At 36.8% G+C, this 72,089-nt stretch overlaps 3 protein-coding genes and 1 pseudogene across 3 annotated transcripts in view; all 4 read right to left on the reverse strand.

Annotated features, from left to right (window-relative positions):
- Positions 1-6,920: 6,920 nt before the first annotated feature.
- LOC125272811 (interferon-induced protein 44-like) lies at positions 6,921-21,201 on the reverse strand. Its single transcript, XM_048197945.1, has 7 exons — positions 20,978-21,201; positions 20,777-20,810; positions 14,707-14,911; positions 8,300-8,446; positions 8,040-8,211; positions 7,764-7,864; positions 6,921-7,652 (listed from the first exon to the last, which is right to left on the reverse strand). Exons 1-7 carry the CDS (start codon positions 21,024-21,026, stop codon positions 7,482-7,484), a joined length of 879 nt encoding a protein of 292 aa, XP_048053902.1. The 5' UTR covers positions 21,027-21,201; the 3' UTR covers positions 6,921-7,481.
- Positions 21,202-42,542: 21,341 nt separating this feature from the next.
- On the reverse strand, positions 42,543-45,324 carry LOC125273165 (annotated as a pseudogene).
- A 3,902-nt stretch (positions 45,325-49,226) lies between these two features.
- On the reverse strand, positions 49,227-55,959 carry LOC125272810 (interferon-induced protein 44-like). The gene is made up of 8 exons (XM_048197944.1): positions 55,211-55,959; positions 54,609-54,769; positions 54,439-54,472; positions 52,958-53,162; positions 51,484-51,630; positions 51,224-51,395; positions 50,782-50,882; positions 49,227-49,682 (listed from the first exon to the last, which is right to left on the reverse strand). The coding sequence occupies exons 2-8, from the start codon at positions 54,721-54,723 to the stop codon at positions 49,512-49,514; spliced, it is 945 nt and encodes a 314-aa protein (XP_048053901.1). The 5' UTR covers positions 54,724-54,769; positions 55,211-55,959; the 3' UTR covers positions 49,227-49,511.
- A 9,678-nt stretch (positions 55,960-65,637) lies between these two features.
- LOC125272813 (interferon-induced protein 44-like) overlaps positions 65,638-72,089 on the reverse strand; it is a 9,237-nt gene continuing 2,785 nt past the window's right edge. The window contains exons 4-7 of the mRNA XM_048197948.1: positions 66,981-67,127; positions 66,718-66,889; positions 66,299-66,399; positions 65,638-66,167 (exon numbers count right to left, since the gene is read on the reverse strand). Of these exons, the coding sequence (XP_048053905.1) occupies positions 65,997-66,167; positions 66,299-66,399; positions 66,718-66,889; positions 66,981-67,127 (591 nt within the window). The 3' untranslated portion in view covers positions 65,638-65,996. The remainder of the gene's footprint in view (positions 66,168-66,298; positions 66,400-66,717; positions 66,890-66,980; positions 67,128-72,089) is intronic.

Raw genomic sequence — 72,089 nt, forward strand, 5'->3', positions numbered from 1 at the left:
AAAGTGATTGTAACTTTCATTATCTAAGCGTTCAAGTTAAATCCTACGTTTCCCTATATCAGTTCTAAGAAAGACTTTTACCTTTAAAGAATAAGAGGTTAAAGATTAATAACAACTTTAATGAAATCAGATTACTGTAAATTATATTGGAGTCAGACAAATAACGGAATTATGCACATTATCCTTCAACTACTTTTTTACGATTATTGGTTCAAAATAGCAGCAAAAGCTTCAAGCCTTACAAAAAAGAAGAAGAAGAGAGCTACTTCAAGATGAGCATTTATGGTTAAAATGTATAAAATTGTTGTTGTTTTTTTTTTAGAAAATGAGCGATGGTTTCTCTAGATAAGACCCTTATTTCTCGTCTGGGATCGTGTAGAACTCCTTGAAGCTGCACTGAAACTTTCATTTTGACCTTCAACCATTTGGGGTCCATTGAAGTCCACTATATGGAGAAAAATCCTGGAATGTTTTCATCTAGCCTTAATTTTAGCAAACATCCATACATGCCATACCTATGTTATATGCTGCACCAAGAACAGTTAAATGATCCATTTTGCGAGTTATATTAGCTGTGTTAGCAGCTGTATTGCCTCAGTGTATTGAAATGTCAAGCGAGCTTGGGGGTGCCAGCACGAGGTCATTTGCATTTAAAAAAAAACCCTCCCACAGAAACGGCTTGATTTTGCCCCACACCCAAACGGGGGAAAATTGACAAGCTATAATAAATGATCTGTGGGGTATTTTGAGCTGAAACTTTACAGACACATTCTGGAGACACCAGGGGCCTCATTTATAAAACTTTGCGTAGATTTCATCCTAAAAGTGTACGTACGCGCAAAAGCTAAATTCTGCGTACGCACAAAAATATTCCGATTTATAAAACCATGCGTATGCCAGAACCTGCGCACAAATCCCTTTATAAATCCCAGTCAGTGGAAGATTGTGCACATGCATCTCCACCCCGTCTCCACCCCGAAATCACCATATATGGAGCTTATGACGCCTAGTTTTACTATGCATAACCTCATCTGCATATCATTTCCATGCATGTTCCCATCCACGTGACACCATGGTTAACACCGTCAAAGGTACAAGACATTGGAAAATATTAGATAATATTTGTTGTCAATACAGAGTAACCACAACACTTGCCGTGCTTTTAATGCCTAATAATGTAAAATACAAAAATTGTAAGGTCAATCAGAACTTTTTTCCTATATATAATCCTGTATATTATAAATAATGATATTTTCTTTTCTCTTGTTTCAGCTGAAAAGACCAAAAGGGCCTTTTGGAAATGAACAGAGGAGACAGAAAGCTGCAAAGGCAAATATTTGCAATGGTATGTGTTGGTTTCAACCCTTTATCAATAATTTTATCAAGAATTTGTTAAATAGTCTCAAAAGTCTTAAATTAAAATGACTATCATTTAACGCATATAAAGGGCACTTTATCTTACAAAGTATGTTTTAGTGTGAATATTATGTTACTCATACATTAAGTTAACTATAAAGTGTTTCTATGTTGTGAGAAATTACTCCTATACCGAGATCCAAACCCTAACCCTAGCATCTCTGCCTATTTCAATGAACTACAGCGCCATGTTTTTCTTTCCATTGATGGAATGACAGAGACATATGGGTAATGTAGTTTAAAGGTGCCCTAGATTCAAAATTTGAATTTACCTTGGCATAGTTGAATAACAAGAGTTCAATACATGGAAAAGACATACATTGAGTTTCAAACTCCATTGCTTTCTCTTTCTTATGTAAATCTCATTTGTTTAAAAGACTTCCGGAAAACACGTGGATCTCAACATAACACCGACTGTTACGTAACAGTCGGGATGTACGCCCCAATATTTGCATATGCCAGCCCATGTTCCCAACATTATGAAAGGCATTAGACAAGGGCAGCCAGTAACGTCTGGATCTGCACAGGTGAATCAACAGACTAGGTAAGAAAGAACAATAGCGAAAAATGGCAGATGGAGCAATAATAACTGACATGATCCATGATGGCATGATATTTTTAGTGATATTTGTAAATTGTCTCTCTAAATGTTTCGTTAGCATGTTGCTAATGTACTGTTAAATGAGGTTAAAGTTATCATTGTTTCTTACTGAATTCACAGAGACAAGAGCCGTTGCTATTTTCATTTTTAAACACTTGCAGTCTGTATAATTCATAAACACAACTTCATTCTTTATAAATCTCTCCAACAGTGTAGCATTAGCCGTTAGCCACGGAGCACAGCCTCAAACTCATAGAGAATCAAATATAAACATCAAAAAAAATACTTTACTCACATAATTCGAAGCATGCATACAGCATGCATGACGAACATATTGTAAAGATCCATTTGAGGGTTATATTAGCTGTGTGAACTTTGTAAATGTGTTGTAATATAATCGAGAGCTCGTGTGCCAGGGAGCACGCGAATTAAAGGGGCGGCGCGCTGAAAAAATCAGTGCATAGTTAATGATGCCCCAAAATAGGCAGTTAAAAAAATTAATTTAAAAAGATCTATCGGGTATTTTGAGCTGAAACTTCACAGACACATTCAGGGGACACCTTAGACTTATATTACATCTTGTGAAAAAGCATTCTTGGGCACCTTTAAAAGGTTTAGTAATGAAATGATAAATGTTAAATAAATAAGATCTTTAATGGACAACTTGATATATAAATATGTTTATTGTGCAAACATTTATTACATACATGAGGGACAGGCTGAAATTTGATATTTTACTGTGAGCACTTTTAAAAAACCTTTCCATACAGCTTTCCATTTATGTCTGAAAACTGTGCCCAACATTATTTAGTAATCATAGCATAAGCAGTTGTCCTGATGATTTTCTCTTTGATACGCTAACCGGACTTTGAGTTACAGCCATTTGAAATGTGCATTTTTTTGCTCTTCCAAGGGCCATTACTGGCCCCCTGGGGGTGGAAGGGCAGTGAAATCTACACAGATGTATTCTCCTCATCATGGATAACAAAATTTGTTGAATCACATTAAAATATTGGAGTATTTGATAATTTCCCCCCTTTTCTATTCTAACATCATGCTTGTATAGGTTTTGATGGGTGTTGTGAGACCTGATGAAATATGGAAATATTTGAACAAAATGTTGTAATCCAATAATAATAATAATAATAATAATAATAATTGATTGAATAGTAGTTGATTATTTTTTATGATTTCATTTTTTTTGTGTGTGAACACCAGTAAATATAATGGATGAATCCACTGCCATTATCCAATTTCCAGTGTTGGCAGTAAACAAAAAACTGTAAGGAACCCCCCATCGGCCCAAAAACGGATTCCGACGGCCTGGGCGAAGGTTAACGTGTGTATGCCTTTTCAGTGCCTCTGCATGTTCATTTAATTCACTCGTTTAATCTGACTCCGATTTCAAATGATTATGACTCTTAGATTGTGTTTCCAATTAGAAATTAATCATTAGTTATGCATTAATTTAGATATTTGATGATTCTGGGTATCCCATATTTCAATTATTCTTTCATCAGGGACCCGATGCCGCACAGAGACCCTCCCCCGGGATTTTGCGGTAAACTCACGGACATAAACTCGCCAGTCTGATCTTCGTCAGAGGGTGTAATAAGTTGGCTAATACCTTTAGTCGGTTGCCTACTGCTCACTCGAACAAAAGTGTATTTTAATTTAGCCACTTCCATACAACTTGCTAAATCAGCGGTAAAACAGAAATCAAAATTCTTCAGATGAAGTGCCTACTGCTCCTTCATTCATGCACCTTCAGTTTGTTTTACCCTGGACACAGATTTACGGTAGCATTAGCCTCCCATAATTTACTGGTAATAATGATATCAGGAGAATCCAGAGTAAATCAAATATAACATTTTATTTGTCAGGTAAAAGTGTATCGTGCCAATTACACAAATAACCAATTAAAGCCACTTCAGAAATAATAAATGCATAACATCAATTACTCAAAGAAATACATATACACACAGTGATGTGTGAATGGCTTCAGACATTCACCCATACCTGTATGGGGGCCTCTGGCTACAGAAGATCCCCCATGACTGCTTTGCACTTTACCTTTTATACCAGGACCGGAACAAAAGAGTTATAAATATTTATTACACCAACACCTGTTTTGGGGGAAGAGGAGTGGGTTTTCACAAAAGGCACCAACCAAAGATAGGACAGAATTTTCCTTAGTTTTCAATCTTCTTCATAATACCAGTGACTGCTGTGAAATTGAGACCATTTTACCAATCGCACTGAGACATTTAAAATGATACCAAACATGAAAAAGGGAAAAACACAATTACACAAGTTACATTATATGTCTTGAAGAACTTTCAGTGACTTACGTCAGGGGGAAGGGAAGGTGTGTTTGTGTGTGTGTGTGTGTGTGGGGGCATTGTCCTTTTGGGGTTAAGGCAAGGCTTGGTCCTTTACTACTTCTTTGAGTTTTTTTTTACTTTTTCCAGATGAGTTTTATTGCTTTATTGCAGGATCTTTGATCTCTTTTTTTTTTGTTTAGCAGGAAAATCAAGTCTTACAAAACTATAAATGTACACTTCACTATTACACAAGGATAATGCACCATTTAGTAAAATAACAAAGAAATGGAGCCAAAATTTCATCTTCAATAAACTTCTTGAAATAAATCCATAAGATCCTAGTAAAATTTTATTTACTGTGCCAAACACCACGTTCACATTGTATTCACCATACTTTATTACACTTCATTGGCAGATACAGCATAACATTGAAAGTAGCATAAAGACAAATGAGATTGAAGATAAATCAAAAAATGTTTCTTCAAAACGTCATAATCCATTCACAGACTTTACTCCTACTGCACAAATGAGTGCCACAGAATGCCATCCAGTCAATTATGATACAGAAAACAGATTTGATATTGTGTTTAAAATAAAGATTCTTTTTCACGGCTAAACTGGTTTCTTGCTCTTCCCTGTACATGTCTCTATCATGTTCATGTTCTTCTGGACAGTTTTTTCAGTTGTACTCTACAGTGAAGATGTGTTCACTGATGTGCTGTAGCTTTTTCTCAACCAGAGGAAGAAGTCTTAACATCCCATTGTCAGGCGTTCAGTCCGGGTCTAAAAGTAAAAAAAAAAAAAAATTCAAATTAAGTAGTTTAATGGACAACCAGGTCTTCTTATGTTCTGCATGATTTAAAGCAGTGGTGGGCTATTCTGGCCCTCAGCGTCCACGGTCCTGCAGATTTAGCTCCCAACTGTCTATTATTGTCTGTAAGTAAACCTGAAGACTTTGGTTAAAATTTTCAGGTGTGCTCGATTAAGGTAGGAGGAAAACTCTCCACCTCAAAAAGGAGACAGCAAAAGGCCTGATTTAAATTTACAAAGCAGCAGTACATAATATACACATTATAGTATTATACTGTATATATAATGCAGCAAGGACTGTCTGTTACGGTCTAGCTGTTGTAGAGATGAGGCTGATACGGAAATCCACAATAGATGGGTTTTATTAATATAACGAAGAGTGACAACAACTAAACACATAGAATAACATATAAGAACAGACAAGGAGTGAAGGGAGTGAGTCTATATATATATAGGGAGTGCTGATGAGAAAGTCCAGGTGATGATGATCGGTGATGATGGGGAGATGACAAGGGAAGTGAGTGCAGGTGTGGAGAACAGGAGGATTATGGGAATTGGAGTTCAGGAGACAAGGGATCTGTGACACTGTGAGCTAAGTACTAATGTTTTACCCATTTCAACAGCAACCTGTTTTAAAAGATCTTTTAGAAAGGCATGGTCTCTTTGCCAGTGATGCTTGATATCTTTCAAGACAATTTAAATGCACCAGTTCAGTTTTTTTAGAACCTGGAGTACGGTGTTCATATTAGGACTTCCTCACACCTCAGTCATACAACGAAAAGGAGTCATGCCTCAGACTAAAAGGCTTCAGTCATAGGACAAAACGGCATCGCGCCTCAGACTGAAAAGGTGCGTTCACGCGGCCTCGTAATTTCTGTAGTTATGAGATTCTAGCTTGTAAAAAGCGTTCACGTCCTCATAGAGCTCGTAATTACAGCTTGTAAGCTGGGAGTTTTCTGAAAAACTCATAACTTATACATAACTTATGCTGCATTCACGTCACCTCGTATTTACCGGATTCTTGAAATGACAACACGTGACGTTATATTCGGAGCTGTATACGTCCTCGGACTGGGAATTATGCGTTTCCATGGCACCACTATCAACGCCTAAATAAATCTACAGCGGTCAGGTGGTACAGCGGCCACGTGGTACATGTGGGAGCTTTCAGAAAACTCCCAGCTTACAAGCTGTAATTACGAGCTCTACGAGGACGTGAATGCTTTTTACAAGCTAGAATCTCGTAACTACAGGAATCACGAGGCTGCATGAACGCACCTTTATACCGTTTTTTATTACTTATATCGTTTTTTAACTTTAAAAGTTGTCGCCTTTAATAGCGTTTTGCGTCTGCTGATACTGAAATGAATATGGATACCCGCTTACCTTATTTGTTTTTGACTTGGTTAAATATCCACATTCTTCATGGTATCGTTTGCAGGGAAGAGAAGATACTTTATCCCATTGAATGATAATTTGGTGTTTTCACTTCAGTTTTCTAGTTTTCCGTTCACAATGTTGATCTGGTTACCATGAGAACAGTGTTAAATGGTAAATCTCTCGGTATGATTTTTCTTTGCAACATTCACCATGGCTTGCTCAATGGGGCTTTCAGACATCAATGCACAATTTTTTGTAAAGTTGCTTTGAAACAACTTGGATTTGATTTCAATTTACATTTCAGTTTATATATGCATTTGTCACAGAACCAACACTATTCATAGTAAACATTGGCAGATTTGTTATAAACAGAGGTGAAATGCCAAGAAGAGAATATATTTCAACATGAATTTACAGAAGTTATGCTTTCTCTTAATCTGAATGTACCAATTGCTCCAGATACCCCAATTCACTATTTTAGTACCGACTGAATACATACATGTATGGTCAAGAAAAATGAACAAATCAAGATTGAACAGGATTTATTCAACACATCTCTGTAAGCAAAATTTATTTTGTAGTATCTAAAACACAAAATGCAGTGTTAATGCATTATTCCCTTATTTATGTAATGTAACAGTTTTAATGTTGTTAAATGGAGAAAGATTTTACATCATAACTTAAACAATTTTCAATTTATCTTTCAATTAACTTCCAGGTTTGCATTAGTTTTTGAGTCCCAGATTTGCATTGACTATGAACCCCACTGTACATATATTTGTAAAACTAAACACAAAACATAATCCTCTCTATAGTCATTTTAATCCACAATCTTCCCAAAATGATGTTCCTCTGATAAAGAAATTTAAAGAATGACCCACTCCAAATGTATTATATGTGATTTTGTGATGTGATTTATAAGCATTAATAACTGTATATAGGTGATTTTATCAGTAACTTTCACAGTCTAACAATCTATCATCAGCAATCTGAACAATCTGTTCAAGTGCCTTTAATAACAGAACATCAATGTCATCATCTGTGTCAGTCTCATAATGGTAGTTCTTCACTGGGAAGATGTTTGTCAATGGCACACCTATTTTGGTGCTGCACAACTCCACCTGGACAGGAACAGAATGTTAGATCAGAAAACTAGATGTGGCTGTTAGACAAAATCAGATCAACATGGGCAATATGTACTTATAAAATTGTCTTTGGATGATATCACATACCTTCTCTTTGATCTTCTTGCTAGTGTAGATCTTCCTTAGATCATTTTTCACCAGCGGACATGCTGTATCCACTTTAGTCATGCAAACTACTTGAGGAATCCCTACAGCAAATGCAGAGGCAACGTAAAGGTTTTATATGAAGTTTTTTTCTTCAACAAAATTTAAATTGAAAACACACACAAACCCAACCCACTTTATGCCCACTTCTCTCTCCCATGTAATGTATGTGAACCCATGAATAAAAATCATGATCAAACATTCTGAGGTCAGTTTTACCCCGATCACTGATTCTCTGGCGGATGATCTTCAACTTGTCAACAAGTTTATCATCTGTGAAATCAACTGTATTTGCATCTATGATGTAAACCAGGCAGAAAGCCTGATCGGAGAGGGTAGGGTCACAGTTGTAATGTTGATCCTTATGAGTGAGTGCCTGCTCCTGGTTGAACTAAGAATGGAAATTCAGCAAAACATGTTAAATGTCAAACCTATTGCACACATTCAAACTTAATGTTAAAATAATAATGGTTTATTACTTTATAGCCGTCCTTCACATGGCCAAACACAGCATTGATGATGTCATCTGTTTGTGACCCAGCCAATGCAGCAGCTTCTAAGCCCATTATATCCTTGAAGACGAAGGGCAAAATTTTTCTCCCACTTCTGATGGTGAATCCTTTGAGCTACAAATGAAGACCAAATATATAGAAGCACAAATATTTGTGAATAATTTCCAAGAAATCTTCATATGATTAGCTAAAATGGGTAACAGGTTCCCTTTGTAAAGGGTTTATAAAGGTGTTTGTTAATAACTAATAACTTATTTACAAATACATAATAATAAGTCATTGATAAGGAGTTATAACTGCATGAATAAAAAGGGTGACTTTAACGTAATACCTGCCAAATAGTGAGCCATTTTTAACTCACATGTTATAAATGCTTTATAAATGTATTTATTCACACATATTTTACTCAGTCTGGTTATTCTCAATATCTCATGACTTATATCTCTTTTCTCACTGTTGCTCATCAGACTTTACCCATGGTACTCGGCAAAAAGTTCATGCTGCCCTTTCAGAGCAATGTATAAAAACTGATTTCATGTTTATCAAGATGAAATGATCAAACTTTATATTGAAAAAAAAAAAAAAACATACGAGCACAGCCATAACTTAATGAAATATTAATAATGAAAAATGTAATTACATTACTTACCTGTGAACCGTAATGAGGGGTGAACCATTTATTCATGAGTTGTAAACGTTACTAACCTGTGAAAGTTTTTTTCACAGAAAGTCTTTATGTAAAGTGGAAACATGTGAATCATGGCTTTATTTATAACGTTTATAAATCATGAATACATAGTCCACAGGACTTCACTTTACATTTAATGTTCACTTTCACAACTTACTAATATTTATAACTCATGAAGAAATGGTTCACCCTTCATTGGGGTTCACAGGTATACACTGTATTTCTGTAATTTGAACAGTATTTTACTGTAATGTACAGTACGATACTGTAAAATGTGTATACAGTATATTACTGTAAACGGCAAAGGATTATGGGAAAATATATGGTCACTACTGTAATTTTTCTGTACTGTAAATCAACTTGCCCATGAAAAACTGACCAATGGCAAGAGATTTCGGGGTTTTTTTTGAGTTTTTGTTTTTTTAACTCGGTGGTGGAAGTGGCTGTTAACGGAGAAAAAAAGAATGTACCAGTAACTCACTTAAAGGTTAGTATATTAATTTTATGTAAAACAAACACAAATGGTTTCATTTGTAATGTTAACAGCAAGATAATCGTGTCGTTTTTCATGTTGGAAGGGTTTGGTGCCTTTTTTCTGACTGTCGGCCGGATTGCCATTATAACGGTGATAACATGAACTGGTGAGTAAGTTAAGTTCACCTATTAGCCGAAATAAATTTTATTTAAACTGAAAAACATAACTTTTGCATGTGTTTCGCTGTCTCTTTAACGCAAGTTAGCTCATCAGGCAGGGCCATGGAAACAGAGGTTTACCCAGCAGCAGAGTTAAGAGTGCTTTTAAACAATCATCCCTCAGTGTCTATTCTTTATTTTGAATTTGCAGCTGCCATTTCCTCTGGACTGTACCACTGCTGCTGCTCTCACTAACACAGAAAGAGTGATGCTTTGAGGAGGAGGAGGAGGAGGAGGAGGAGGAGGAGGACAAAGGTTAGCAATATGCCATTGTCATTATTAATATATAAAAATTCTGAAATATTATAAGGTATTATAAAATACCATAGCCAATAAATATTATAAAATGTTTATAAATGTTGGTTAATTGATTAAAAACTATAAGCACCATAGCCAGTTACAACATAATATCTCACCTCGTTGTTAGTCATATGTTCTGTTTTCTATGGTAGTCCCTATAAACCATCATAACACTAAAGGGCTGCTGTGACTTTGTCTCTTACAGGAGAGTCTGTTCTTTAAGCAAAAAACATGGATGCTGACTATGAAGGGCAGAATAATCATCCAGCCAACAGACTCTTTTTCAGCATTTGCTGTCCACTTTGTTGGATGCAGAATTGGGTAAGCCAAAACATTTTTTACATTATATTTACATTCATGCTTTTGGCAGATACTTTTATCATACATTACATACATACATACATAAATACATTATCTTACATTGTATCTAGGTTTTAAGTTATTTTATTCATTTTATTCCCTGGGAATCAAATCCATTATTTCAGCATTCAAACATCTTACTCTACTGTTTGGTGCTACTGGAATGCATTGTAAAGGATGGAGCTTTAATTTTTTTTAATGCAATGGTTTTTCAGCTAATTATTAGGGGTGTAATGGTTCTCTGTAAAAAATCAAACCGCATCGTTCTCCACCCATGGTTCAGCACATACTTTCACCACGGTTCATATCATGTCTGACGACGCATTCATAATGGTTTGTTGAAATTAACACGTAAAACAGACAGACAGAGGTCAATACATTACAACAAAGATGATAAAAAAAAAAAAAAAACATGGACTAAATAGTCATTTTTTTGTGAACTTTGTTCAATTCAAGTGCCGTCATTTACGCCGTCATCGCCCAGGTGTTGATAGAGCGTGACCTCAGGTGAAACCTGAACAGCACACATTGCCATCTGTGTTTAAACTAAACTCATTTAAGCCTTGCCAGTCTAAACATTCGAACACAAGATTTGAAAGAGACCTTGCACATGGAAAGCTGCATCTCAGACAGCGCTCAAATACTGAGTTTGCTTTCAAGTTTTGCACTTGAACAGACAAACTCACACAAAAATGATTATCTCGGCAAGTATCCTATCTATCAAACATAGTAGGTTATGTCTTAAGTGAACATAAACAGTCGAAAAAGACCACACAATGTGTATCAGTGAATTGAATCATGCATTATGTCGTGACAGAAGCCTAACATTCCTGCTGTCTGGGTTTTTAATGTTAATCAAACAACAAATGATAAAGAAATCACTCACTGGTCTTGATTGAATAGCTTTTGTAACTTTAATAGTGATTAATTTTTGTTTAATTTATACAGTGAAGATTATTTGTATCTTTGCTCAGTTGTATATTTGTTTATTTGTTCTTATTTTCATTTTTATTTCACAGTTGTCCTGTTTTCCCTGAGCATAGCACATACCAAACCATACCAAAACCGTGACCCTAAAACCGTGATAAATTGAGCCATGAGTAATTTGAACTGTTACACCCCTACTAATTATGTACCATCCCTGTAGGTTCATTCAGAATCAGATGTAGTGTGTAGTGCTTTTATTAACATCAAAATGCATACGGAACCAAGTTTGAGAGTTTGGGCAAATTCTGCAAACACTGGTCTGAAAAGTAATGTTTCTTTGTTTTGTTTTTTATGCTTGCAGGTTCATTCCGAGAATCAACCCTGGTGGCACCAAATACCCACGTCAAAGATCAGATGGAAATCTCAAAAGGTCCAAAGAAAAGCTTCAGCCTGAACCCATCAACGTGTTTCTCATCAGAAAGCTTGTCAACTTTGACTGCCGTAATTATTGAAATGTAACACAACACAAACTGACTTTTACTGCATTTTTAAGGCCTGTTTTGCTTTTCAGTATGTGTACTTTTTTGCCATGCTACAGAAAAAAGAAAATGTTTAAAATGATTAAAAAGAATATTATATGGACAAATGTTCAGTTATTTTGATTTTTTTGGGGGAGTGGTAAAAAATATGGTTTACAGTGCTGTACCACAATTGGATCATTTTATACAGGTTAAAAATTATTTTGTTTAAACTAAATGACAACACAATAGTAAATACTGTAAATTAAAAACAAAACTGTACTGCAAAATACTGTAAATTAAATTACAGTACTATACTGTATTACAGTACTATACTGTAAATGAAATACAGTACGGCACAAAATACCATAAATTAAATTACAGTACTGTACTGTATTACAGTACTATACTGTAACTGAAATACAGTACTGTGCAAAATACTGTAATTGAAAAATACAGTAACAATACTGTAAAACATTTTACAGTAAATTACTGCCATCCAGCTGCCAGTAAGTTACTGTAAAATTTACAGCAATCTCTTTACAGTAATGTAATCTCATTTTTCATTATTAATATCTCATCAAGTTATGGTTGTGCTCGTATGTTTGTTTTTTCAAAAAATGTTTGATCAATTTATCTTGATAAGCATGAAATCAGTTTTTATACATTGCACAGTATCATGGGTAATGCACAGAGTAAAATCAGATAAGCAACAGTGAGAAAAGTACGGTGACCGGGAGGGGACATGTTCGGTTCACTTAGTTTTGTCGTGGCCACGACATATAAACTCGTGGGAACGTGATAATATGTCGTGGCCACGAGATCGTTTTGTCAAGGTAAGGACATCCTTATGTCGTGGCCACGCGATGTAAAGTCGTGGCCTCGAGATCATATGGTGAGGCAACGACATCTATTTCTCGTGGGCACGAGTTACATGTGTAAACAACGCGCGCTACCATAGCAACCTGGAATTAAGAATGATAAAATAAGTGCGGAATTAAGAAATTATTATTATTTGAATGCTGTCTATATAGTCAACATCGCGCGCAATGTAAGCTATAAATAGCCTATATTGCGTGAGATGTTGCCACTATAGCAAGTTTGTTATTATCAATTTGATAACAAACTTCATTTAATGATAATGAACATTTATCCATCCCATCTCACAGCCTTCTGATTGTGTCTTTATTATAATTATAATAATAATAATAATTAATTATTATTATTATTATTATTATTATGCCTATAAAACCTAAATAAAATGATGATCAAAATTAAGTTTTTGTCTAGGCTATATCAGTGAATGGATTTGTTTTTATTTGATTTTTTTTAGCTTAAATATTCTTTTAACAACCAATTAATAATAATAAATTATTCGAATTTCATTCAAATGCTGTCACGGGCACGAGGGTCTACAAATAATAACAGACGCTCATTTATCCTATATTCATGGCTACAATACAGTCATAAAGTCACATTTTATTGGCATGATCTGGCATTTAAAGTATTTACAAAATATAGCTAACAACATAATATAGGCCTACAGAAAGGATACACGAAATGAAGGGGAAAATAAAGCAAATAGGGCTACATAACAATGAATAAAAAACATTTAACCAATAATGATAGCCTAATAATAATAAAAATAATAATAATAATAATAATAATAAATAATGTAAAAATATGAAATAAAAAAAATTAACAATCAGTGAATGGATTTAAAAGGATGTGTGATAAAAATATACACAGCATATTCTAATATTTATTGATAAACTTCATTCGAATGCTGCTGTAGGCATCGCACACAACACAATAGGCAACATGTTAATAATCACTTCTTAGTTCCGCGCTTTTTCTTAATTAAAAATAAATATTATTATAATCTTATCCATTTCTGATAGTTCAGGTTGCTATTATTATAATAAAGACACGATCAGAAGGCTGTGCGATGGGATGGATAAATGTTCATTATCATTAAATGAAGTTTGTTATCAAATTGATAATAACAAACTTGCTATAGTGGCAACATCTCGCGCAATATAGGCTATTTATAGCTTACATTGCGCGCGATGTTGACTATATAGACAGCATTCAAATAATAATAATTTCTTAATTCCGCACTTATTTTATCATTCTTAATTCCAGGTTGCTATGGTAGCGCGCGTTGTTTACACATGTAACTCGTGGCCACGATAAATAGATGTCGTTCCCTCAACATAATGAAGTCGTGGCCACGAGAAAAATATGTCGTTGCCTCACCATATGATCTCGAGGCCACGACTTTACATCGCGTGGCCACGACATAAGGATGTCGTTACCTCGACAAAACGATCTCGTGGCCACGACTTATTATCACGTTCCCACGAATTAATATCTTGTGGCCACGACATATTATCACGTTCCCACGAATTAATATCTTGTGGCCACGACATATTATCACGTTCCCACGAGTTTATATGTCGTGGCCAAGACAAAACTAAGTGAACCGAACATGTCCCCTCCCGGTCACCATAGAAAAGTGACATAAGTCACTTAAGTCACATAACCACAAATAAATCACCCTTAAGTCTCACCATAACAGTATATTTTTGCTGCATCATGAAATAACCAGAAATCTGGTTCTGAGTAAAATATGTGTGAATAAATACATTTATAAAGCATTTCTTAACATGCGAGTTAAAAATGGCTCACTATACGATAAAGTTATTCAAGCAGTTCTAACTCCTTATCAACGACTTATATTAACAAACACCTTTATAAACCCTTTACAAAGGAAACCTTAATGTACAGTGTTACCCTGAAATGCTTAATGCACAAGAGTGGGTCAGCTGACATTTATGGGAATTTTGAAAAAACATGCAACTACTGTATAGGTGACAAATACCTACTTTTTGTGTGAAACTAACACTGTCACCAGCAGATGAACTAACTAGCGCTCTAGAGGAGATCCGTCCTTTAAAGACACTATCGATGGAGTTGATAAAGCTGGACTTTCCTGCTCCAACTTGTCCAGCTACCAGGATCTTGATGTCCTTTACATTTGGATCACTCGGAGAGAAGTTTTCCAGCTTTTCTTTCAGAGCTTCTTTCTGTCTGTGAAAACAAAATACAATTTTGTGCAAAGTCTTACTGGCTATATTTGGAATAGCATTACAACACTATACTTTTTTTTCTCTTTTTTTAACAGAAAATATGAGAATTTATCATCTTTGTGGGCCAAACTGCTGCCATCTAGAGGGAAAAGAAAAAGAACTTCATGTCAGGTCAAAATTATGTTATGAATATAATAGCCAGTAGATGCCAGAAGTGTTCAGCATCCACCCGCTGTGTGGAATATTTATTTGAATATTTATTTAGAAATTATCCAACTATTATTTAACAAGTTTGATGTACATGTAATAATAATAGTTTTGAAGCATATGTTTTGCAGTTACAGTCATAAACATTAATTTCACTTTCTCTGTGTGTGTGTGTGTGTGGGTGGGTGTGAGAAAATGTTGTACTCTGGATGTTTCAGTCTCACTGTCTGTCAGTTTTGACTGCGAATGGCCAAGTGACTTTAATGACCACTTAGACTCATCAAATGAAGTCCAGTTTTTATTTTTCAGATTGCATATATAAAAGGTATTGAACCACTCAAAATAAAGAAACCATATAAACATATTCAACATTCATTAGGCTATGTTCAATTATTACTTTTATATTTAAAAATAAATAAATAAATAAAACTGTTAAAGGGTTAGTTCACCCAAAAATGAAAATTATGTCATTAATGACTCACCCTCATGTCGTTCCAAACCCGTAAGACCTCCGTTCATCTTCGGAACACAGTTTAAGATATTTTAGATTTAGTCCGAGAGCTTTCTGTCCCTCCAATTAAAATGTATGTACGGTATACTGTCCATGTCCAGAAAGGTAATAAAAACATCATCAAAGTAGTCCATGTGACATCAGAGGGTCAGTTAGAGTTTGTTGAAGCATTGAAAATTTGGTCGATGCATTTTGGTCCAAAAAAAACAAAAACTATGACTTTATTCAGCATTGTATTCTCTTCCGCAATCCTTTCCATTGAATTGATTCCATTGAACTGATTCCATTGAATCCTTTCACCTGTCGGCGTTGGTAATGCACTTTTACGTCGCCGTGGTTGTTTTTGGTGATTAGGACATCCGCGACATGCACACTTACGCACCATTTAAAAAAATATAGCAATACCAAAATACAAACAATGTAGAATAGCTTGAATACAGCGTGCGTCTCCCTCAGACTGTATACAAAGCTCGGGCGCACCAGATAACACGTCAACAGCTTCTTACATCAGCAGCATCACTGCGGAGTCGTGAACCACACTCCAGAGCAGAAAGGGGCAGTAATGCACCAATGAGCTGGATGCCAACCGCCGTAAAACAGGAAAGAAGAAGAAGCGGAGTCATGAACGCGGATTGACAACAGACCCAGAAGAGAATACAATGCTGAATAAAGTCATAGTTTTTGTTATTTTTGGACCAAAATGTATTTTCGATGCTTCAAAATGTCGCGGATGTCCTAATCGCCAAAAACAACCACGGCGACGTAAAAGTGCATTACCAACGCCGACAGATGAAAGGATTCAATGGAATGAGTTCAGTGGAATCAATTCAATGGAATCAATTCAATGGAAAGGATTCCGGAAGAGAAGACAATGCTGAATAAAGTCGTAGTTTTTGTTATTTTTGGACCAAAATGTATTTTCGATGCTTCAACAAATTCTAACTGACCCTCTGATGTCACATGGACTACTTTGATGATGTTTTTATTACCTTTCTGGATATGGACAGTATACCGTACATACATTTTCAATGGAGGGACAGAAAGCTCTCAAACTAAATCTAAAATATCTTAAACTGTGTTCCGAAGATGAACGGAGGTCTTACGGGTTTGGAACGACATGAGGGTGAGTCATTAATGACATAATTTTCATTTTTGGGTGAACTAACCCTTTAAACTCAAAACATAAGGTATGACCAGTTGAATAAAGGGATTGATATAACTTATTGTTACCAAATCACATTACAGTTTCAATGCCAATATTGAGGATAAAATGGGCCATTTTCGCCAAGTAAAATGTTGTGATACATTTTCATGTTAAAATAATTAAAATTAAAATCATGAAAGTTATAATATCATTAGGGGTGTAACGATACGCTCAGGTCACGATACGGTACGTATCTCGATACAGAGTTCACGATACGATACGTATCACGATATTTTGAACAAAATGAAACTGAAATTCAAACAAGATTTATTAAAAAATCATGAACAAATTTCAATAATTTTCCTTGTTGTACATACAAGGAAAATTATACATACAATAAAATAAATAAATATAACATTTTAATAAAAACCTTCTGTATTCAAATTAACAGTTGAATAGGGCTGTCTGTCACTGAAAAAAAATGTTAAATTTAACATGAACTTAGAATTATGAATAGGGGCCGTTCACATATCGCGTCTAAAAACGCGTGGAAGGCGCGGCCGCACCGCTTCTCCTTCTTTCCAAAGCGCTTGCGCTCCTGTGGCGTCGGTCGTTGCTATGCAACCATGAACTGAGCTCTCCAAGAGGATCAGGATGTTTCTGCAAAGGATAAATGATTTCTAGCCCTTGCATTAGTTTTACTACGAGATATATTGATGGAGATAAGATATAAAAACCACCATGTACAGCTATGATCAGCTGTTCGGCTGAGCTTTTGATGTTTTGTTACGGAAAGGCCATAGCTGATCGGTTGATTCTTGTCACACGACCTGCGGTGCGCTTGCGGCATTCTGAGAAGTTGAGAATTGCATGCGCGCAGGGGCGTCGGACTGGGGGGGGTAAAGGGTACCGAGTACCCAGGGCCCGAGGCAGGGGGGGGCCCCCTTAGAAGTCAGTTTTCTATACATGCATATACATACACTAACATTTGTATAGCATTTATGTACAAATAGGAAAGTTCCTGTGCAAAACTAAACTTGTAGTTAGGCACTGGTTTGGTATAAAAAAAGTCATTTTCATGCTGTGCAGGGCCCCACCACCCCTCTCGAATCAATGTAAATGGTACGACCCGCAGGTTAGGCGCTTCTGCTGCGGACCTGCGGTGAATCAGTTAATGAGACAGTAGCTGGAGTTAGCCTTGATATGAACTAGGAAGACAGGGGAAGAGTCATGTCTTTCCTTAAGAAAGGAAAATCAGGGGCTCAAAAACGAAAAGAAAAGAAGATTAAAGAGAGAAAGGCAAATGAGGGCAAGCAGTCGCTCACTCAGTTTTTTGAAAAGAAAGGTGAGCTCCAAATGCATCATCGAGCATTGACATTGTTTTAACATAAATATCTACTCCAGGTAGAATAGCATACATTTATGTTCGTACTCTGTTTGAATAAGATACCAATACTTTATAGTATCACACCCTACATAGCGAGCAAACACTATTTCTGTGTAAATAACGGAGTGAGAAGCAGACGGAGGCGGAGCTGGGAGCTCAACACACTGCCACTCCAGGCAGCTGTGCAGCTTGTCTCCTCTTCTGCTGCAGTTCTCCGAGTCAGAAGTTTACATGAAAACACTGTATATTTCCCTCAATTGTCTAAATCTAACACCCGCGAAAACACAGATCGTTAGCGCCTATTTTACAGCATTGTTATGCAAATTAGATCGCGCACGCTCTTACATTAAGTACAGGATTGTTCTTCTCAGTTTAATGCACATCTTAATGATTGAAAATGACTTATTTTAAAACGTAATTCAAAGACTGAATGTCTAGTTCGGCGGTTAGTGTACCCTGTGATTCTATAGTCTGCATTTATTTTAAACAGACAAATAATCAGCAATTAACTTGTACTTAGCCTACACTTTAAAAAAGGTATTGTGACAATAAAGGATATTTTAGCAACCATTTGAAGCCATATATTTCAGTTTCAGACAAAAATATATTAATCAGAGTGTGGCTTATTTTGTTTACATTTTAAAGGTGCCCTAGAATAAAAAATTGAATTTATCTTGGCATAGTTGAATAACAAGAGTTCAGTACATGGAAAAGACATACAGTGAGTTTCAAACCCCATTGCTTCCTCTTTCTTATATAAATCTCATTTGTTTAAAAGACTTCTGGAAAACAAGCAGATCTCAACATAACACCGACTGTTACGTAACAGTCTGGATCATTAATATGTACACCCCCAATATTTGCATATGCCAGCTCATGTTCAAGCATTAGACAAGGAAAGTCAGTATTAACGTCTGGATCTGTGCACAGACAAGGTAAGCAAGCAAGAACAACAGCGAAAAATGACAGATGGAGCAATAATAACTGACATGATCCATGATAACATGATGTTTTTAGTGATATTTGTAAATTGTCTTTCTAAATGTTTCGTTAGCATGTTGCTAATGTACTGTTAAATGTGGTTAAAGTTACCATCATTTATTACCGTATTCATGGAGACAAGAGCCGTCGCTATTTTCATTATTAAACACTTGCAGTCTGTATAATTCATGAACACAACTTCATTCTTTATAAATCTCTCCAACAGTGTAGCATTAGCCGTTAGCCACAAAGCATAGCCTCAAACTCATAGAGAATCAAATGTAAACATCAAAATAAATACAATACTCACATGATTCGATGTATGCACACAGCATGCATGACGAACATCTTGTAAAGATCCATTTGAGGGTTATATTAGCTGTGTGAACTTTGTAAATGTGCTGTAATATAGTGGAGAGCTCGTGTGGCAGGGAGCGCGCGATGTAAGCGGGTGGCGCCGAGTGTAAATCAGTGCATTGTTAATGATGCCCCAAAATAGGCAGTTAAAAAATGTATTTAAAAAAATCTATGGGATATTTTGAGCTGAAACTTCACAGACACATTCAGGAGACACCTTAGACTTATATTACATCTTGTGAAAAAGCATTCTTGGGCACCTTTAAGTGTTTTTATGATAAAAATGCAATACCCCACCCATTGGTATCACTATGGTATTTGGTACGGGGGGCCCAGCAAGATGGTTTGTACCCAGGGCCCAAAATTTGGTGCTACGCCCCTGCATGCGCGTCGCGACCGCGTTGATCCCATTATGAGCGCGCCTGCCGCCCGGCTACATTTGAAAATAATAACTGACTTGCACGCGGAAAAGACGCAATATGTGAACGGCCCCTAACTTAAAGCAAAGCATCGCAAGCGTCTTTTGCTTTTCTGTGAGCACAGCTGTTGCTGTGCACTGCGGTGAAAGAAAGCCACGACTTTTCTCACGCGACCATGCAAGAGACTGACATGAGAAACGTTTAAACCTGCTTGCAAGATTCAATGTGTGCCCGAAACACTTACTGAACTAGAGAGCTGATTGAGACACACCATCTACGATAAATCGTTACACCCCTAATACTTATAGTAATTTAAAAATGTGGTAGCATTGGATCTGGACAGGAAGGATAACTCTGCGAGTTGGAAGGGGTGTGTCGCGATTCTGCCTTCTCACATCGCGATACAGGTTCGTGGACCTGCGTATCGCGATTTCGGTTTCATATCGCATATCGTTACAGCCCTAAATATCATATGTTAAAAACATCATTACATCACACATTATCATGGCATATCATAATTTTACACTTCTGAGTGCTGAATCCCCTATAAAATGCCTTGCTGAAGCTACAACGGAAGATTTGAGCAGAATTACTTCAGATATATTTTTATGCACAAGACTGTGGTCCTTCAACAACAACAACAACAACAACAACCAATAACTGTAGTTTGTAAAATGTATGGGGAAAGATTCCAGTAATATTTTACAGGTAGATAAATAAAATTCTTATCTTACACAGTATTTGCACATTTATCTGAACAGTTCAGTGTTAACTGCTATGCACACAGATAAGACACAGTCTACACATAAAAACAGAATAAAGTACTTAGACAGAATAGCTTATGTACATGTATAGCTTACCCCCAGTCAAATTTCCTCCATGGTTCATCCAGTTCTAAGAGAAAACATTGCAATTCATTTGGAATAACATTAATTTGGTAGTATCTCTCTGAGAATGTATCTATGGTGTGTACATATGCGTTCTGTATATATATATATATATATATATATATATATATATATATATATTTATAAAATCTTATGGAAGAAAGACCTTCTAACCTGGATTTGGTTTTGGTTGTTGCTCTGGTTGTGATTCTGATCCTCCCATTTTTTGTTTGTTTTTCTTCCTTCAATATATTTATATCAGCTCTGTCCTGGAACACAAGTGAAAGCAAGTGAAATCAGACCTACACCAGAACTGTTTTATATATATATATATATATCTCTCTCTCTTTTTCAGTTTCACTTTTCACTTTCACTTGCATACATAATTAAATCTGCCCACACCCATTACTGTTATTCTAGTGCTGTATCGTGAATAAGTCACGTCTGAAGGGCGTTGTTAGACACATGATTCAGCCATACTTAACCCTCTATCGTACGCAATATGATATCAATGAGGAAAAAATTATTTGTGTTGTTTTTCCTGCTTAAAATTGGACACTTTAACAATATCAATAAACATTTTCATAATTTTTTTATTTATTTAATTTTTATAAGTTTGTTGCCTCGAGGCAACATTGTACCACAATGGAAAAATTTTAACATTTGGCATTTTCATGTAGAAAAAAGAAATATATTTATTGAAAACATCAATTTCTTTAATTTATCCAGTTTTTAATATATTAAAAGTTTTATATTTAATAAAAAGTAACATTTTATATCCAGTTGTTGCCCTCAGGCAACATTGTACCATAGTGGAACACATTTATTACCAAACCATCATATTTTTATGTTATTATATCAAGTTATCATATCCATATTAATCCTCATCTCCATCTTCTCTCTCACCCTCACTCTCTCCCTGACAGATTGTCACTATGATTTCATCTTCCTCATCACAGTATGAACTCCTCAACCTCATCCTCATTAACTGCCAGTGCTACCCGTGTTTTATACCTTTCTGAAGTGCTATAGAAAATATGCAGATCATAATATATGCAGATATAGTATGTGAATTAGTATTCTTATAAGTCCATTACAAAATCATGTGAAAATGCAGATATATTTAGATAATTCTAACTCTTTTCCTTACAAATGCAATACAAACCTATTATGCCTGTATGGCCTTATGCGATTCCATTATGGTACAGTGTTGCCTTGAGGAAACATACCATTTTTTGTTATTTTCTCTAAAACATTTGATGATATATAATGTAAAGTTCTAAAAAAATACTTCTTTACTTGCCAGTGAAGGTGACTCATTTTTTGTGGGTGATTAAATGGATACAAACAAGTGAAAATGCACTTTTCATTGGAGAAAATATGGAGTCATGTGACGTGCATGTGCTGAAAAAGGACACAAAATGGACCCCTGTTGGTCATGTACGGAGTACTGAAATTAGCCTGATCAGCTGTGTCTCAATCCTGATCAATTGTCATATTATATTTTGCCTAGTTTTGGCTTGCTTTTGTCAGCTTACGAGAAATATTGCCTTACAATGTCCCTTACAAATATATCTGTAATATACAAACTCCATTTCCAGAAAAGTTGTGACATTTTGTAAAAGGCAATAAAATCAAGAATCTATGATTTGTCTATTTAACTGACAAAAGTACAAAGAAAAGATTTCCAATGTTTTCAACTTTATTGTATTTTGTAAATATAAACACATTTTGATTTTGATGGCTGCAACACACTCCAAAAAAAGTTGGGACAAAGGCATGTTTACCACTGTGTCACATCACCTTTGCTTTTAATTACAATTTTTAATCATTTGGGAATTGAGGATAGTAATTGTTGCAGTTTTGCTAGTGGAATTTTTATCCAATCTCACATGATACAAGACATCTGCCCAACAGTTTGAGGTCATCGTTGTCTGATTCTCCTTTTCATGATGGACCTACGTTTGCTTTGCTTTTGCATCTGTGACTAATGAAAGTCTGGATGGTCCCTTTTGTCTTTGGGACTGAGAACTCAGTGTCTGTTTTTCTTAAAACAAGCTGAAACATGGACTTTTCTGACCACAGCACACATTTCCACTGTCTTTTAGACCATCTAGAATGAGCTCGGGCCCAGAGAACTCACCAGCATCTCTGTATCTGTAAGACATGATTTTCCTGCTCAGACAAAAACTGAGATCAAGTGCCCTGCAATAAAGCAATAAAACTCATCTGGAGAGAAGATCTTAAAGGAATAGCATAGGACAATGCCTTGCCTACACAACATCTACAGGATGCAAGAGAGAGAGAAACACACACACACAGTGAAATGCATTACTAGGCTAAGCATTTTTGCTTTACTATGTGCCATCTCATTACTCAAAACAAACACACTGTCTTTTTTCCCATATTTAACCAGGTTAATCACCATAGTAACACACTGGTTTCCATGTTTTATGAGTACTTCCCATAGACATAATGATTTTAATACTGTACAAATGATGCATCACCCTACACTAAACCTAGCACAAAAAACGTTCTGTATTTTTAGATTTTCAAAACACTTCATTTAAGATGATTTATATTTACTGGTATTACTATTGAAGGGATAGGGTCCCATAATATAGGGAATAGCACACACACCCACACACACATACATGGTGAAACTACTAGTGTAAGCATTTTTAAACATGCTTTACTATGTGCCATCTCATTGCTCAAAACAAAGACACTGTCTATTTCCCACCACCAACCAGGTTAATCACTAACATACCTGATCTCTTTATATTGGTGCAAAGGGCAGAATGTTACCTCTGTGGATGAATAACATGGATGTTAATCATTCTCACTGGAACATTACTGAGATACTCAAGTGATTTCAACCAACTGACCTCTGCCATTCTGCCATAAAACCAGTCAGAAGCAGACAACTGTACATCAAATAAAACACTACAGAGAGCTTTGCTTCAAACCTTATCGTCCTGTTGTGAACATTCAACCCAGTTCAAAGTCCTAAGCAGTCTGACAAGGAGTTCATTAAGGTTATCTCTGTATTTTGTTGCATTCAGCTTTCCTTCGACACTGACCTGCATGATGCTGCCACCATCATCCTTCAGCGTTCACACTTAAAAGCAATATAGTGCGAGAGAGGTTGTGCTGTATGGTGAATAAATCACACCTGAAGGGCGTTGTTAGGCACAACATGAAGAATAATTGAAGAATAATTTCACTTTCAGTTATGCAAGCTGTTATTGTCACACATTAAAATGCATATATTGTGTAAAAAAAATGCATGGAATGAAATGCAATATCAAATGTAACAATAACATGACAAATTGTGTCATTTCAATTTGCAGTCTCACAGCACTGTTAAGAGAAAATGTTCCATCACCCTGTAAATTGACTGATATATTACTTTCTTCAGTGTGTGTTATTCAGCAAGCAGCATCCTGTTTTAGGTCGGAAATAAATAGGGTTATCTTCAAACCAGATAAAGAGATATGCAAGAAGCTGGTGTTTGTGTGCGGTTCCTTCTTGTTCTCCTTATATGGCATTATTTGAATAACTGTAATCATTAAACAGTAAATGAAAGCAAAACTGCATGTGATGTCCTAATTGTTCTGAAGTAATGTATAGATTTCAAGTCCTTTTCACACATGCAACAACTTTCTTTGATTGCATGTGCATGTGTGTACCTACGTAACCATATTTTGAGGACAAATTTGTATGACAAAAACTCCCAAAATTTCCTTTTGGAGACATCCTCATTTGTAAAAACATCAAAATAAAATAAATAGTTTTTATAAAAAAAAAATAAATAAAAAAAAACTGTTAACCCTCTACAGCACAGTGTTGCCCTCAGGCAATGGAAAGTTTTCTTTAGCCCTATGTTTAGTAAATTTTTCTTTAAATGATAACAACCAATTAGAAAGGTCGAGAAAGTACCAAAGAACAGTTCAGTAAGTTCAGTAAGTCAATATCAAGCACCATTTAAAGGTGGGACGTCCTGTTCTGACACATGGTCACAGGAGCACATGGTGTGAGAAGAAGGCAATATTATTTGCTTTAGTAATCTTATTTAAAATGACATGAACTGTACATAAAAAATATGTGTGTGTGTGTGTGTGTGTGTGTGTGTGAAGGTGTAGAGAAGCCTTTTGTCAGGTTTTATGAAGTTTTTTTTATTTTGCATGTTCAGAAATTCAGTTTTTCTTTTCGTTGCCTCAGGGCAACGTTGTGCGATAAGGGGTACATTTTGAGGAGGTTTTAGACAGTACCTCTCATTGGCTACAATGTATTATAAGAAGGGAAGATGCGGGGTTCCTGGGTGTGCAGGAACACCCAAAGTGATGTGCAAAAATTGTAACATACACCACTATGTCACAGCAGAGAAGAAGTGCTTTTTGAAGTTTCGTACGGAGTGAAATCTTATTACATGAAGTACATTATATGGCATAGCACACTACATGATACAGACCTATTCATGTATCAAATTCAATATATCAATGTCTTTCAAGTGTTTTTCCCTTTTTACTTAATGATTTCTTGAATTTTTTATTTTTTTTTTTTTTTAATTGATTTTGATGATAATTTTCTCTATGACTCTGTACCATTGTCGCACGCAACGAAAAAATATTTTGGGGTTTGGGGAGGGTGGGGGGAATTTTTTTTTTTTTAATCAATAAAATGTTCCCAAATGAACCAAAAAATTATGTGGAATATTTTTTTTTCATGTGCCATCAACATGTGTGCAGTAAAAATGCAGAACTTCTTCTGTTAAGGTTAGGGTTAAGTTATGTATGTATGGACAGGGCTTTATGCACAGGCTTCCAACAACAACAATGAAAATGAGACTGGCTTATGACATTATTTTAAGTGAAGAAAAAGGCTATCTACAGTATATTGTTGCAAAGGACAGCATGTTAATCATACTTATTGGAAAATCACTGAGATACCCAGAACAAACCCAAAGGCCAATCACTGGCAAACATTCTGCCATCCAACTGATCAGAAGCAGAAAACATTTACATAAAAGATACACTGGGAGCTTTGTTTGAAACCATTACAGCTGTTACTACAGGCCACACTTACTGAGAGCAAACAGTACAAGATGTGGGAGGCAACTTTTTTCCACACAGGAAGGCATGTTCTAGGCTGCATTCCAGTTCATTTTTTATGACCTTCCCTCGCTAACTTCCTCAGTCTCGTTGACTTGAATGTACATCATTGCTTACGTTGCATGAGTGCCCACTGCTGGTGGAACCTTTACAATGGGCTGAATTGGAACGTCCTAAGCCCTTGATCACTTGGAATCTGCTATGGAGTCGATTTATTGTTTAATTTTTTCCCCTTACAAAATTGTTTAATGCAGCAATCTATATGTATATATGTGTATTTTAAATATTTAAAAACAAATTATTATATCATAGAGTTGTTTGTGGTGGGGTAAATTAAACGTGATATGTGGTGATGTCACAATCGTGTTGCATTGTGGGTTATGGAGCTGCCTGAAGTGTACATATGAAGTAGACTCGCTGCTTCGGTCAAAATCGAGGGAGCGAGGGTCTGTCCTTTTAAACTTCCCTCGTCCACTTCACGAACGCACTTCAAGATGGTGGCAGGGATTCCCCCAGGGGAAGTGCTTAGGGAAGTTTGTGAGTACGTGTCTAAAACTGGAGTGTTCCCTTGTGTTCAGAGATATCTAGATGGAGCTCAGCAGACCGGATGGATCTTCTCTTAAGTCTCAAGCTCTTCCAAATAAAAACATTTCACTAGCTTTTTCTCCTCAGACAAAACCCATCATGACATGTCAAGCCAAGTTTACACTACAGGACTTTAAACGATGGCAGATCGCTGGACACCAAAGTTGCTGGTAGAGTCAATGCTGAGCAGCTTTCTTTTATTAGGCTTCTTTTCCAGTTCAGCCACTCTCAAAGGAAAACAGGATGACAATTTTATTTCATAAAGGAAATAAGACTGTGTTCATTTCAAATTAACTTCAAAATTACAATACACAAGAATCCAACAAAGTTAAAACCATAGCTAACTCAATAGTATGAAAAGTAAACTAAGAAAAATAAAAGATAAACTACATCACGTAACAAACAGAAATAAATGCTAGATGTATTCAAAATAGGAACAATAAAATACACAAATAAACCATAAACAACATAAAATACAAAAAATATACTCAGCCACATGGAACATAGTAAATGTGCAATAATATCAGAAATGCAAAACAATTTATCAAAAATAATCATACATACATTTTAGTTAACTTGTTAACATCAATATATTTCCTTTAATCATACAGATTGCTAATATGATTAGAGAAATTAAACAGATATTATGGAACAACAGTGATAACCTTCCTTACCTTTTCATAAAGGCAGGAACACACCAAGCCGACGCCGACAAACTAGTGGCGACGAAAGCAGACTGCGGGGTTGGCTCACGTCGGCAGCGTCTGGTTCCAAAGTTGCCCTGACACACCAAACCGACGCTCGATGATCAGGCGCAATGATCACTTCACCAATTAAACTGCAGATGTTGCTTATGTAAGAGATCATTCTCTTTGTAAGGGTGGCCGACTGCCAACTAGTCTACATCTTTTGACTTTATCTCTCGTGGTGGAATTCTGCCAGTTGACCCTTCGCCGGGAGTCTGATTGACAACCGATCTAACCAATCATAATGCCGAATCTGCCATTTTGTCCAACAAAGCAGTCAGGAGTTAGAAGATTAACCTCGGTGGACTTGAACTTGAAAAATGGTGTGTATTTACGTCTTTCCACGTTTTAAACAGCATTCTTTCTCATGTTCATTCATGTTTATTTGATGCTATAAATGAACTAGTAGGAAGAGATTGGTTTACGAGCCACTTGAGCTGAGGTGCTAAAGCAATCTGTCACGACACATTAAAGAGCCACAAAACGGTTTTTATTGCTTGAATTTCTTAAAAAATTACACAATTTGGAAGCTGGGACTTTGTTTACCCTAGTGAAAAAAAAAGTATACTAAGTATACTTGCAGCAAGACTAATTATTAGTATATTTCAAGTGTGTTAATGATTAGTTAATTTAAAGTGTGCTATTTTGAAACAACTAATTTTGTACTAAGTATATTTAAGTTGAAATTAAGTAGTATTAAAATACAACTTTAAGTATATTTAGTATAATTATGTGTACTAAATTGGAACAACTTCAAGTATACTTGTATATGTCTGTGTAGGGACTAATTACATGCTTGATTAGTGATATTAAAGTGTACTTAATTTGTGTTATAAGTATACTTTGTGTTAAAAGTATAATTTTTTGCTATAATATACATTGTATTATAAGTATACTTTATTTATGTTATAAGTATACTTTTATTTGTGGTATAAGTATACTTTATTTCTGTTATGAGTACACTTTGTGTTATAAGTACACTTTATTTGTGATTTAGTACATTACAAAATAATTACGAGTGTCTTCAGAAAACACAAGCAATATACAATGAATATATTATTTTACAGGTAATAGTATATACTGTATGCTCAGTACCTTTGGCTTATTCCAAATATTAAACATTACACACTTTGCAGTCAATAACAATACACTTTGTTATTACTTATACTTTGTATAATATAGTCAACATTTGAAGCGGATCAAAACCTTTAATCAAAGTTGTCCTAACTTTTTTGATCCGCTTCAAATGTTGACTACTGTACTTTGAATTACATAATCTCACACAATACAGTTGTGCTACTATTTAAATACAGTTTAACACATTTTCCCAAAGTTGAATGCATTTGTTTTCAAGGCCATTAAAACAAATAAAATGTAACAACATCACTAATGAAGAGACATATTTCATTGACAAATCCAATAGTTTTTATTTAAACTTAGATTCAGCAAAACTTACCATGTTTTTCATTAAAGAACCCTAACCCTCTATACACAAATACAAATTACACATTATATTCCATTTTCTGATGAGCTTCTCACTGTGTCTGATGGCACAATGATGACCGCAGAGACTCGTGAAGAACAGCATCTGTTGACAGAATGAACCAAAGATATAAGACAGCATGTTCAACTCTTTATTCACGTTTACAATAGTCTGTCTAAATCCTACATTGAACCAATACTATTTTTGAACAGTAAATGAGGATTAGCAGCAGGGAACTGTATCAGAATGGCATGTCGATATGTTCGGTAACGTTACATAGTCAATGATGGATCCGAAATGGTCAATATTCATATTCATGCACTTTTATTAATATTTATTTTTAATCATTTATGGCTTATGACTTTTGCTTTCATATATTTATGTACTCATACTTTATAGATTAATTCTTATCATATTTTCAAGTATTCACTGGTGATTGTACCCTTATGGTTATTTTATATTTAAGAGTATGATTTCTATGTTCAATTGTTCTTCAAGTGTTCTAGTGTGACAGGTCACGCTGACACGTTTGTGGTTAGACATTGGACGACTGCCAAATACGGCAGAAGTGATGTTTTTCAGAATTATTGCTCATTTGAATCTGATCAAAATATGTCTGTTATTTTTCCTGATGACATTTAAAAGGGTAAGATTTGCAAAATTCCCTATAGGGGATAAAAACAACTATTTTTGACACTGGACCAGTAGATGACATAATGGGTGAAATTAACCTTTTCTTTTAGAACAAAAACATCCGTTTGTGTGGGATGTAAATTTCCCTATATGCTCATGGTATAAAGCTGACCAAGTCATTGATAATTCAGCTTTTTCCTCCTTTGCTCTCCTTTGCTCCTACTTCTTGTCTCTTATCTGCAAATGTCATAAGTATTGCTCTTTTTGATCTTCATCTATTAGATACAATACTCTGGATTATACAATACTCTGGATTATACAATACTCTGGATTATACAATACTCTGGATTATACAATACTCTGGATTATACAATACTCTGGATTATACAATACTCTGGATTATACAATACTCTGGATTATACAATACTCTAAATTTTACTATTAACTATTGACTAATAGTTTTTCATCAATTTTTTTTTTTTAATCAATAAAATGTTCCCAAATGAACCAAAAAAATTATGTGGAATATTTTTTTTTCATGTGCCATCAACATGTGTGCAGTAAAAATGCAGAACTTCTTCTGTTAAGGTTAGGGTTAAGTTATGTATGTATGGACAGGGCTTTATGCACAGGCTTCCAACAACAACAATGAAAATGAGACTGGCTTATGACATTATTTTAAGTGAAGAAAAAGGCTATCTACAGTATATTGTTGCAAAGGACAGCATGTTAATCATACTTATTGGAAAATCACTGAGATACCCAGAACAAACCCAAAGGCCAATCACTGGCAAACATTCTGCCATCCAACTGATCAGAAGCAGAAAACATTTACATAAAAACAACTATTTTTGACACTGGACCAGTAGATGACATAATGGGTGAAATTAACCTTTTCTTTTAGAACAAAAACATCCGTTTGTGTGGGATGTAAATTTCCCTATATGCTCATGGTATAAAGCTGACCAAGTCATTGATAATTCAGCTTTTTCCTCCTTTGCTCTCCTTTGCTCCTACTTCTTGTCTCTTATCTGCAAATGTCATAAGTATTGCTCTTTTTGATCTTCATCTATTAGATACAATACTCTGGATTATACAATACTCTGGATTATACAATACTCTGGATTATACAATACTCTGGATTATACAATACTCTGGATTATACAATACTCTGGATTATACAATACTCTAAATTTTACAATACTCTAAATTTTACTATTAACTATTGACTAATACTTTATGATGGTTATTTTACCTTTTAGTGTTATTAAGTATTTTCATTATCGATTAAAGTTTGCGTGTGAGGCTAAATTTAATTGTAATGAATAAATCATTTTTCATCAACTTTATCTACTGCCTGGATCTCATTTTCCCAAGTTTTTGCATCAGTCAAGCATAAAACACTTTATTAAATAATATCGTATAGAATATATGGGCCGATTTGACCAATCATATGAATGTTTTGGTGCTGCATACAAACATGTGCCATAAACCACCACACACAAACTCAGAAAGGAGATATCAAGCCGAAATATCGCTCTCCGTTTGTTAAATAAAATAAAGTTTGTTGTAGACTACAACTCACCTCCCAGTAGCAGCACTTTTCTCCGGTTCTTTCAGGATTGTGTAGGCCATTAGATTAGCCGGTTGTCGTCGCCATCACGGTCAGTCTGCGATGTCACTTGATTGAACTGGTCAGAATCCCCAAGATTGAGCGATGTATTGCGCTTTCAGTGTTTTATTAAATAAATTATACATTGCGACAATATACTTCACCTGAGTGACTGAACGAGGGGATTCAGACGACGACCGTGACGTCAGCAGCTCTGATTGGCTGAAGGCAGTGAGCAACAAAATCTGATTGGTCACAGACCAAGTTGAAGAGACATTTGAATTCCGATAAGTTTAACCACTCGACATATATTTTCGCATTACTTGTGCTGCTGGTGTGTTGTTTAATATAGATTTGTGTGTACGATTGTAAAATGATTCTGCCAGTGTAAACTTAATAAACATTTACACATATTTGGAAATTGTATAGGCTACACTGCATATACTAAATGGGCTTGTAATGCATTCATACTGAAATAAATAGCACAAGTAATATAATGAATTCCAAGGATGAAGAAGTAAACTTAAAAAATATACTCAAATTTAACATTAGATACACTACAACTTCAGGATATTAAATAATGTATTTTTTAAATATACTTTCAGTGCATTGTTAAAATGATCATTTTCAGCACACTGTTAAAATATACCTCAAATATATTTTTATAAAGTGCAAATAAATACACTTTTAAAAAATAAACTGAACTTACACTTCAAGTATATTTTTCTAAAATATATTTTTTAGAAAATATACTGAAGTACAATTATTTTAAAGTGTGTTAAAAGTTGCATTGTGAAAATATGATACTAATATACTTTTTATATATTTAATGATAGTACATTTTTTGTTAGTATATTTGCAGTGTACTATAGAAAAAGGGAATATATTTAAAATACAATAAAGTATACTTTTTTTTTTCACTAGGGGTTACTTAAAGAACAAGAATTTAATGAATATTTTGAAAAAGAGTGGGCATCCTGTATAAAATTAAACAACACACATGACATATCTGCAACAGCACTTTGGGAGACCGCAAAGGTAGTAATGAGAGGGAAGATAATATCTTACTCCACATACAAACAAAGAGAAACAAAAGATTTAGAAAGAAAACTTGAAGATAAATTAAAAAGGTTGCATCAGGCATACTCACAACAATCAAATGAAGCCATATTAATAGAGACAAATCAAATTAAAAGTCAACTCGATAATAGTAGGCTACATATAAAAAAATATCAAAAACAACGCCTTAGACTCAAACACTTTGAACATAATGACAAAGCGGGAAAATATTTAACCCTAATATCTGTCATCAAGAACGCCGAAAATAAGATAGTTTATTCTTCACAAGTAATAAATGAAACCTTCCAAACATTTTATAAAAACTTATAGCAATAATAGAGAGAATAACAATAGGCCTACAGATACCCACGAATTCCTAAATGATATAAATTTACCAAAATTGAATCAAAATCAGAAAGAAGACCACTAACTAGCGACGATTACAAGAAAGCCCTATTCTCCCTTTCAAATAACAAAGCTCCAGGTATAGATGGTTACCAGCATTTCGGGTCTACCATATCACCACTATTCCTAAAAATGACAGACGAAATCCAAAATAAAGCTTTCATTCCATATCACGTGAATACCGCATTAATCTCCGTATTGCTCAAACCAAATAAAGATCCCTCATCATGCACAAGTTACAGGCCATTATCACTTATCAACACAGACATCAAAATACTTAGCAAAGCCCTATAGCCACACGCTTGGAAACCGCTATTTCCGATATAATTCACCCAGACAACACAGGCTTTATAAAGGGACGCCATGCAGCTAACAATATACGCCTATTTAACATTATGAATATAAGTAAAAAAACAAAGCACCACAATTATTGTTTCATTAGATGCGGAAAAAGCTTTCGATAAAGTAAATTGGAATTTTCACTTACAGTACTGCAAAAATTTGGATTTGGAGAATCATTTATCCAATGGATCAAAACATTATATAGCACCCCCAAAGCATCCGTAATCACAAATGACATTATCTCACCATCATTCACATTACAATGCGGGACCAGACAGGGATGCCCACTTTCTCCATTACTTTTTGCCATATTCAAAGAACCTTTGGCAGTGGCAATAAGACAAAACAATAATAGCTCTGGTTTCACAATAAACATGACCACCCACAAAATACCATTGTATGCTGACGATATCTTACTATATTTACAAAACCCAGAAACATCACTAACAGAAGCTATCACCCTTATTAATAGATTTTCGAAAATATCAGATTATACTATAAATTGGTCCAAATCTAGTATTTTACCAATAAATAAATCTTTCCAAAGAACAGGATCTATTGAAAATCATTTCAATGTGGGTAATATTACTTAGGAATACATATATCCCCTCACTTATCTGAATTATTTAACCTTAACTTTATCCCGTTACTCAAAATAATCGAGGAAGACTTAAATCGCTGGATGAATCTACCACTATCTCTCATACAAAAATACAGTAATTCGTAATACTTTATATGCATGGTGGTGTAAATAAAATAACCCAGAATCAGTTAATACCAAATTATTTTTCTCCTTTATGGCATAACCCAGACTTTACCATCAATAAATCACCGATTATCAATAAAAAATGGAGTAACGCAGGAATTACACATATACACCATTTGGTAACAGACAGCAGACTGGGCGTTTCCCAAAACCATCGTAAGCCTAAATTGATCGTAAAAAAGATCGCACAAGTGATCTTAATATTAAGGTCTGTTTCCCAAAAGCATCATAACTTAAGTAGCACTTGAAAATGATCGTAGATTTACGAGTGCTCTGGAGTAATCGTAAAGTTCTAAGTGCATCGTAAGAAGACAGAGTTATGAGGTCACCTACAGGACAACCGGCAGATTACACCTTTATTCAAGTGCAATGTGTATAACATAGCTAAGGTTTTGACTGTATTCCTCTTAAATCCTCTTTGTTGTTTAATATGAAAAGAAAAAGGAAGAAAATAAAAATACACATGATGTCATAAATAGTGCTGATAAACTATGCATAAACTTGTCTGCAATAATAATTTTGTCTGTACACCTGTTGAAATTGGCTAGATGAAGTACATAATTTGTGCTACTGTCACCCTTAATATATACCCTTTATATAGGCCTATTAATATATAAACTTGCATGTTTATGTTTTAAAATTTAGTTTATGGTTGAAAAACGTCAGTCACTTCAGAAACACTTGGAAGAACCCTTAAAAAATCCTATAGTATTTCATAGGGCCTTAGGCCTTGGGTGGTTCAGCAAACACATGGACATCAAAAACACTGAATCACAGTTTGATTAATTACACACGCACACACACACACACACACACACACACACACACACACACACACACACACACACACATTATATATAATGTATGTAAAAGTGAGGATAACATAAAGTAAACTGTGACATATTATACCCAAAAATTCTTCATACAGTGGACTACCAGTAAAATTTCGAACCAAAAATTATTCAGATCTGACCATGTTTTGCTAAAGTGTTTTTTGAGATCTTGTCATATTTTATTACCATTAAAAAAAAAAAAAAAAAAAAAAAAACTATAGTGAATAATCTGTAATAATGAATGAAATGTTCAAGGTGTCTGAATAAATTGTGGTTTGACTGTGTGTATATATATATATATATATATATATATATATATATATATATATATATATATATATATATATATAGTGGGTACAGAAAGTATCCAGACCCCCTTAAATTTTTCACTCTTTGTTATATTGCAGCCATTTGTTAAAATCATTTAAGTTCATTTTTTTCCTCATTAATGTACACACAGCACCCCATATTGACAGAAAAACACAGAATTGTTGACATTTTTGCAGATTTATTTAAAAAGAAAAAATGAAAAATCACATGGTCCTAAGTATTCAGACCCTTTGCTCAGTATTTAGTAGAAGCACCCTTTTGATCTAATACAGCCATGAGTCTTTTTGGGAAAGATGCAACAAGTTTTTCACACCTGGATTTGGGGATCCTCTGCCATTCCTCCTTGCAGATCCTCTCCAGTTCTGTCAGGCTGGATGTAAACGTTGGTGGACAGCCATTTTTAGGTCTCTCCAGAGATGCTCAATTGGGTTTAAGTCAGGGCTCTGGCTGGGCCAATCAAGAACAGTCATGGAGTTGTTGTGAAGCCACTCCTTTGTTATTTTAGCTGTGTGCTTAGGGTCATTGTCTTGTTGGAAGGTAAACCTTCGGCCCAGTCTGAGGTCCTGAGCACTCGTCCAGTGGTTTTCGAAGGTTTTCGTCCAGGATATCCCTGTACTTGGCCGCATTCATCTTTCCCTCAATTGCAACCAGTCGTCCTGTCCCTGCAGCTGAAAAACACCCCCACAGCAAGATGCTGCCACCACCATGCTTCACTGTTGGGACTGTATTGGACAGGTGATGAGCAGTGCCTGGTTTTCTCCACACATACCGCTTAGAATTAAGGCCAAAACGTTCTATCTTGGTCTCATCAGACCAGAGAATCTTATTTCTCACCATCTTGGCAAACTCCATGCGGGCTTTCATGTGTCTTGCACTGAGGAGAGGCTTCCGTCGGGCCACTCTGCCATAAAGCCCCGACTGGTGGAGGGCTGCAGTGATGGTTGACTTTCTACAGCTTTCTCCCATCTCCCGACTGCATCTCTGGAGCTCAGCCACAGTGATCTTTGGGTTCTTCTTTACCTCTCTCACCAAGGCTCTTCTCCCCGATAGCTCAGTTTGGCCGGACGGCCAGCTCTAGGAAGCGTTCTGGTCATCCCAAACATCTTCCATTTAAGGATTATGGAGGCCACTGTGCTCTTAGGAACCTTAAGTGCAGCAGAAATTTTTCTGTAACCTTGGCCAGATCTGTGCCTTGCCACAATTCTGTCTCTGAGCTCTTCAGGCAGTTCCTTTGACCTCATGATTCTCATTTGCTCTGACATGCACTGTGAGCTGTAAGGTCTTATATAGACAGGTGTGTGGCTTTCCTAATCAAGTCCAATCAGTATAATCATACACGGCTGGACTTAAATGAAGGTGTATAACCATCTCAAGGATGAGCAGCCTGGTAACAAACTTTATTTAAAATATCTTATTTTATATAGCTTTGAAACAAGCTGAGGGTGAGTAAATGATGATTTTCATCATTTTCATTTTTTGGTGAACTATCCCTTTAATTCGACTGTGCAACTAGTCCGATAAAATTTTTTTTGTTAGGGTCCATGTAAATGCAGCTATTGTATAGTCCCAAATTATACACAAACACATCACATATAGGCTGCTTGGCAACCCTATAACTTTTTTAAATCTGAAGCTATAGCAGCAACATTAGCTGTGTTTACATGGGCTCTAATAATCAGACTAGAAGCAGAGATGGAATAAAAAGTCACATGTTAGTTGGAATGTCATGTTAGTTGACAACATGGCACAAAGCTTAATGTGCTCATCGTCTCCTAATTAGGACCCATAATAGATAAATGTTAAGTCTGTTTTTAAAACAAAGAAAAGCTGTGTAGTGCAGTTGTGCAATGTACCAACTGCTTTGACATGATTATTGGGTTAACTAACTTGTATACAAGGGCTCACAAACTACTGAGTGTTCGAACTTACACAGTGTACGCCTGCCTAAAGGGTTAGTTCACACAAAAATGAAAAAAAAAAAAATGACTCACCCTTATGTCATTCTGAACATGCAAGAATGTGTTGTTCATCTTCAAAACATAAGTGAAGATATTTTAATGAAATCTGAGCTTTCTGTCCCTCAATTTACAGACCATGCAACTAACACTTTGACACATCAAAAAGTTCATAAAGAGTTTTGGACTATTTGGACTAAACCTCTCAATTCATTAGATTAGATTTACGATCTGTATGAACTTTTGTTTTAAACATCAAAGTGGCAGTTGCGTAGACTGTCAGTGGAGGGACAGAAAGTTCTCAGATTTCATTCAATTATCTTTATTTGTGTTTTGAAGATGAACAAAAGAACAGGTTTGGAACGACATGAATTCATGTCATGATAAAAACCAATAATGTTGTAACTTATACAATATATATACATGATATTTTAATGATTTCAAAATACTATCAAAAAAAAAAAAAAAAAAAACTTCATAATCGCAATTAATTTAGGCTACATGAAATATGCCCTTACTGTATTTTTTCTTAAAATATTTTTTTCGTGTTTTTGTGTACAGAAAGATATATTTTTTTGAGGAGGCTGCAAAAAAGACTAAAGCCAGGCAGGGACACACTTAACGACTGTAAGGCCGATTATAAATGTAATTTGATACTTTCAACTGATCTTGCCCAAACACGTCGAGTCAGTGCCAGTTGCATTCAGTCTGTTTATAAACTGTGAGTATTTAAATCCACTTCAGTCGAAGGAAACCGTTTTTAAGTGTGTTGATTTCAGTCTTAGAATGTTTCAGATAGTCGTTCAGTGTGTCCCCAGCTTGAAGGAGTCAGCAGTGTGGGAAGTAATCCTTAAAATGTAAGTTCTTTGAGAATTTGTGCACTGTTTATTATCTAAATGTAATAATGTACACTGCCAGTCAAAGATATTGAGATTTGGAAGATGTTGCAAAATTTAATTTATTCCTTTGACGGAAAATTTTCGGCATCATTTTTCTAGTCTTCAGTGCCACTTGATCTTTGATCATTCTAATATGCTGAATTGATGCTCGGACATTTCTTTTGAAATGTGCTGCTTCATATTTTTGTGTTCTTGAGCATCAAATCATCATATTAGAATGATTTCTGAAGGATCATGTGACACTGAAGACTGGAGTAATGATGCTGAAAATTCAGCTTTGATCACAGGAATAAATTACTTTTAAAAATAGATTAAAATAGAAAACAGTTAATAGTAAAATTATTTTAGAATATTAAAGTAAAACTACTTCACAATATTATTATTTTACTGTATTTTTTCATCAAATGCAGCCTTGTTAAGTAGAAGAGACTACTTTCAAAAGTAAAAATGCAACTTCTAACATTGTAATTCAACCTTTCAGCTGCCAGAGGAGGATGATGATGGCAGTGGTGACCTAGGTGACAGTGCAGCTCAGGATGAAAAAGAGGAGGAACATGTAAGTTAAACATGCTTTCCTCATACCTTTCTAACAAACAATAAACCTGACTACAATAACTACTACAATAACTACTACAATAATTTTTTTTTTTTTTTAGCTTCCAGTTTGCCAAAATCCAAATTGAATATATAGAGACCATCCTCCTATCCTTGCCTCAGAAGAACCTGAGAAAGACACTCTTCCTCTTCTCTCACAGCTCTCCATCATCTACCTCTGCAACACTGTTGGAAAGAGTGTTCTACACAGCTGAGGACACGGTAATGAGAGATCTCAAATTCTTCCTGAGAAAGTCCACGTTCATTTTCTTGAACAAAAACTGTACTTTTGGGGTGGGCCAAACTATTATTTGAAGAAATGCTAAAAAATCTTTATATTGTTCTTTATACATATCTTTTGTGCTTTATGAATGTCATCTTCTGGATTTTTTTAGCTTTTGAGAAGCTCAAGGACTGTATATCTTTGGTAATTGTGATATTGTCTGGCAGTAAAAGCAGTATTAAAGCACATTACCTCAGTATATTTGTAGCAGCTGCTTCATACAGGACACTTAGGAAATGGTTTAAAATATATTTTTTGCAAATAAAGTAATAAAATATCTGCTGAATCTTTCATATCTTTGTCATTTTTGTGCCAAATTATGGATAGTAGTAATCATAAAAGTATCTATAAAAATAATTCATAAAATTATTTAACTATACCCATCTAATGATAAAACACTTTGTCAATTAAAAGAATAAAACATATTAATCACTGGTTACATTTATTTATTTATTTATTGTATTGTTTGATCTATGAATATGTTCAATTTATGAATTCATGTGTTCAATTTTCTGTACATGGTTACATGGTAATGTTCAAATGTATTGGCTTAGTAATTGTACAAAGTAATAATGCTGATGATTTCATGGATGCAGTGTGTTTCTAGCCATTTTCTATCAGAATTTAATGAGGGTTTCTATTGGTTTCCACTACATATTTTGATCTGCAATATTAACCAAAGCAATACAATTCCCTATAACAATTAGAATTTATAAGGTTTTATAGCAGAGAATGAAGTGTTTATCAGTTCTGCATGGATTTCAAGGTTATGGACGGAGCACATCTCCATTCCCCGGAGTAAAGGTGAGAAGCAGATTTTAAGATAAAGGTCGAGGCGGTATTTTGGTCTTTAGGACGTACCTGTTACGTTCCAGCAACGTACCACTAAAACGTCGCCACAACGAATATGGGAATCACAAAGTTACATCGCTGGAACGTTATTCGAGACGTCGTTGCAACTAATATGAGCCAATCCAGTTACGTTTTTACAACGTGCCAGTTTGGTCGTCGAGACGTTACTGTCACGTTCCAGCGACGTACCACTATAACGTCGCCACAACGAATTTGGGAATCACAAAGTTACGTCCCTAGAACGTTATTTGGAACATCACTGCGACTAATATGAGCCGATCGGGTTACGTTTTTACAACGTGCCAGTTTGGTCATTGAGACGTACTCCTCACGTTACAGAGATGTACCACTATAACGTCGCCACGACGAATATGGGAATCACAAAGTTACGTCCCTAGAACGTTATTTGGTACGTTGCTACAACGAATATGGTCCGGTCCAGTTACGTCGTCACAACGTAACTGTATTAGCTGGGTCGAACGTTTGTAAGGCATATTAAAAACCCTACGAGAGTTGGTATAGTCGCAATCAGACAGAACAGGACCGAAAGACGATGAGATGTCTTCTGTTTCTCCAGGCGCTCCTTTTATACTTCCGGGTCGCGCAATATAATGTCATAGGCTGTCGCCGGACAATAGGGATTGGAGTTGTTGGATAGTTGCTTTCGGACACCTGGGTCACGTGGTGTTCCCCATTGCGTAATCAACGCAGAGTTGAAGTTCCCTTTCGAAAGGGAACTCCTGTGAGATTGTCATGAAAAAACTCCACAAAATAACATCCCTCAGGGCTTTTAGTTTAAAGGCATGCACATTTGGAGAAATATTGATCGACTGTCATACGTTTATGTCAATTTTCTATACAGAGGAGTAATATTTACTCAATTTTTACCCAAAACGTGCTGTTTTCATCATATTAACGCTGTATACACAGACTACTGTTTTCAACTCATACCTGCAGCCGGAGGGCGCTCTGTGCACACTAGTCCACAAATGCTTCACGGAAGAAAAAAACATATCATGTGACCTCCCAGGAAACAACACAGAGATCGCTGAAAACATCAATATATATATGCAAATCGACACTTTTGAAAGTAATAAATACACGATTGTGACGATATGTAGTTTATCTTTGTTCCTTACGACATGTCTGGTATTAATAATAGATAGATTATATTAATAATGCAATGCTAATCAAGATATCTTTTATCATTGTGCAGAATAGCATACAATGATATATTTTCTGTCTGATTTTTTATCCGAAGCCACATCACATCAAAGAAGGTTATTTAAAACACTCGACTTTTTTGTTTGGAGCAAAAACATGGTTTTAATCTTATAAATTTTCGTGTTTTGTTGGTGTGCTAAGCTAACATGCTAACGAGACCAGAGATGCACCTGTTCTGAGCTAATGCAAATAAATAATTTTGAATTGTACAGCTCACTGATTTTTTTTCTTTCTTTTTTTCAAGAAGGGCATTAGATACAGTTTCAAAGAAGGTGAAGTGAGAAATTTGGTAAAAGAAAGGGATTAAATCTTGAATAGTAATTATAATAGGGACAAAAGAAAAGAATAATTTGAGCCATAAGCAGGCTGGAGAGGTGTGAATGTGTTCAGGGGAGACTGAAACTGAATGGGGCAGTTACCACCACATAACAAACGAGACAATACACTTGAATAGATGCTTAGATGACGACAATAAACATCAGTTAGCACTTTACAGTCTTTTCAGAATAAAGTCTCATGAAATGGTCTTGAAAAACATTTAATAAAACGCAGAGTTTTAGACTTATCATCTTCAGATTTGAAATGTAACATGGTCAGACACGTGGCTTTAGCTGCAGTGCATTTCTAGATTGCTAAAAGGCCAAATTCACTTTTATTTCCATAAAGATATTTCATAAAAATAAATTTCTAATAACTTCTCAAAACTTTGAAGCTATTTTTTTTCTCAGTTATTTTTATTACTATTTTCCAACAGTTTTATACAAATCACTTACATATATACAATTTGTATATGTATGAATGTAAACAGAACACAAAACAAAAATCCTGCACATACTTGAAGTATTAAGTAAAAATATATCAAATCAGGCAATAGGAGGGCTGTCCAAATTTACTTGTTATAATAATTAATAAAAGGTTGCCAAATTGAGTAAAATGTTTGTTCTTTCTTCCTTAAAGAATATTTATTTTTTTCCAATTGTAAATATTGCATTACGTCTCTAAGAAGGTTTTGATGAGTAGGAGGATTTTTATTTTTCCAGTTTAGTAAAATTAGACATCTGGCTAGCAACATCACAAAACACAATACATTAATTTGTGAGCTGTTCAAATATATATCTATAGGCACAACACCAAATAGTGACATAACTGGATCTGCTGGGAGTCTAACATTAAAAATTGTTGACAAAGTCTCAATTATTTTAGACCAATAGAGGGTAATGTGGGGACAGTTCCAAAATGTATGTGACAATGAAGCAGGGGCATAGCCACAACGTTCACAAGAGGCGTCCACTCCCAGAAACATCCTGGACAGTCTTTGTTTGGAAAGGTGCAATCGGTGCAGGATTTTAAACTGCAGCAGACCGTGTCTGATATAAACTGAAGAGGAGTGGACCCGCTTTTGAGCTTCGATCCATTGGTCGTCTGTGATGTTTATTCCTAAGTCTTCACTCCAAGCATCCTTTATATGGTCAAGTGTAGTTGTACAATCTATCTGTAAACTTTGAAGCTATTTTTAACTATTTATTCATTGTGACAATACATAATTATGACTTTACAATAAACTGTAAATTGTCTGCTTTCAAATGAGACCTTACTTATGCTTTTAGTGCAAAGGGATCATGAACTGTATCTGTTTTAGTTTGGGTATGTCATTTCTTAGGATTTTCCAAAAGCGGGGGTGCTGGCTAACAGGTTAAACAATTTTCAAATTCTGAATCTTTCTATTAATTTCCAGGTTTACATTAGTTTTTGAGTCCCAGATTTGCATTGACTTTGAACCCTACTGTACATACAGTATATTTGTAAAACTAAACACAAAACATAATCCTTTTTATACTCATTTTAATCCACAATCTTCCTAAAATTATGTTCCTCTGATAAAGAAATTTAAAGAATGACCCACTCCAAATGCATTATATGTGATTTTGTGATGTGATTTATATGCATTAATAACTGTATATATGTGATTTTATCAGTAGTTTTCACAGTCCAACAATCTATAATTGGCAATCTGAACAATCTGTTCAAGTGCCTTCAGTATCAACATCAACGTCATCCTCTGTGTCAGTCTCCTCATGGTAGTTCTTCACTGGGAAGATGTTTGACATTGGCACACCTGTTTTGGTGCTGCAGATCTCCATCTGGACAGGAACAGAATGTTAGATCAGAAAACTAGATGTGGCTGTTCAACACTGGCAATATGTAAAACTGAAACACGTGTATGTCTTTGGATGATATCACATACCTTTACTTTGATCTTCTTGCTAGTGTAGATCTTCTTTTGATCATTTTTGACCAGCAGACATACTTCATCCACTTTGGTCATGACAACCACTTGAGGAATCCCTACAGCAAATGCAAAGGTAATGTAAAGGTTTTATACAAGTTTTTTTCCTCAACAAAATTGAGCACATTTGTGTCAGTTTGCTAAAAGGTATGTACATATCTACATAACTGACCCGCATACATTGTCTGGTTATATAAATAATTAAGCAGAATTATTGAGCCTGACAATGCCCATGCACTTGCAACCTGTATATCTGGATTTTGTGCACCTACACACTGAAAAACACACACAAACCCAACCCACTTTATGCCCACTTCTCTCTCCCATAATGTAATGTATGTGAACTCATGAATGAAAATCATAATCAAGCATTCAGGGGTCAGTTTTACCCTGATCACTGATTCTCTGGTGGATGATCTTCAACTTGTCAACAAGTTTATCATCTGTGAATTGGACTGTATTTCCATCTATGACGTAAACCAGGCAGAAAGCCTGATCGGAGAGGGTAGGGTCACTGATGTAATGTTGATCCTGATTAGCGAGTGCCTGCCCCTGGTTGAACTAAGATTGGAAATTCAGCAAAATATGTTAAACATCAAACCTATTGAACACATTCAAACTTTGTTAAAATAATAATGTAGTGGTTTATTACTTTATAGCCGTCTTCACATGGCCAAACACAGCATTGATGATTTAATCTGGTTGTGACCCAGCCAACGCTTCAGGTTCTAAGCCCATTATATCCTTGAAGACGAAGGGCAAATGTTTTCCCCCACTTCTGATGATGAATTCTTTAAGCTACAAATGAATACCAAAATATAGAAGCACAGATATGTGTGAATAAAAAAAAAAAAAAAAAAAAAAATCCTTATATGATTAGTTAAAATGCTCAATGCACTAGAGTGGGTCAACTGACATTTCTGGGTCTTTTAGAAAAAGAAAGAAAAAAAAACAAAACATTTAACTACTGTTTAGGAATACCTACTTTTTGTGTGAAACTATGACCAACAGCAGATGAATTAACTAGTGCTCTAGAGCAGATCCGTCCTTGAAAGACACTTTCGATGGAGTTAATAAAGCTGGACTTTCCTGCTCCAATTTGTCCAGCTACCAGGATCTTGATGTCCTTTACATTTGGATCACTCGGAGAGAATTTTTGCAGCTTCTGTTTCAGAGCTTCTCTCTGTCTGTGAAAACAAAATACAATTTTGTGCCCTACAGAACTTCACTTAAAGCAGATTTGTTAAATGTGGCACAACAGAGTCTTACTGGCTGCATTTGGAATAGAATTACCACACTACACTTTTTTAAAATTAAATTATATAATGCTAATTACCTTTTAGAACAAAATTTTGTACTTCTTTTAGGATTTTAGGTCATTTTGACCTTAAAATAAAAATCTACACTTGGTGAAACAAGTTAAAACAAAGAACATATGAGAATTTATCATGTTTGTGGGCCAAACTGCTGCCATCTTCACGTCAGGTCAAAATCATGCTATGACAATAATGGCCAGTAGATGGCAGAAGTGTTCTGTGAAAGAATTCTAGAATTTCTGCTCAGAAAATATAGAGTGTAATAGGCTATTTATTTTGAAATGATCCAACTATTATTTCAAACATTCATTAGGTCACGATGTACGATTATTTTATTACATTTATTTAAAAAATAAATAAATACATAAAAAATAGCTGTTGAACTCAAAACGTAAGGTATGGCCAACTGAATAAAAGGACTGATATTAATTATTGTTACCAAATCAAATCAGGGCTCCAAGCTCTGTATTTGGCCCGAACCCAGAGTACCCCCCAGATGCCATTCGGTCAGCGCAGTGCTGCATGAAGTCGAACAAGCCTAACCATTCATGAACGAGACTGGATACATTTGAACTGAAATCACATGACTTAAATACACAGACAAACAAGGTGATTAACAATACACAGCTGACAATGATGAATGAAATCAAACACAAAACAAAGTCTAAACGTGATATCTTGACATAACACCCCTTCCTGGAAGGTGTGTCCTCGCACTGAGAAGGAGGCGAGGAGGATGAGATAGTGAAAGAGATGACACAAAGAGGCAGGAGGAGGCTCTAGAGGTAGACAAACGAAAGGTATGGGTATGGGTTGAGGACCGGAGAGCAGCAAACCTGCAAATCCGTGATGAAGTGATGCCGATGTCTGAGCCAGACGGAGCCGATGGTCAGAGGGAGTCTAGTGGAGCTGAAAGATCAATGGTCACTGTTGGAGATGAGGGAAGAAGGAGCGAAGGCGGAGGAGGGTGATGGGCCGAGGTGGCCCAACGGGATTTGAGGCTGGGGGCAGAGCTACGGGGAGGCTGATGAGGGACTGATGCGAGACAGTGAGGGATATCAGCAGGTATGTCTGAGGACTGGAGAAGGGACTGAGGAGGAACAGAGGGACTGGCAAAAAACAAACAAAAAACATTTTGGTCCAAAGTTTGGAGAGGAGGTGGGAGAGGCTGGACCAGCGAGTCCACAATAGAACAGACAGCATCGGGTAGGATTAAAGGGGGTAGGGGGTCTTCCTCTCCAAAATCAAAATAACAGTTAATGGTGCAGGCTAGAAACACACTCTCAGTCTGATGGTTCGTGTTCCTCCAGCTCTTGGTGAGGTACACCTTCCTCTTTGGAACCCAGTAGATGAAAAGCACCCCCCCTCCCCCCCTATTTTTTCCCTTTTCTTTTCTTCGTTTCTTTCTTCTTCCCCTCCCTTACGTTATATATCTGGGTACCTGCAATGAGTAGACCCCCCTTAAATAGTTGAAACAACACGCTTGGCATAAATCGCTTTATATTAACCAAGACGTTTCTTCTGTATACAACTCAAAACTGTCCAAAGCATCATCATATCTCATTGCCACCACTGGTCAACGGTGGGATGTGAAAGGATGATTAGAGGACAGGAAAATGGAGGAAGGAATAATAAGAACAGGAAAAGCGAGGAGCTGAGCGTGCACTCTGTGGCTTACAGGGTGACTATAATGACTATAACGAATCTTAACCTCTAGAGGTTGGTGTGGCTGGTTGGGATGCTGGAATAGGAGGGTGCGGTTGCTGGTGGGCAGGATTCCGCCCTCAGGAATGATCGTGGATAGCCTAGTCAAGGGCCAAACCCCATAATATTCTTATTATTACTATAACCAATAATGATGTTAGTGTGGTTGCCAGGGAAATTTGAGGAGGGGGGTGGGGAAGGAGAAGTAAAAGGGGAAAAACATACTAAAGCAATTAACGTCTTATGTAGTTCTGAGATATAACTCCCCCTCTTATCTTCTTGTTGTATTTGTTATCTTGGTATGTCTTATTGTGTAATATGTCAGTCCATATATATATATATATATATATATATATATATATATAGTAAGTTTAGAATTGCAAAAAAAAAAAAATAAAAAAAATAGAATACACAAAGAGTACATAAAGCTTGTATATTTGTAGCTTAACCCCAGTCAAATCGCCTCCATGGCCTATCCAGTTCTATGGAAAAACATATAGATCATATAAACAATTCAGTCTGACAATAAACTGGTAGTATCTCTCTCTTTGATAATGTATCTACAATATATTAAATAGTTGTGTGATCTGTATAAATACAGGGAGAAAAAATCACATACAAGGAGCCTCTCTCCTGGATTTGGTGGTTTTTGCTCTGGTTTCCCTTATTGACTTATTGGCATATTATTGCAAAATTTTGTGAAAATAAAAAATTAATAAGTTTCAGAACCTTTTGTGCAATGGAATGGTTCCATATGTTAAAGGTTTTTCATGTGAACCACACACACACTCTTGAAGTCCAAGCTATCGGTCACTTATTGACATGCATATTTTTCAAACATTAGATACATTTGAAATAGAAACAGAAAATGTTCATTAGTTTATAAGAACCAGCTGCATATCCTGGAAATAGAAACTGAAAGTCATTTAAGTAAAGGCTAAATTTAACTTGACTTCGCACAGTCATGCTGTCTGCAGGGCTCACAAAATAACATTTGAGTAATAATACAATTGAGTTACAATATGAGTATTTGATTTATGTAAGATGTCTGCTTTCCTATTTCCTAGATGAAATGAGGATAACACAGAGGACCACGAACTGGTAAAACATGAGCTACACTAGTTCAGTAGTCAGGGCACTGATCAGGGAGTCAGCCACATTCATTTACACAATATATGATTCACAAGCTAGGAAGTTTACATTGAAGAAAATAATGATAATACCATGAAAGAGGACAAATAAAGGAAAATATCTTGTATCTTATAAACTGCTTTTCTTTTTTTAATGGTTGTAAGGAGCCCTTTAGACCCCTCCCACTTCCGGAACATACCATGTGAAGGCAAATGATATTTTTAAAGGAAGGTAAAACTAGTTTGGTGTGCTTTCTTTGAATGTTAAACCATATAACAAAACATTTATCATTGAGACAGAACAAACAGCAAAAGAAAATCATATAAACAAAACAATAAAACTAATGCAAATAAGGTAACAAATGGTCTATTACACCACATAAACCACCACACATCTCTAACTGATGTTATTTCACTGGCATCTAGATTGTGTGTGTATAATTGTGGAAACTGTTCATGTGTACATGCACTTCAGCAGCCCTTTCACAATAAAAGTCATAGGTCATAGTCCATCTGTGACAAAATCAGTGCCGAAATAAATAACAGACTTATAATGGTTTGCATTAGTCATGGAATTTTTGTGATAACTGATACTTTCTTCCAAATATGTGGTTTTAAAAACACATATAGGCCTATCCATGATAAATCTCTCGGTATAATTTTTGTTTGCAACATTCGCCATTGGCTTTCTCAATGGGGCTTTCAGACATCAAGGCACAATTTTTTGTAAAGTTGCTTTGAAACAACTTGGATTGTAAAAAGAAAATAATAAGATGCACTTGCTTGTCAAAGCCAAAGACTAAAATCCTCACAGCTAAATGTATGTCTTCCTCAATTTCAATTTACATTTCAATTTATATATGAATTTGTCACAGAACCAACAATATTCATAGTAAACATTGGCAGATTTGTTATAAACAGAGGTGAAATGCCAAGAAGAGAATATATTTCAACATGAATTTACAGAAGTTTTGCTTTCTCTCAATCTGAATGTACCCATTGCTCCATACTCCCCAATTCACTATTTTAGTACAGACTGAATACGTACATGTATGGTCAAGAAAAATGAACAATTCAAGATTGAACAGGATTTATTCAACATCTTTGTAAGCAAAATTTATTTTGTTCATAAATGTTTTGAAGAATCTAAAATACAAAATGCACTGTCACTAGTCCCATATTATTTATGTAATTAAATAGTTTTAATGTTGTTAAATGAAGAAAGATTTTACATCATAACAAACAATTTTCAATTTCTGAATCTTTCAATTAATTTTCAGGTTTACATTAGTTTTTGAGTCCCAGATTTGCATTGACTTTGAACCCCACTGTAAATAAATTATTACAACATGTGAATTCATCCACTTCTCCTGAAGTAGGGGAGAGCGGGGTAAGTTGTCACACTTTGCACACTGTCTAACATTTACTGAGCACCATGCATCACAATGGTATAAATGTCATACCAAATGAAAGAAGGAAGTCTTGGGCACATATGTTGTATTCATTACATTTTCATATCTTATCTCATCACAGAGTTGTAGACTGTTGAATAGAGAATGTGCACTTGTCACAATTTGCCCCATCGGTGGGTAAATTGTCACACTAGATTATCTAAAAATAAGAACACAACTACTTAATTGTTATTATTGATTTTAATTTTTAAATTCAAACCAGAACTGGAAATAAGAACAAAGTCATTGAGACAACTTGCCCCAAACTGACATGAGTGCTAATGTTGGCTAAATCTCAAGGTTCGCTCAAAATAGCACGTCAGCTAAAGTATCAAAAGACACGTTATTGTCTCCTCTATGTTGTGCAAAATAATCATTTTTAACATTAATACCAAACAAAGTTGTATTGCATAAAATTTAAAGTGCAAATGTTTTACTTTTTAAGCCAAAAAATAAGAAAATTGTGCTAACCTCAGATTAGAGTGATCTTGACCACATGTGAACAGGAAGTTGACTATGGAAGAAGAAGTCACACAAAGTGGCTATTTGATTTTTGAGATAGAGCCTCTAGTTTTGGAGTTATGAAGAGTGTGACAACTTACCCCGCTCTCCCCTACATGAAAGTAAGTGAGTCGGTGAACTGGGGAAGAATAGAGTAAACTTTAAAGTTACTTTCACAATGTGTATCTGATATGAATAAATCGTGTCGTCTAATTATAATGGAAAGGGTTGTTATTTCCGCTTCTATAGACATCAGTATTATACAAACTCTAAATATATTGTTTTGTTAGTACTTATGTGTATTTAAGTGTCTGAAACCTAAAATAAACATTATTTGGTTGAAAACACTGCATATATGTGACATATAAAAGCGCTGCGCGCGTCCGTCTCTGGTTTAGCGCCAGCCAAAGTGCTCAAGCACATTTGAATTTGGCAGTTGATCACGTGAGGCGCTGAACGTTCTACACTGGTGTGATCGTACACGTCAAAGGGTTAATCCACAATCTTCATAAAATGATGTTCCTCTGATAAAGACGCACTCCAAATGCATTATATGTGATTTTGTGATGTGATTTATATGCATTAATAACTGTATGTGATTTTATCAATAGCTTTCACTGTCCAACAATCTATCATCAGCAACCTGAACAATCTGTTCAAGTGCCTTCAGTATCAGAACATCAACGTCATCGTCTGTGTCAATCTCATCATGGTAGTTCTTCACTGGGAAGATGTTTGACATTGGCACACCTGTTTTGGCACTGCACAACTCCACCTGGACAGGAGCAGAATATAAGTTCAGAAAATTAGATGTGGCTGTTAGACAAAATCAAATCAAAACGGGCAATATGTACTTAAAAAATTGTCTTTGGATGATATCACATATGGGGAGCGCGGGGCACAAACTAATGCAGGGTTAGTTGTAACACGCATGGTTTAAATACTTCCACACACGGTAGCATGAAGAAACTTAGCATATTCACTAGTTGCTGTATCGACAATATATACAGAAGAAAATGCGCCAAAATTCAGAATCTTTGGAAGATATCACTGAACATTTATTTAACAACAACAAAAGTACATTTCTTACTTAAGCTAATTTTTCATCTATATTTTTTGTGCTTATTTAAAATTAGACAAATCTGATATTATTCTAATCTCCAATCTGTTGTTTAGCAGTTTGGGTAGTTCTTTAATGCTTCACTAACTATTAGAAGACACTAACCAGGTTTAGATTCCAGTTGCGCAGATAGAGTTTGTTGTAACACTGCGTTACAATGTGCCCCACTATTAGAGCTTTAATATCCTATACAGTTATTATGATACGACTGGCATAATCAACTTTCATGAATGTCTGTTAAGAAACCACGGAAAAAAGTTGACTGAGAGGAATAACCTAAACATTCAGAAAATATTATTTCAAGAAATTTACAGCATTTGTACTGGCTCGTCTATTTATCTCGTGTTCTGTGAGAGTGTTCGCTGTCAAAACACAACATTATTTCAATTTGAATTTCTAAAAAAAATTCCATTATTTTACATGAAAAAAAAAAAAAGTCTTTTATTGACAAAATATTTTAGTTTGTCATGTATATTTTTTAAATTAATTCAGATAACATTTTTAGTTGTCATATGGTCATGTTACAACGTGCCCCATCACATTACAATATGCCCCACCTATGTCACATTTCCCTTTCCTTCTTTCGGGGTAAATAAAGAAAAACGTATACACTGTATTAATGAAACAAAGCCACATATTTGTACCAGACATGTGTGAAATTAATGTGGAACAAAAGAAATTCCCTGAACCCCAAGTACATTTACACAAACTGAGAAAGTCAAAAAGCGTTAGGTTGTGCCCCGCTCTCCCATACCTTCTCTTTGATCTTCTTGCTACTGTAGATCTTCCTTAGATTCTTGTTGATCAGCGGACATGCTTTATCCACTTTGGTCATGATAACCACTTGAGGAATCCCTGAAGCAAATGTAGAGGCAATGTAAAGGTTTTATAACAAGTTTTTTTCCTCAACAAAATTGAGCACATTTGTGGCAGTTTGTTAAAAGGTATTTACATATCTACATAACTGACCCACATACATTGTCTGAGTCATACAAATAATTAAGCAGAAAAGTTGAGCCTGACATTCCCTGTATGCACTTGGCATTACAATGCAGTCTGTATCTGAATTTTGTGCACCTACACACTGAAAAACACACACAAACCCAACCCACTTTATGCCCACTTCTCTCTCCCATGTAATGTAATGTATGTGAACTCATGAATAAAAATCATAAATATTCAGAGGTCAGTTTTACCCTGATCACTGATTCTCTGGCGGATGATTTTCAACTTGTCAATAAGCTTATCATCTGTGAAATCGACTGTATTTCCATCTATGACGTAAACCAGGCAGGAAGACTGATCGGAGAGGGTAGGGTCACTGATGTAATGTTCATCCTTATAAGTGAGTGCCTGCCCCTGGTTAAACTAAGAATGGAAATTCAGCAAAATATGTTAAACATCAAACCTATTGCACACATACAAACTTAATGTTGAAATAATAATGGTTTATTACTTTATAGCCGTCCTTCACATGTCCAAACACAGCATTGACGATGTCTTCTGGTTGTGACCCAGCCAACACAGCAGCTTCTAAGCCCATTATATCTTTGAAGACGAAGGGCAAAATTTTTCTCCCACTTCTGATGTTGAATCCTTTGAGCTACAAATGAAGACCAAATATATAGAAGCACAAATATTTGTGAACAATTTCCAAGAAATCTTCATATGATTAGCTAAAATGGGTAACAGGTTCCCTTTGTAAAGGGTTTATAAAGGTGTTTGTTAATAACTAATAACTTATTTACAAATACATAATACTAAGTCATTGATAAGCAGTTATAACTGCATGAATAAAAAGGGTGACTTTAACGTAATACCTGCCAAACAGTGAGCCATTTTTAACTCACATGTTATAAATGCTTTATAATGTATTTATTTACACATATTTTACTCAGAACCAGATTTCTGGTTATTTCATGATGCAGCAAAAATATACTGTTATGGTGAGACAGAAGGCTGATTTATTTGTGATTTTCTCAATATCTCATGACTTATGTCTCTTTTCTCACTGTTGCTCATCAGACTTTACTCTGTCATTACCCATGATACTCGGCAAAAAGTTCATGCTGCCCTTTCAGAGCAATGTATAAAAACTGATTTCATGTTTATCAAGATGAAATGATCAAACATTATTTTGAAGAAAAAAAAAAAAACATACGAGCACAGCCATAACTTAATGAAATATTAATAATGAAAAATGTAATTACATTACTTACCTGTGAACCCTAATGAGGGGTGAACCATTTATTCATGAGTTATAAACGTTACTAACCTGTGAAAGTGAACCTTTAAAGTGGAAACACGTGAATCATGGCTTTATTTATAACATTTATAAATCATGAATAAATGGTCCACAGGACTTCACTTTACATTTAATGTTCACTTTCACAAATTACTAAAATTTATAACTCATAAAGAAATGGTTCACCCTTCATTGGGGTTCACAGGTAACTAATAATGTAATCTCATTGCACAGTATCATGGGTAAAGCACAGAGTAAAGTCTGATAAGCAACAGTGAGAAAACTGACATAAGTCATGAGATATTATTGAGAAAAGCACAAATAAATCTTCCTTCAGTCTCACCATAACAGTATATTTTTGCTGCATCATGAAATAACCAGAAATCTGGTTCATGAGTAAAATATGTGTGAATAAATACATTTATAAAGCATTTATAACATGCAAGTTAAAAATGGCTCACTATACGATAAAGTTATTCAAGCAGTTCTAACTCCTTATCAATGACTTATAATGCATTTGTAAATGAGTTATTAGTTATTAACAAACACCTTTATAAACCCTTTACAAAGGAAACATTAATGTACAGTGTTATCCTAAAATGCTTAATGCACATGAGTGGGTCAGCTGACATTTATGGGAATTTTGAAAAAACATGCAACTACTGTATAGGTGACAAATACCTACTTTTTGTGTGAAACTAACACTGTCACCAGCAGATGAACTAACTAGCGCTCTAGAGGAGATCCGTCCTTTAAAGACACTATCGATGGAGTTGATAAAGCTGGACTTTCCTGCTCCAACTTGTCCAGCTACCAGGATCTTGATGTCCTTTACATTTGGATCACTCGGAGAGAAGTTTTCCAGCTTCTTTTTCAGAGCTTCTTTCTGTCTGTGAAAACAAAATCCAATTTTGTGCAAAGTCTTACTGGCTACATTTGGAATAGCATTACAACACTATACTTTTTTTCTCTTTTTTTAACAGAAGATATGAGAATTTATCATGTTTGTGTGCCAAACTACTGCCATCTAGAGGAAAAAGAAAAGGAACTTCATGTCAGGTCAAAATCATGTTATGAAAATAATGGCCAGTAGATGCCAGAAGTGGTCAGCATTCACCCGCTGTGTGGAATATTTATTTGAATATTTATTTTGAAATTATCCAACTATTATTTAACAAGTTTGGTGTATATGTAATAATAATAATAGTTTTGAAGCATATGTTTTGCAGTCATAAACATTAATTTCACTTTCTCTGTGTGGGTGGGTGGGTGGGGGAGAAAATGTTGTACTCTGGATGTTTCAGTCTCACTCTTTCGTTTCTGTGTGTTTTCAACATTGCAACATATATAGGCTACATTTTATACAACAAATTCTCTGGATTTAGCATCTTTAGTTTTCTGTGGTCTGTCAGTTTTGACTGCGAATGGCCAAGTGACTTTAATGACCACTTAGACTCATCAAATGAAGTCCAGTTTTTATTTTTCAGATTGCATATAAGGTATTGAACCACTCAAAATAAAGAAACCATATAAGCATATTTATCATTCATTAGGTTATTTTCGATTATTACTTTTATATTTATTTAAAAAAATAAATAAATAAAACTGTTAAACTCAAAACATACGGTATGACCAGCTGAATAAAGGGATTGATATCACTTATTGTTACCAAATCACATTACATTTTCAATGCCAATATTGAGGATAAAATCGGGCCATTTTCACCAAGTAAAATGTTGTGATTTTCATGCTAAGAATAATTAAAATTAAAATCATGAACGTTTATAATATCATATGTTAAAAAGTTACATCACACATGATCATGGCATATCATAATTTTACATTTCTGAGTGCTTGAGTCCCCTATAAAATGCCTTGCTGAAGCTACAACAGAAGATTTGAGTAGAATTACTTCAGATATATTTTTATGCACAAGACTGTGGTCCTTCAACAACAACAACCAATAACTGTAATTTGTAAAATGTATAGGGGAGAGATTCCAGTAATATTTTACAGGAAAATAAAATTCTTATCTTACACAGTATTTGCACTATTATTTGAACAGATCAGTGTTTTGACTGCTATGCACACAGATAAGACACAGCCTGCACATCAATACAGAATAAAGTACTTAGACAGAATAGCTTATGTACATGTATAGCTTACCCCCAGTCAAATTTCCTCCATGGTTCATCCAGTTCTAAGAGAAAACATAGCAATTCATTTGGAATTACAATAATTTGGTAGTATCTCTCTGAGAATGTAGGCCCTATCTGTGGTGTGTACATATGTGTTTTGTATATATAGAAAATCATATGGAAGAAAGACCCTCTTACCTGGATTTGGTTTTGGTTGATGCTCTAGAAAAGACCCCCAAACTGGATTTAGTTTTGGTCGATGCACTACATTGACCCCCCAAGGTAAAAATGGAATTGATTCTGATCCTCCCATTTTTTGTTTGTTTTTCCTCCTTCAATATATTTATATCAGCTCTGTTCTGGAACACAGTTGACGTATCTCACTTTAAGCAAGTGAAATCAGACCTCCAGAACCGTTATATATATATCTCCCTTTTTCAGTTTCACTTTTCACTTTCACTTGCATACATAATTAAATCTGCCCACACCCATTACTGTTATTCTCACATCAGACCCCATAATGACAAAGCAAAAAAACTGATTTGTTGATAACTTAGCAAATTTATTAAAAGGAAAGCTGAAAAGCATTTTTTAAATCATGTCTTCAAATGTGGTCACCCTAGGGCACTACACTGTGTTAATCCAGACCTGCTGAAAAGGTTTATATATATATATATGGTTTGTTTATAAAACGTCTTAGCAGCGTAAACTATTTGTTCTCAATTGATATTGTTCATTGAAGCAACTGCATTATTTAGAAGAGTATTGTGAGAAAGAGATCGATTGAGCGAGTTTATTACCTGCATTCAGATTTAGCATTTTCCTTCAGGTCAGTCCTATGTTCATAATAAAACATCTGTTTAAATGTCCGATGTATTATCTTGTCCTTTTAATAGTTTTTAAGGGTTTTTCCCATGACATCGCTAGTGACTGACACACTCATAAAGACAGTCTTTACCGCCATATAATGGCGTAATAATGTAACTTCTGTTGCTGTTCATTGTTTTCCGGCGGAAGACAGGTTTTTAGTGAAACTTCATGAAAGTTGCATTTTTGGCTTTAATATTTGTATTGTGTGGTAACTGTTTTATAAAAGCAATACGGTACTCGAGGCTAGTGCTGTACCATGAATAAGTCACGGCTGAAGGGCGTTGTTAGGCACCACGCATGATTTCAGCCATACTTAAAAGTATCTACTTTAAACAAAACAAATCAATTCTAAAACAAATTCTCCCTTTATGTAATCGGTATAAAAGTAAAGAGATGTATCATTTCTCCTGTCTGATCTAATTAGGCTATCTCAGATGTGTGCCCTGCTGCACAGATGAGCTCTTCAGATGGTCCGTGTGGAAGAGTTAACTTTTTCCTCGGAAGAAGAGCCGGAATCCGACGACGAACGTGTGCATTTTGAAGAGCGACTTGATCCACCTGAAGATACAGTTTCTGATGAGTAAGTGGTTTAGTTGTAGCCTACTTAAATTATTTGACATGTTATTTTATATAAACGTATACATATTTTCCTATTTCCAGACTTGCCAATCAGTATTCAATACGGAGTGTTGAAATTAGCCTGATCAGCTGTGTCTCAATCCTGATCAATTGTCATATTATATTTTGCCTAGTTTTGGCTTGCTTTTGTCAGCTTACGAGAAATATTGCCTTACAATGTCCCTTACAAACCCCATTTCCAGAAAAGTTGTGACATTTTGTAAAATGCAATAAAATCAAGAATCTGTGATTTGTTAATTCTCTCAAACTTCTATTTAAATGACAAAGTACAAAGAAAAGATTTCCAATGTTGAACTGAACAACTTTATTGTATTTTGTAAATATAAACACATTTTGATTTTGATGGCTGCAACACACTCCAAAAAAGTTGGGACAAAGGCATGTTTACTACTGTGTCACATCACCTTTCCTTATAATTACAATTTTCAATCATTTGGGAATTGAGGATACTAATTGTTGCAATTTTACAAATGGAATTTTTACCCAAAAATCAAAATTTACTGGTATTCCTATTGAAGGGACATAGGGTCACATAATATATGGAATACCACACGCACACGCACACACATACACACACACACACACACATGGTGAAACTACACTACTAGGGTAAGCATTTTTAAACATGCTTTACTATTTGCCATCTCATTGCTCAAAACAAACTCACTGTATTTCCCATCACCAACCAGTTTAATCACTATAGTAACATACCTGATCTTCCCCAGGGTATGTTATGCTTTAAACAATTATTAATAATAAAGTAAATAAAGTAAATAGAAAGTGAAACGAGGATTGATGTTTTGTCCTAATGTTTCTGAAATCATTTGGTACTTTTGCAACTCAGGCTCTTATCAGTGAATGAAAATGAAACTGGGATCAGCAGAAGTCATTATTTGAAGGAAAAGGAAAGTGAAGGCTCTTTAGGGCAGAGGGCAGAATGTTACCTCTGTGGATGAGTAGACCTAAGACCTAAGCAGTCTTGACAAGGATTTCATTAAGGTTATCTTTGTATTTTGTTGCATTCAGCTTTCCTTCGACACTGACCTGCATGATGCTACCACCATCATGCGAGAGAGGTTGTGCTGTATGGTGAATAAATCACAGCTGAAGGGCGTTATTAGGCACAACATGAAGAATAATTGAAGAATAATTTCACTTTCAGTTATGCAAGCTGTTATTGTCACACATTAAAATGCATATATTGTGTAAAAATGCATGGAATGAAATGCAATATCAAATGTAACAATAACATGACAAATTGTGTCATTTCAATTTGCAGTCTCACAGCACTGTTAAGAGAAAATGTTCCATCACCCTGTAAATTGACTGATATATTACTTTCTTCAGTATGTGTTATTCAGCAAGCAGCATCCTGTTTCAGTTTGGAAATAAATAGGGTTATCTTCAAACCAGATAAAGAGACATGTAAGAAGCTGGTGTTTGTGTCCAGTTTCTTCTTGTTCTTCTTATGTGGCATTGGTTTTGAAAAAACTTTGCAGACATCCTCATTTGTAAAAAGATTAAAATAAAATAAATAGTTAAAAAAAAAAAAACTTAAGGTAAAAATGCAGAACTTCTTCTGTTAAGGTTAAGGAAGGGTGTGGGTTAGGTTATGTATGTATGGACGGGGCTTTATGCACAGGCTTCCAACAACAACAATGAAAATGAGACTGGCAGAAGTCATTATTTTAAGTGAAGAAAAAAAGGACAGAATGTTAATCATACTTATTGGAAAATAAGAAAAAACTGGAGATACTCAGAACAAACCCAAAGGCCAATCACTGGCAAACATTCTGCCATCAAACTAATCAGAAGCAGAAAACATTTACACAAAAGATACACTGGGAGCTTTGTTTGAAACCATTACAGCTGTTACTACAGGCCACACTTACTGAGAGCAAACAGTACAGGATGTGGGAGGCAACTTTTTTCCACACAGGAAGGCAACTTTTTTTTCATACAGGAATGCATGGGAAGTGCTTAGGGAAGTTTGTGAGGACATGTCTAAAACTGGAGTGGAACGCATCCCTTCAAAGATTCAAAGATATCTAGATGGAGCTCAGCTGAGCGGATGGATCTTATCTTAACTCTCAAGCTCTTCCAAATAAAAACATTTCACTAGCTTTTTGTCTTCAGACAAAACCATCATGACATGTCAAGCCAAGTTTACACTACAGGACTTTAAATGTCGGCAGATCGCTGGACACCAAAGTCGCTGGTAGAGTCAATGGTACATACACTTTAGTAAACTTGTTAACATCAATATATTTCCTTTAATCATACAGATTGCTAATATAATTAGAGAATTTAAACAGATATTATGGAACAACAGTGATAACCTTCCTTACCTTTTCATAAAGGCAGGAACACACCAAGCCGACGCCGACAAACTAGTGGCGACGAAAGCAGACTGCGGGGTTGGCTCACGTCGGCAGCATCTGGTTCCAAAGTTGCCCTGACACACCAAACCGACGCTCGATGATCAGGCGCAATGATCACTTCACCAATTAAACTGCAGGTGTTGCTTATGTAAGAGACAATTCTCTTTGTAATGGTGGCCGACTGCCAACTAGTCTACATCTTTTGACTTTATCTCTCGTGGTGGAATTCTGCCAATTGACCCTTCGCCAGAAGTTTGATTGACAAGTGATCTAACCAATCATAACATTTTGTCCGACAAAGCAGTCAGAAGATTAACCTTGGTGGACTTGAACTTGAAAAATGGTGTGTATTTATGTCTTTCTGCGTTTTAAACAGCATTCTTTCTCATGTTCATTCATGTTTATTTGATGCTATAAATGAACTAGTAGGAAGAGATGATCGGTTCACGAGCCACTTGAGCTGAGGTGCTAAAGCAATCTGTTACGACACATTAAAGAGCCACAAAACGGTTTTTATTGTTTTAATTTCTTTAAAAAATTACACAATTTGGAAGCTGGGACTTTGTTTAATTTCATAAATAACCTGCTCTGTGTCTGTCAACATGTTGTCAGTGTCCTCTTTGCTCCGCAATGTATTTTTCCCTCTTGTCGGACAAAGCAACAGTAACTAAGGGGGGCGGGTCTTTGCGAAGGGTCAATTAATGGTCAACCCTTTCTCATAGGCAAAATGAAACATTGTATCAAAAACAATCAACACTCCCCGGAGGCAAGAAGCCTTCACGTGACACCCTTAATAATGATCTTACTCATTTTACATCCTCCTGTTGTCTGGTGGAAAACTACCAGCAAAATATGCTTAGTGGCCTAGCTAAGTTCTCAGATACATCTGACCCTTATGGTCATGTTGGCCAAGAGGCCTCAAAACACTTCTGGCTTTTATAGTAAGCAAACTAATTCTACAATTGTTTTCTATAGGATAGATAAAATACTCCATCAGTTTTCTGTCAGCTCACTTTCTGATTGGGTATTGTTTTTTTCACATGATAATCTCCAGAGCTTGCACGCATTTGTCCTCGGGGTTCCTCCACACAACAGGATTTCGATTCAAGTTTGAGGCAGCTGCAATCGACATTCTTCCAAGCAGATTCAGTCACTCTTAACACAGTCACACCTCACACCACAGGAAAACCTGATAAGATAACCATCAAGAGAACCAACCTGGAGAACCATCAAGATAATTGTGACTTTAATTTGGATTGTCAGAAGGGGAGAAATCAGTCCAAAATCGCCCTGAATATCTTGTAAAGTGTGCCCAGCACACTTTACAAGATAAGTACTGAAAAATGTGTCCTAGCGATTGTGTTAAAAACATTTTTAAAAAAGAATAAAAAATGTGAATAAGAAATAAAACAATAAGAAATGTGCCCAGATTTTACTGAATATGCAAGAATGAGGTGGCTGAAGATCTATTTCAGCTAACATCCCAGTATGATTTAATGCAAAACATTTAAGGTTTATAAGAAAAATAGTTAAGAGAAGGAAATATCCATAATTCACAATACATTTATACATTGCCACAGCAAAAAAAAAAAAAAAAAAAAAAAAATTAAATGTTACATTTGTTTAGAGCTTCTTTTATACAAATAACTACACAACAAATAACTACCAGCATTTATCTTTTTTCACTCTTTTTCATTAATTTTTCAATTATTTAATGTGGCGTGACAGATTGCTGTCATTCAAGTTCAAAAATGAACTCTAGAGAGAACATTTTGATAAACATATGTACTATATTTCATATTCATTGTATTTTTCTGAGGAGGAACACTGAGGGATGCAGCTGTTGTCCCCTTCCATACAGAAATGTATTATATTCACATATATATGAAACACTGTTGAATATACTGAAATATATATTTTGAAAATGCATAAAACAATACTTAAAAATTGATCTTCATGTTGCATGTGTAAATATGCACATATGTGAAAATATATTTCATGCCTCATGTATAAATTTTTTAAGTGCATTTTTGCAATATGTACTTTTATTTCTATACCAAATTTACCATTTCTGAAGCTCTTTTATATTATAGCCTATATAAACTGTTCTTTAAACATTGACTTACATCTGGTTTCATATCCTCATTCCATTAAAACTTGATATAAATTACAATCCACTCAAACAATAAGTTATCAAGTTTTATGAAAGACATTTTATCAGATTTTCTGATTTAAATCACTGCATCAGTAAATTATTATTATTGATATTTTACCTCTGGATTACACATATTGGGTCACTGTGTTGGGTTATGTCCTAATATTTGGGTAATTTTTTTAATTGTTGGGTTATTTTTAGCAACCCAGCAGTTGGGTGAAATACCATTCCCACAGCAATAGTTCAAATTTTAATGGTCCAGAGAAAGAAACTGCAGCCTGATAATGACAGGTAAGTCACCTCATTTTATGACAACTCTGTGTACTGAACGTTGAATCACTATGCTGAAATTTAAACTTCTTTTTCATCTCATTTAATCTATGCCTGACTATTTAACTGACTATATTCTGATTTGAAACTAAGTATTACACTACTGATGCTGTTAAAGCTACCTCAGAAAATTGAAAATACTGCCACACCAACAAGTGAATTTTCACCAGACGTTTTTCAGCTGGCTGTTTTTACCTACATCAGCCAAGAACATGTGGACACAGCCTTACTAACTCTTAATCTTCTTTATTTTACAATTTTTAGCCTCTTATCTTACAACTCCCCCTTCTGGCCACATACGGTATTTCAGAACACTCAACACAACATATTCCATTTTCCTGGAAAGCACTTGCGTTAGAATTAACTAAAACTCAAGCGGTCATTATATAAGGGGTACATACACTAGATAAGCAAAGCAATAGAAAACACAGTGTATAATAATAATTTAACAGTCAAGCTAGAATAACACCATATCCTCCGTATCAATAACATAATAGGATTCTGCAAATCTGTAACCTTCTTGTTATTTAAACAATCTTACATCAAATAAATAATCAACAACAACAACAACAACAACAACAGTTAAATAATAACCACGTAACATATATGGTTTCATAGACTAATAGCCTACCAATTTTTAATCCCCATACTCCTCGCCTAAACTGTTAAAAATCCTTCAGCCATCCAGGAGTCTTCATATGTCTTGTTTTTCTGGGACTACCCATTTCTACATTAGGTTTCTCCTGAGGAACCGTAGTAGGCATGTGTTTTTTTATTTATTTTTTTTCTGGACAAACAGCTAAATTCGCAGTGTTCCAGGATTTCCCATCACCCAAAATTATATACCAGTTATCACAGTAAAGCTGCTTTGACACAATCTGCATTGTAAAAAGCGCTATATAAATAAAGATGACTTGACTTATATAGACAAACTGTATGTAAATGGACAACTCTACAGAAGCATTGACACTACCCGGATTTAAATCGACAGCTAAGACCAACATGTTGCCAAATTAAGTGTATGGAGAAAAAAAAAAAAAGCCAACGTCCACACGTCACACTTTACAAATAAATGTTTTCTATATATTTCACTTATCTCATAGTATTTTTTTCAACTGTCTAAACTTTGTTTGTTATGTACTTAATGTCATTATTCTAATTCGTCTACTACAGCATATAATGAAAAGGTTGAAGAATATAGAAAAAGCAGAACTAACGAGCATCAATAAAAGAAGGTTTAAACCAATGCATGAAATTAGTTAGTTATAATCCCCATATAAATAATATAGCATTAGAGGCATAACATGTAAATATACACCGAGATTAATGAAGATAAACAAGGGGATTGCCACAGTAACTCTAGCATCGCGTCAGTCAGACATTAGCGATTAATATCTAAATATACCAAAATTATTTCCTTAATTATTAACAGATGAAGATAAAAACACTTACTATTCAGCATTGACGCACACAATATAAGTATAAAACTCTCCGAACACGGTGAATTCTCTCAGCAGCGCAGTCCCATGTTATGCACTCGCTTCTCCGTCTTTATTGAATCTGCGCGCAACAGAGCGCTGCCCGTGGTCGTCGCGTGCGCTCAGGGAGAGTTTGAGCGCCTCAATATGCGTCAAAGATGCGTATACATGATAATTGCATCATCTGCACTACCTTTCATACATACATATATATATATATATATATATATATATATATATATATATATATATATTCATTATAAAAGTGTGTGTGTTATAAATGTGCCTATATTGATTTAACAAATACCTTGTGTGTGTGTGTATATTCATTGCACCTATCTGTTCTGTTCAATGTTATTTTCATATGTAAGTCCATGGTTATAATTATTCATAAGTATGCAGTGTCATAAGTACATCTCTGACGTTTATAACAAACCAAACAGTTTGAAAATCGGTAGAAAATTGAGCAAGTTATGATTATTTAAAAAGTACATGCACCATTAAAACACAGTGTTACGAGTGAGTGAGCTGACTGTGACAAGATGGCCACCAGGTGCGGACGTCGACCTCCATTGGCCAGCAGCGCGGACTTGGGTAAAATATGAGTGTCTATTGCAAAACAAAAAAACAGCACTTTTTGTCCGTGAAAGATTTATAATTTGTCCATTGTTTGCATCACATTTCTTCTGAATGATCTGCTCTCTGTCATCGTTCTTCAAGAAATGCAATCTGAGCAGCGTTTATGTTGTAAAACTGTATACGATCGTATCTAACAAACAAATGAGCCCGTGTCCAAAGTATATTTTTTCGAAATAGTGCAGCGGTTTTAGTTATAATATCCAAGCAGTGCTGTCGGATTTTGATATCCTCCCGCCATTGTCATTGTAGTAAATCTTACAACCAAAACTTTCAGCCAATGCCACGATCCAACAAAGTGTGTTCTGTTTCTTCTGAATGCATGCACATCTACACACATCAGTCTCGACTATTATGCAGCAAGCCATATTTTATAATTGTATAAAATATTCGAGAAAAAAGCACAAATACGGCTGAGGCGCCAAACTCAGTGGCTGGAATTAGCTGAGGTAACATGAAGGCTCACAGACACCAGCGCAATCTACCTGTCACTCAAGTGACCACGCCCTTAATTATGCAGAACTTTAAGGCTTAATATAATTCAAACGGATGAGTTATAAAAAAATTCACCCCCCCTCAGAGTTGTCATGAAGGGCAAAATTAGCAGTATAGACCAAAACTACAATTTGAACCAACTTGAAAACATGTTTTTTTCTGCTATAAACTTGGCCAATTTAACATGGGACTCTATGAGATTCTGCTCTCTTTTGGAGCCTGTCCCTATAGCGGCCAGTCGATGAATTGCAGTTTAAGTTACTTCCGTATTGGCTTCACGAGAGACTGGGGGTAGCTTGTGTTCAAGGCAAGCGCGAGCTCCGTGGGCGGAGAGCACGAAATTTAAAGGGGCCGTGCAGCCTGAATCGGCGCATTTATAATGATGCCCCAAAATAAGCAGTTAAAAAAATTAATTTAAAAAAATCTATGGGTTATTTTGAGCTGAAACTTAACAGACACATTCAGGGGACACCTTAGACTTATATTACATCTTGTAAAAAAATGTTCGATGGCACCTTTGAGGTTGTTGTGCTGCTTGCTTGGGAGATACTAGAAGAGTAAGTTTATTTTCTTAATTCCTTGTGGAAAATCATTACTGTATGCAATATTACAGACAAATGAAATCGATCTTGGTCTCTGTGGGTGCTGTGCAGTGATATACATAGCTGATGAATTAAATTCATGTCTGACCAATCAGCAACATCCAGGAATTGAACTACTGTATGTGTTTTTATAATGTACATTTAAAAATTTGGATTTTTTTAAACCTTTTTTTCCCCTCAGAAATGTCCCCTCAATCGTGAATAAATGACTGATGTTCATGAATACTTGTGACCCTTCAAATGCTAAGCCACAGGTGAATCTTCTCGACCTATTAGCCTGGTCATCGGCTCTAAATCCTAGCTTTATTTCACCATGGCAACAGCACGTGACAAAAGGACATCCGCATACTTCTGAGTCAATGCAAGTTTAATTCTTATCACTGTTATAATATCAAAGGTGAAAACTGGCAGAACTGTAAGTTATTGAACTAATATTCATTATCATGGTATCCCACATGCAAAAAAAGAAGAAAAAATAATAATTTAAGTGCATTTTTTATTTATTTTGCAAATTATGTTCTATTTACCATGTTGGCTAAAATTAGCAGTTTTTGCACCTCAGTATTGTTGTAGCCTACATTAACAGGATGCAATAATAACAGAGTGTAAACTACTTAAACACTCATTATTATTACACACTCGTTAGGCCTTTTACTTCCACTTTTTCTTAATTTTTACTGAAAATAAATGCCTTTCTGATGTGATGGGAAAAGGGAGAAGAGCTAGCTCGGCAAAAGGCAGATTCAAACCCTGCCAATCGTGTCACAAGTTAATTTTGCGCACCCAACACGCTACTGCCTACACCACTGAAGTCAATAATCATATGGTTGTTTTTACCCTTGTGTGACATTGGTGGACGGAGCTACTGTAAATTTGCACTTAGTAATAGACACTCCGAATAATCTTGTTTTCCGTTTGCATTAAGATTATTTTTATTACCAGACTGGCAGATATTGATAATTTTACTTAAGTAAAATGCACTTAATTTAGATCCCCCAGGAAACAAGACTGCATCTTATATAATTTTCTTATATGAAAAATCCTGAATCCAAAATCCATCTTGATTTAAGAATTTTTAGATATTTGTCCTTGAAATAGGACAAAAAACACTATGTAAGAAAAGTATTTTTGCAGCATGAATGAATGAGTTAACTATTTAAACATCACTTGTACTTTAAAAAGGGGGAGGAGACCGAAGGTAACTCTGGGTTTACCAAAGAAAACCTGCTCCCGACCAGGTTAGGTTCACAGAGTTAAGTTACCATGGTAACTGACTGAGTAGAAGTTACTTCTCTTTCAGAAACAAGCTTGACTTACCCTGCTTTCTCGGGTTTGACATACCTCCCATTCTGAAACGGAAAACCCAGAGTTTCCCTCATTTCAGGGTTAACATACTCAGAGTTCTTAACTTCCTTTCTGAAACAGGCCCCTGCTCTTAACCATCTGTGCCTTCAAAACGTTGACTGATACTTTTTGACCTTTTTGTCTGCTGGGCCGAGAAGATGTAACGGAACTTCATGCTCTAGTTCTGAATATGAATCTACTGCTACAAATGCAAATACTTTTTTTTTTTTTTTTTAAGGAGGGACGAGATAAGTATGTCTTATTTGCACCAAACAGAGATATAAACAAAACATTCTGTTTAATTTTTCTTTTGTGGTAGAGAAGGCATTTATTTTATTTTGGCAAAATAAAGGAATTGTTCTGCGCTCACAGCCAAAATGTGTTGAGTTTGATGAACCAATAAAACAATAAACATTTGAAATGTAATGTACATTTGACATTTGAAATTAGCAATGTAAATTACACTGAATAATTTCCTCTGTCAAATGTAAAATATAAACGCATCTTGTTAAGACTTCCATTTGAAAAAAAAATAAAATAACAAAAATAGATTTTCCTCTGATAAAGAAATTCAAAGAATGACCCACTCCAAATGCATCATATGTGATTTTGTGATGTGATTTATATGCATTAATAACTGTATATGTGTGATTTTGTCAGTAGTTTTCACAGTCCAACAATCTATCATCAGCAATCTGAACAATCTGATCAAGTGCCTTCAGTATCAGAACATCAATGTCATCCTCTGTGTCAATCTCATCATGGTAGTTCTTCACTGGAAAGATGTTTGACATTGGCACACCTGTATTGGTGCTGCACATCTCCATCTGGACAAGAGCAGAATGTTAGATTAGAAAATTAGATGTGGCTGTTAGACAAAATCAAATCAACATGGGCAATATATAGTTGCAATACGTAAAACTGAAACACGTGTATGTCTTTGGATGATATCACATACCTTATCTTTGATCTTCTTGCTACTGTAGATCTTATTTAGATCATCTTTGACCAGCAGACATGCTTCATCCACTTTGGTCATGACAACCACTTGAGGAATCCCTACAGCAAATGCAGAGGCAATGTAAAGGTTTTAGAACAAGTTTTTTTCCTCAACAAATTTGTGTCAGTTTGCTAAAAGGTATTTACATATTTACATAACTGACCCACATACATTGTCTGGTCATATAAATAAGTAAGCAGAATTATTGAGCCTGACATGCCCATGCACTTGCAGCCTGTATATCTTGATTTTATCCACTTACACACTGAAAAACACACTCGAACCCAACCCACTTTATGCCCACTTCTCTCTCCCATGTAATATAATGTATGTGAACCCATGAATGAAAATCATAAACATTCGGAGGTCAGTTTTACCCTTATCACTGATTCTCTGGCGGATGATCTTCAACTTGTCAGTAAGTTTATCATCTGTGAATTGGACTGTATTTCCATCTATGACGTAAACCAGGCAGAAAGCCTGATCAAAGAGGGTAGGGTCACAGTTGTAATGTTGATCCTTATGAGTGAGTGCCTGCCCCTGGTTGAACTAAGATTGGAAATTCAGCAAAATATGTTAAACATCAAACCTATTGCACACATTCAAACTTTGTTAAAATAATAATGTAGTGGTTTATTACTTTATAGCCATCCTTCACATGGCCAAACACAGCATTGATGATGTCATCTGGTTGTGACCCAGCCAACGCTTCAGCTTCTAAGCCCATTATATCCTTGAAGACGAAGGGCAAAGTTTTTTCCCCACTTCTGATGGTGAATCCTTTGAGCTACAAACGAATACCAAAATATAGAAGCACAAATATGTATGAATAATTTCAACAACAACAACAAAAAAAAATCTTATATGATCAGTTAAAATGCTTAATGCACAAGAGTGGGTCAATTGACATTTCTGGGTCTTTTAGAAAAAAAAAAATTCAATTGCTTACAAGCGTTTACCAGTGCTTTTACTAAACTCACAGCAACACACCTACATCACACAATTAGCCAAATAGTTAATTTTCTGCTCAAAATCATATATATTTTTTAAATAAACACAAACTCTACATTTCAAAATGCTAAAAAGCTTTTTCAACACATACTAACTCTATCAAAACACAGCAAACCTGATTCAAAATCGAGTCGTTCTGTCAAACACTAGCACTAGTTCCCTTTCGATATTTCACTCGTACTGCGTATGGGGGAAAAGTCTCCCTTTTTCCCCGCCACTGAAGCCTTTTCAATAACGCATTGTAACTGCACCGTCATTGGTTCACTCATAGACAAGTTGTTGAACCAATGGCGGCGCGGCTCAGCTGCGCGGCCTATGAGAAGAGAGCGCGCGCACATTCCCGCCAAAAGGGGCGGGGTAATGTGCTATATAAGTGGGCGAGTCGCCATAGGCCATCAGTCCTTTCTCCTTCAGCGACGACTGAACTTCTCTTCGCTGATCCTCGCCGAAGCCTGCTCGCCGGAAAAGAAGCTCGCCGTCTGAGAAGACGCTTCGCCGCCGTTGAAAAGGCCCTGCAGCGGACCCAGCCGACTCGCCGGATCCTCGCAGCGCCCGCGCCCTCGCTGACTGCCGCCTTCGCGCTGTCGACGAGCCGCCGCCTCCCGCTTCCTGCGACCGGCCGCTTCTCAGCGGGTCTCCTGCCGCCATCCGGCGCGCCCTCTCTACGTCCTCCCCGCGGTTACAGTAACCGCTTTCGAGCATTTTTCCAGTGGTTTTCACCGCTTTGAGCACCGGCCCTCGCCGTTAGAGCCTCCCAATCGCCGTTTTCATGGCGCACGGCATTTCTAAATGCCACACCACTCTTGTGGTATGTGCAGAGCCCCTCTGCACGAAGAAGACGGGCACAACGAGTGCATCGGATGCCTGGGCAAGTCTCACGCGGATAACGCGCTCGTTGGCGGCTCATGCTCGCACTGCGAGTCCATGAGTCTCGCGTCTCTGCGCTCACGGGCCGCCTTCTTCAAACAGGAAGACCCCGCCGCTCGCGCCCTCCCGTCCCCTCTCCTGCGAGGAAGAGACCGCGGGGCAGAGCGGTTCAGCGCATGGAGATGGGCGAGCCCACGTCGGCTCAGCACCCGCGTGCCTCGCCCTCTCCCAGCAGAGAGCAATCCCCCGTCTTGTTCTTCCGCCCTGACCAGCGTCCCTCAGCAGATGCGAGCGACCTCGTCTCATTTGGCGGATCCGACGAAGAGCCCCTCTTTGACTCTGTGTCCATGGCAGCCTCTGAGCCAGAAGCCTGGGTTGGCGAGTCGGGCGACCCCGCCCCCCTGCCTTCCTTGGAGCCCATCGACCACGGTACGGGCATGGACGCCGAGCTCTTCCGTGTCCTGTCCAAGGCCGTCGAAGACCTCGACCTCGATTGGGCCCCCCCAGAGGAGCCATCTAGGAGCCGCCTGGATGAGTGGTTCCTCCCAGGTCGTCGTCAGGCCCCTCGCCAGCGCTCCGCTCCCTTCTTCCCAGAAGTCCACGAGGAGCTAACGAAGTCGTGGCGCGCCCCTTACTCTGCCCGCCTGCATACTTCACACCGCTCAGCCCTCACCTCTGTGGACGGCTCGGAAGAAAAGGGCTACGAGCATCTGCCGCCCTTGGATGAAGCAGTGGCCGCTCACCTCTGTCCTCCCGCGGCTGTGGGATGGAAGACGAAGAGAGCCCTCCCGTCCAAGCCCTGCAGGACGACCTCCGCCCTGGCAGGAAGGGCCTACGCCTCAGCGGGCCAAGCCGCTTCAGCACTACACTCCATGGCCATCTTCCAAGTATTCCAGGCCAAACTCCTCCGCTCATTGGACGAGTCCGGCACTGATGCACCTGCTTTTCGGGACCTCCGCAGCGCCACAGATTTAGCCCTGCGGGCCACGAAAGCCACGGCCCAGGCCATTGGCAGATCCATGGCCAGCCTCGTTGTTCTGGAGCGCCACCTGTGGCTGAACCTGACGGAGATAAAGGATCAGGACAAGACGGCCTTCTTGGATGCTCCCGTCTCCCCGTCAGGACTCTTTGGGCCGGCAGTGGAGGGTTTCACGGAGCGCTTCACGGTTGCACAGAAGTCGTCTCAGGCCATGAGACACTTCCTACCCAAGCGCTCGAGCTCTGAGTCTGCTTCTAGCCGCCCCAGGCCTGCGCCGGCTCAGCAGACGAAGCCAGCGCTCGCACCCTTCTAAGCGCCCACCCTTCCCGAGACGCCAGGGACCCCGGCCCAGGATTGCGCTGGACTCGGCGACTCCAAAGTCATCCTGATCTGTTAAGGAAGAGGACTGGGGCATGTCCCGCTGCGGCCGGACCACCCCAGAAGCTCCTTTGTGCAAATTCCCCTTCGCCTCGTTCATCTCCAGGCGTGGGAATAACACAGCCTGCTGCCACAGGGCCCACAAGTATTGCGCCCTCCCCAACCGCCGTTTTAACGGCGACCCTATTTTTAAACATTTCACAAAAGAGCAAATTTCCTCTTCCATCACTCCCGGTGTCCGGCCCGCCCTCTCTTGGCGTCACGGGCGCCTTCGCCTCAAGGTCAATCAGGCCTGTTTGATGGCTCTGAAACCATGGATGAACCCTACTTGGTTCACTCTAGGAGTACCCCTACAGGCAGTAACACGAAGGACGGTTCTCTCGACAGACGTATCCAACTCAGGTTGGGGTGCCCTGTGCGAAGGCAGCCCGGCTTTCGGCTCGTGGACACACGAGGAAAGCCACCTTCACATCAACTGCCTCGAATTGTTGGCAGTGATACAAGCCTTCCAAGCCTTCCATTCTCATCTGACGGATCGCCACGTCCTAGTCCAATCGGACAGTATGACAGTGGTCTCATATATAAATAGCCAGGGGGGTCTTTCGTCCAGCCGCTTATGCGCTCTGGCGAAACGCCTTCTGGAATGGGCTTCCCCAAGTGTTCGCTCACTCAAAGCGACTCATATACCTGGGAAAAGCAATCTGGGAGCAGACATGCTGTCTCGGAACAACATCCCCTCGGACGGGTGGATGCTCCACCCCCAGACTGTTCAAACCATATGGGAGTTCTTCGGGAAAGCAGAGGTGGACCTCTTTGCCTCAGAAGACAACTCTCATTGCCCAACTTATTTCTCCAAGAAGGACGACGCATTGGCCCACATCTGGCCCAATACCCTTCTTTACGCCTTTCCTCCGATCGCCCTGATCCCTCAGGTCGTCAGACGGATCAGAGAGGACAGACACAAAGTTCTGTTGGTGGCCCCACTCTGGAGGAGCCAGATTTGGACCTCGGAGCTGTTTCGGCTTTCCACAAAAGCCCCATGGCCAATTCCCCTGAGACGGGATCTCCTCTCTCAGGCGAACAGAACAATCTGGCACCCACAGCCAGAGCTTTGGGCTCTACATCTGTGGATCCTCGACGGGAGCCGTCTAACCTCCCCAGGAATGTGCTAGATACCATTTCACAGGCAAGAGCTCCGTCCACGAGACGCCTCTACGCCCAGAAGTGGTCAGTCTTTGCTAGCTGGTGCTCTACACGCAGCATAGACCCGGAGGAATGCGGAGTATCTTCCATACTAACCTTCCTCCAAGAGCGACTGGACTCGGGGCGAGCCCTTCCACGCTCAAGGTTTACGTAGCAGCCATTGCGGCGTTTCACTCGCCCATTGCTGGACAATCTGTAGGGCGGAACGACTTGATTATTACGTTTCTGAGGGGTTCTAGGCGATTGCATCCTCCTCGTCCCCTCACCGTTCCCCCCTGGGACCTCTCTTTGGTCCTCAGGGCTCTTAAAGGTCCTCCCTTTGAGCCATTAAGTCTAGCAGGCCTCAAGCCCTTAACGTTTAAAACCGCCCTACTACTGGCTTTAGCATCGGTTAAACGCGTTGGCGATCTGCAGGCACTCTCTGTGAGCCCTGCATGCCTTGAATTTGGGCCTAACGACTCCACGGTCGTGCTCAAACCAAGGGTTGGCTACGTTCCCAAGGTGCTCTCTACGCCGTTTAGAGCACAAGTGATCTCACTCTCTGCGCTCCCCCGTTCATCGGACGAGCCATGGCTAGAATCACTATGCCCCGTTAGGGCTTTGCGCATCTACATCGAGCGATAACAGCCCTTCCGGCAATCTGATCAGCTATTCGTTTGTTTTGGTGGCCGCACCAAAGGGTCTCCGGTCTCGAAACAGCGTCTATCACGATGGATCGTTGACGCCATAGACCTTTCTTACTCCTCTGCAGGTGCTACATGCCCCATTGGAGTTAGAGCCCATTCCACTAGAGGCATGGCTTCTTCATGGGCCTGGTCCTGTGGAATCTCTATCAAAGACATCTGTGAGGCGGCTGGCTGGTCCTCGCCGTCCACTTTCGTCAGATTCTACCAGTTGGACGTTCCGACCTTGCATGCTCGGGTCCTTTCAGTGTAAAATTGCGGTCCCTTAATATTCCGCTTTTTGCACATCACGAACTCAGGAGTTCTCTCCTCCGTAGTGTAACAGGGTACGACGGCTTCGGCCTTCACTTGTCCTCGGCCCCTTCTGGTGCCTGCTCAAGTTCAGTCGTTCCCCAGCCGTGGCACGGCGCGGTTGAATTCGTTCCCCCATACGCAGTACGAGTGAAATATCGAAAGGGAACGTACTCGGTTACTAACGTAACCTCGGTTCCCTGAGATATGGAATGAGTACTGTGTTACTTGCCGTGCCACGAGGCTGCGGCTTAGGTCGTCGCTTCAGTCGATATGGCCTGATGGCCTATGGCGACTCGCCCGCTTATATAGCACATTACCCCGCCCCTTTTGGCGG

This window comes from Megalobrama amblycephala, linkage group LG7 (assembly GCF_018812025.1).
Source record: "Megalobrama amblycephala isolate DHTTF-2021 linkage group LG7, ASM1881202v1, whole genome shotgun sequence".
Classification (NCBI taxonomy): domain Eukaryota; kingdom Metazoa; phylum Chordata; class Actinopteri; order Cypriniformes; family Xenocyprididae; genus Megalobrama; species Megalobrama amblycephala.

Bases quoted from the DNA above. Each gene is read 5' to 3' on its own strand.
- LOC125272811 (XM_048197945.1), bottom strand. From the start codon at position 21,026: ATGGGAGGATCAGAATCACAACCAGAGCAACAACCAAAACCAAATCCA. The intron at 20,811-20,977 runs GTTAGAAGGTCT...GTTTTCTCTTAG, and splicing joins ACAACCAAAACCAAATCCAG to AACTGGATGAACCATGGAGG. The intron at 7,653-7,763 runs GTATGTGATATC...GTTCCTGTCCAG, and splicing joins GCAAGAAGATCAAAGAGAAG to GTGGAGTTGTGCAGCACCAA.
- LOC125272810 (XM_048197944.1), bottom strand. From the start codon at position 54,723: ATGGGAGGATCAGAATCAATTCCATTTTTACCTTGGGGGGTCAATGTA. The intron at 54,473-54,608 runs GTAAGAGGGTCT...GTTTTCTCTTAG, and splicing joins TCAACCAAAACCAAATCCAG to AACTGGATGAACCATGGAGG. The intron at 51,396-51,483 runs GTAATAAACCAT...TTCCATTCTTAG, and splicing joins ATGTGAAGGACGGCTATAAA to TTTAACCAGGGGCAGGCACT.